Source organism: Gymnoscopelus braueri (assembly GCF_963280865.1).
Source record: "Gymnoscopelus braueri genome assembly, chromosome: 21".
In the NCBI taxonomy this organism is placed as follows: Eukaryota; Metazoa; Chordata; class Actinopteri; order Myctophiformes; family Myctophidae; genus Gymnoscopelus; species Gymnoscopelus braueri.
The window spans coordinates 13,519,172-13,580,119 of NC_137623.1; the positions used below are offsets into that span (position 1 = coordinate 13,519,172).

Sequence of the window (60,948 nt, forward strand, 5' to 3'; positions counted from 1 at the left end):
GTAGTACTTTAAGTATTTGTTGATTCGTTGAGTACAAAACAATATTTCATTTTTTAAATGCTTTTTTTTGGGATCTTAACTTAAATTTATAATGAGCAGGATTTCCCCATTGAAATAGCATTAGTTCACCTTAAAACGATCCTACACAATCATTACTTATGGCCCAACAGAGTGAACAGAGGTTGTTTGACAACAAAGGAACTAGTAGCTATTTAACAAAGTAGCTATTTACAAAGTGACTGTCCCTCTGGGTTATGGGATATAAACAGCCGACGTGTCCCTCAGGGTAATGGGAACAAGGCCCTTTAGAAACACGAGGGCGTCCCTCCAGGTTATGGGAACAATGCCCTTTAGAAACACAAGGTCCCTCCAGGTTATGGGAATAATGCCACAAGGCATAATTTCAGGTAGTCGCTCTGCTGCCGAGTACAAGTATTTAAGTAGCGATCCAATCTGTATTGCAGCATCTTCCTCCCTGATAACCTCATGATAATAACACCCTGCACAGTAATGAGGTTTTGCGTTTTGGTCTGTTCCAACATGGCATTCTGTCCTCATCTGGACTTTCTCAACTCGTTTGGCACTTGGACCTTTTTTAACTGTAATATCGTCACTGTCGGGCGTAAACATTGGATGTCCATAATAGTTACTCTTCAGGAAATGGAAAAAAATAACCAACGTTTCAATGGATCCAATGCAGCTATTATTTAGTCATATACATTTTATTTGTTCAATATTCATAAAACCCACTTTTAAACCCACACTTTTACTTTTCAAAATGTTTTAAAAAATAGCAGATCTGTTCACAGCGCGTCGCGATGCAACACGTTGTGAGGTTGTAGAATAGATCGGCAATTTTTGCTACTTTTGTGTGACACTATAGCACATTTTATACTTTGGCTATTAAAAAATAGCAGATATACAAGCTCATAGCGCGGCACTCGGTGCCGCGCTATGAGCTTGTAGATCTGCTATTTTTGAAAAATCGTGAAAATTTGTGAAAATCTTTGAATATATATATTTTTTAAAGCGAACATTTTTAACTCAAATCCTTGCTTCTAGGGGTCCCTGGAACAAAATATTTTGAGGTGGGGGTCCGTGGACAAATACATATCAATTTTGGGGGTTCTTGACATGAAAAAAGTTTGAGAACCACTGCACTATAGTATGACAAAGTAGGACATTCATTTACGGGGGAAAATAAACCATAAAAAAAAAGGAATATGGCGTTTTTTTGCCCGACAGCAGCGATAACTTGTTTGCAACCCCGTCAGAACATAATCATGGCCCAGTTTTGGGTCCTGACACAACGGTTGAGAAACAGCTCACTAAAGAATCAAGGCCAGGCCTCCGTTTTACGATTCGATTGGTCGATCCTGCTCTGTGGCCCCCTGGCTCTATTGAAAGTGGACCTGGCACGCATTGTGTGTGCAAGTTGTGTTGTTCATGCAATACACACCAATATGTTAAGCGCACAGTTTGTACAGGGGCTGCGTTGCACACTGGAGTACAACCAAAGGTGAAGTGTGTGTGTTTGGGTGTGTGTGTGTGTGCGTGTGTGTGTGTGTGTGTGTGTTTTCAATGAAAAGAGCTGGTGAAATGCTGGTCCCTGGAACTTCCAGTTTCCCCAAAAAACCTGTTTAGTTTTGTTTAGCCGCCAGTCGACAACACGGTGGATTTTTATCCATTTCTCCTCATACAGGAAAAGTAGCATCAAAAGTTGAGTTTGCACAGTACAGTTGTAAACACCAAGGAAAGGCTTTTATAACCGTAGAAAAACTGAGTGTGTTGGTAGAAAAAAGCACAAACAGGAAAAACTGGAAGAGAAAGAGAGATTCCTGAAGGTTCGCAATCTTGACGAGTCAACTGGTTATTCCTGAACTGATGTGAAGTGTGTGTGTGTGTGTGTGTGTGTGTACGTGATTGCGTGTGTGCGTGCGTGCGTGTGTAAGGCCTTTGAGTAGTTGTTCCACAGGAGGTAGAAGTGAGAATCAGGCGTTCATCTCCAGCTCCCGTTCAATACCGACGTACTTCAGAGCGTCCGCCTGACTGTACCTGTTGGCAGAAAAAAATCACAAAATGTATTTGATATTGATTGTGTGTAACCAGGGTGACTGTTTATACATGTTACTACTAGAGCCTGACCGATGGCAGATGTTTTGGGTACGATGCAATCCCGAGTGTTGAGAGTCCTAGACAACTGATTACCGTTGTATTGACCGATCTTTTGGAAGAAAAAAACCCCTGCACAAATGTTCTTATCAGTTTAAAAAAAAACTTAGATTTGATTCAAGTTTGTATTTGAAAACATTTAACTAGAATTTGTATTTATTTAACCACTTAACTCAGGAGCCAAGATACAGAATTTTTAAGTTTTAAGTTAACAAGGAAGTGGATGGGAGTCTAGATCTTCGAAAAATCATATCTCCTTGGTCTTTGGGTCAAATTGGAAAAAAGAATTGAAGAAAAATAAAAATAAAAAAAGAATTGAAAAAAATAAAATTAAGCTTTTTACGTCAGTGGCAGGATTGGTAAACGGGAATAATTACGTCAGTGGCAGTGAATGAGTTAAGCCCTAAATTTTTTTTTTCAAAAATAGCCGATCTACAGTCTCACAACACAACACATTTTGAGCTTATAGATCTGCTGTTTTTGAACATTTTTGAAAGCTTTTAAAAATGATCACCTATGCCATGATCACCATCACCATCAGTTATTGGCATAACTGCCAATACTGACGTTGTCAAAAAAGTCAAATAATGACCGACATATCGGCCAAACCGATATATCGGTCGGGCTCTACATGTTAAATCCGTCTTGACATGCACTAACATATCATAACATTTCACAGAAATATAGACTGAAATGTAACACATTGTCAACAAAAATGCACAAAATCAGCATCCTTATCGTATTAGCTGCACGGTTTAACACAAGAGAAATGCATACAGTTACATACTGTATTAGAATGTGTTTAAAGCGTGCAGAGAGCTGACTGACCTGTAGTCAAAGAAGAGTTCCTCTCCAGTCTGGATAGCTCGCTTAGCAAAGATCCCTATTCTGTGATCTCCATTCACCATCATCACTACAGAGCAGAGAATCAACACATAGTCAACTTATTAACACCATTCATTATTAGTAGTAACACATTTACATAGTATACTATAGACACAAACTAACTGATTGTTCCTTCCTACGGTCATGGCGAGAATTCAGGTGTGGAGTCGAAAGAATTTAGTACCAAGTACTATACGAACAATAGGATTCGCACACTTAATGAAATGCTTCGGCACAAACTGAATCCAGCAGTTTACATTTTCACTGACAAGTCTTCATGTTAGTGGAAAAGTCAACATGCTGGATTTATTCCAGAAGAAGCTGCAATAAATCTGTCCTCTTTCATATTGTTATTAGCCCATGATTTCCTTTGCTCTTGATGGTGGTAAGCGACTGGCTGTTGTGAACGGGATCTACCTCCAGCTTCAAGTTTCCAACTTTGTTGTCTATCCAAGTATTTCATCGTCGGACCGTGTTGCACAAAAATAGCTGGTCTACAAGCGTTTTGTATGCCCGAATTACACAAAGTGTTGTGTAGGTTCAAAGTGGTTCATGAGTTATGTGTCCTGACTGTCCTCACTTGAGAAAACCTGAATAGACATTCAGGTTAGACATTTCTGATAATTTCCAGGGTATGGCCAAAAGGATTCTCTGCTTAATTATCATGATGTTTTATTACTATACATGACTAATTGATAACATCGTATTTATTTTGTAAGCAAAGACTTGCTGTATTCCAGTTGGTTGTTTCTTGGTTCCATAACGTCCAACTTTATGTTCACACCTATCTCACCTTTTGCATAGCAGTTGGGGTTCACCGAATTATCTCACCTTTTGCATAGCAGTTGGGGTTCACAGAATGGTTGGCGAAGCGAATCTTGTTGCCTTTTCTTGTGGCATCTACAACAAAGTCTGAGGAGAGGAGATCAGCAAGTAAATATCACCTCTGAACAATGCTGTGGATTGCTGTGGATTTCCGCCATAGTTCAATAATATCAGATAGATCATCAGTGTGTTACCATTGTTGAGATTGAAGAGGAAGCTGCACATATATTTGTCGTAGACCTTCCCTCTGCGGTCGGCCTCATCCTGGGAGATAATCTGATCAAACAACGGTACAAACGTTAATAATTGTTATACATCAAAAACAAAGCGAGTACCAGTAGAAGTATCCAGACACTGATAAGAGTACCAGCAGAGGTATCCAACCACTGATAGAGTACCGGCAGAGGTACCCCAACACTGTAGGCCTGTCCCCGACTAAGGATTTGTTTAGTCGAATCTAATTGGCGACTAATTGCCAATAGTCGACTGGCAGTCGACTAATGCAATGCAATGCAAAAAAAAAAAAAATACATTTTATTTCAAAGGGCCAAGTCTACACAGTTTGTTTTGTGTCTCCAGCAGAGTTTCTAGTGTCTCTATCTCTCTATCTAGACTAGATTTGACTAAGAGACACGCAGTCGACTCGGACCCCCCACGACTAACCAGTCGACTATTCGACTTAGTCGAGGTCAGGCCTACAACACTGATATGAGTACAAGCTGAAGCCTACCTCTCCACAGTACTCAGAGATAAACTCGTTCTTCTGAACGGCCTCCTTGATAAAGATTCCCCATCCAGCAACATCCGATGGAGCCAGGAGCAGGTGCTGAGAGAGAGAGAGAGGGAGATAGATGGATGTTTAAAATAATCGTGATATTGATTTGAAGTCATATCGCATGCATGTGTGTCAGTGTTGATTTTGACAGCAATTTTTGACTTAGTTTTAGTCGTAGTCTTTTGAATAAAATTGCATTTAGTTTTAGTCATAAAATTGCATTTAGTTTTAGTCATATTTCAGTCACCTGAATTGTTTTAGTTTTTGACTAAAAATGTATTTTGGCGGTGCCTTGATGGCGTCGCAATGGATGATTTTACTGTTGGTTGCATTCTGAAAATAGCCGATCTACAAGCTCACAACGCGTCGCGCTGCGACGCATTGTGAGCTTGTAGATCTGCTATTTTCAGAGCGCAACACCCGAGTGCAACCAAACATAAAATGACTTGTCTTTTAGTTCTACTGGATCTCTTCTCCACTCGTCCCTCCCTAACATTTTGGTCTAGTGTGCTTGTGTGTACCTTCTTGGCTCCTCTCTGTATAGAACAGTTCTTACAGGAGACGTTCTTGCTGTCCCAGTGCTCTGCAGCTCCACACGTCAGACAGAGGTCAGGGTCACACTCCCTGACCGCCAGGTAACACGGACACTGTTTGGTGTTGCACTGAGCCTTACACCTGCAGCCCGGGAAACGGTTCTGACCTGTACGCGTATACACACACACACACACACACACACACAATTACAATCTTATAACTACGTATAATTACAAACTTATATAACCAAACATAGTTTAATAGGTAAACATAGTTACAATCGTGTCACACTGCGAAAATAGCTGATCTACAAGGTCACAACTTGTGGCATCCTGATGTGTTGTGAGCTTATAGATCTCCTTTTTGTTTTAGTATATTACATATAATAATGCCCAAAACCCTGTAAGTGGCTAAGCAAAACAGAAAATTAATTAAGAGCTAACCTGTAAAAATTGTAAGTGATTTTAAAAGATGACAAAAATGGCTTCCAATATCCTTATTTGAATAGCATATTGTGGCTGTCGGATAGAAACTTTGTATCTCCATATTTCAACTATTTATGTTTTTTTTCATCCCATAATGCCCTACTTCGTCGTCAAAGAGAGTCAAGCTAAAGAGTGAAAATAGGCGATCTACAAGCTCACAACGTGTCACATCGCGACCAACATAAACGTCAAAAGACCCAACAATGTGTGTTCTTACACTCAGAGCTGCACTGGCAGAACTTCTCACAGAAGTTCTGGGCAGTGACGCAGGGGCAGGACGAATCACACGGCTGCCTGGGGTGGTCACATGGCTGGTAATTATACACGTGATTGGACGAACCATCTACAAGGGGGGGTGGGGAGAGAAATACGGTATGGTTGTTAGTGACGGTGCGTATTGATTCCAAACAAGAACTGGTTTCACTAAAAGGCTTCAAAAGGACAAATAGACGCACAGGGAGGCAAACTGGAGACGGAAGTTCGATGGAACACATTTAACCCATTAACTCTTTCAGTGCCATGCTTATTTATGGAATTCTGGCTCTGAGTGCCACAACCAAAATTCATCGTAAAAAAAAAGTGCTTAGGTGAGAGTGAATGGAGCAGAAAATCTTCAAATCATCATATCTTGGGTTCTGAACCTTTTTTTCTTAGACGTCCTGTGGCACCCAGGGCTATTTAGACGTCGGACGTCTTAAGTATCATTCATAGTCGGACGTAAGGAGACGTAACGAGCGCCAGCGCTCCTTGCGTTGTCGTTTTTGTCTCCCCCTCCGTCACTTACGGCTCCAGGATTTCCGTCCGTGCAGTCGACATTCACCGTCAGGCCGACGTACGTTCGTTTGTACGTTGGCTGTAGTACCAGTGGAGCCCGTTGGCAGTATAAGGAAAAAAGGTTTTCCTCGGGCCCTCTTTCTCCAAAAAAAAGACCCACGTTGGTTGGTGGAAGTACTTGAGTAAATGTACTTAGACCCGTCGATCCACGGTCTGTGACAATATATAGCATATATAGCACAGTGCAGTAGGGGTCGAAACTCACGTTTTGTAGACAACCATTGTTTTTGTCTAGTTTGTGGACTAGTTTGTGTCTTTTATTGCGTTGTTTTGGCTAGATGCTACAATGGTAGCTTCATGTTGTTAGCTGCGCTGATGCTGTTGCCAGGTTTTGTGAGAGAAATAAGCAACCAGGTCTATGAAAACAAGCCCAAAAGAATCGACTAGGATATAGCAGATCTACAATATATGTTTGAGAATCACTGGTTTAAATAATAATTGGCCCAAATAAGCAACTACACTTTAGAAACAAGCCCAAATAAAACCGCAACCACCAATACAAAATTGCTTGTTTGTTTACAAGCAACTTTACAGAAAAATAAGCCCAAAGTCGCTTATAATAAGTAGACATGGCAACATTATGGGTACGGCGGTACATACTAGTGGCCATCTAGTGGATGAAAAGGTGTATTACGCCTGTACACTTTAAAATAAATAACGCCTAAATAACGTGAGCGACTATGCATGCGTCCGTAAAGAACGGACGGAATCCCTCACCCCCTGACGCACGTTTTAGACCCATCTAGGGACTATGAACGGGCCTTAAGACGTCCTGTGGCACTGAATGAGTTAAGACGGGGAACACATCTGTGTAACCACTTATGTTATACTTTGGCTATTCAAAAGTAGCAGATATACAAGCTTCTAGATCTGCTATTTTTTACATCTTGAACATTTGTGCAAATCTTTGAATATATATATATTTTTAAGCGAACATTTGTAACTCAAATACATATAAATGTACATATAAATGTCCTCGACATGGAAAAGTTTGAGCAGCACTGATATAGTACCATAGGTTTTTCAGAAAACTGTTTTTTTACTGGATTTATAAGACATTTGTAGAATCAGCCTCGGTCTTAACTGATTCACTGCCAATCACGTAGATCTACGCGAACCTATTTAAAGCCGCCACGTGCCAATCGCGTAGATCTACGTGAAGTGAAAACCCCCCCCCCCCAAAGACCAAGGAGATATGATTAGTCAAAGATCTAGTCAAAGATCTAGACTCCTAGAATTGGTTGACAGGCTTGCATTGACAGCCCATACTTGTCCTACTGCACAGTCAGAACCTGTTTACGAAGCCTAAAGGCCAAACATAATCGTCAAGTAAAATGATCGTGACAGCTCAGGACAAGGAAGTAGCAGTGACCTCTGACCTTTCTTCAACTGGATCTTCCTGCAGTGAGTGGCCCAGAGGCGGTGTTTCCTCTTCTTCTTCCTGGGGGGCGTGTCTTCGTCTTCGGTGGGAGCGCGGGCGATGATACTGGACTCCTTCACCCTGAACTCATACACCTGCCAAGAGGACGATCAACGCTTAAGGCCTTTTCACACAGAGTCTGATGGAATGTTTTATTGGTCAGACGGTTTTTAAGGCATCCGAAAAAATGCAGGAATCGAACTGGGTTCAATCCCCAAAACACTATAACATTTTATATTTATATATATATATATATATATATATATATATATATATATATATATATATATATATATATATATATATATATATATATATATATATATATATATATATATGTGAGTGTGAGAGAGAGATATACAGATAAGCAAATTATGTTTTTTTTAATTATAAAAATTGGCAGACACTAGATAATTACATTGTTATATTTAGTCCACCATAAGTAACTGTTGCACAAGAAGTGCATCACTTTTCTCAAATTCTCTAATTCTGAAGACAAGTGATGCCACCCACATATACTGTATAAAACAAGATAATATCGGCATTAGAATATAATAACCAGAGCTGGAAATGGATCGAATGTATTAGGAGGACCTGGCTTGCACTGAAATCTGTGCAGGCATTCAGTACCATTTGAAAGTCAATCTGATAATTATAATACAGATAAATATATCCTGATAAAAATAAATCACACAATATCCATTCCACATTCCCAAAAAATAAAACATGATTTAGTGTTCAATTCCGGACGGTGCCCACCTGTCTGCATGTCTTGGTGCCTATGAGCCTGGCGATGGCACAGTAGTTGTCGTAGTACGTTCCTATGAGGACTCTGAAGAGGGACGCCTCGGCGCCGCTCCAGTCCACCGCTTCGGCTTCACAGTTCAGCTTCAACTTCACTGGAGTCTGGCAGCGCGAGTTCCCTTCTGAACGCACACACACACACACACACACAGACAGGAGAGGGATTATAGCAACATACAGCCATCTGCTGCTAAGAAGTAGTGTTGCCTAAAATGCTGGGATTGTTGAGTATGCCAGTCTATGCCATTCCGATAGCACATCATTTATGTCAGTTACAGCAGTGGTTCTCAAACTTTGTCATGCCAAGGACCCCCAAAATGCTATGTATTTGGCCGCGGACCCCCATCTAAAAATATTTTGTTCCAGGGACCCCCATGAAGCAAAGATTTGAGTTACAAATGTTCGCTTTAAAAAATATATATTCAAAGATTTGCACACATTTTCAAGATTTTTCAAAAATAGCAGATCTACAAGCTCATAGCGCGGCACTCTGTGCCGCGCTATGAGCTTGTATATCTGCTATTTTTGAATAGCCAAAGTATAAAAGGTCATAATTATTGTGATGCTATATTAACACATTTTGCTGGGTACCCCCTGGAACCCGCTCAAGTACCCCTGGGGGTCCCCGGACCCCACTTTGAGAACCAATGAGTTGTTACAGTATTCAATTATTTTGAATGCTTCAGTTACACTACTGTTTTATTCTCGTACTGTACTAGTTAGATTATTATTTTATACTAACTTGTAGATGCACTTTAACAATTACTAATGTAATTTGTATTTATTCCTAGATCAGTGGTTCACAAACTTTTTTTTAATTTCAAGGACCCCCATAATGGACCCTTAGGGGTCCATTATTATGTACACTCTCCGAGTTAAAGACCTGCAATGTTCTATTTGGAACCCCCTGAAGGAACCCCGAGGGTCCCTGAACCACTGTCCAAGATTTGTTTAAATTATACACACTGGTTATCAGATCGGTGCTCTGTATCGACCGATATGCAAGTTATGGGTATCGGAATCGGTATCGGGAAAGAAGAAATGGTATCAGTACAGCTCTACTAACAAACAAATCCATGTACATGACTCTTGGCTGACAACAGCAGGGGTCCCGACTAAGAAAGGCACACGTCAGCAGCAGCGATCCCACCCAAACAAAACACACACTGCACTGACAGGTCCGCACCTCTTTCACATTAATTTGCAGTCTACGTGGGCAGTCTACGAGGATAAATATCCTCGTATTTCTCTGGTACGCCACCCTACACCCCCCCTCCTCCTACTTAAAACTCAACAGCACACAGTTACAGATTGGTTTGAACTTGACCAACTGCAGTCGACGGGCATGTTTGTTCAACACGTTGGCTCGGCTTCCTCCAACACACCTAGCAGAACACTTGCCATGGTGGCTGGTAGCCCAGACAGCCTTATCAGACATGTAAAAAATTATGTCAACATTAGTGATGAACCGATGGCGATACAGGTAACAGGTCGAAGGAGATGGGGTTGGGTTAGGGCAGTGTATATCAACCCTGGCAAACGTCCCAATTTTGGGCCGGGGCTACTGCTGAGGTGTGCCGCGCCGTTTGAAGGAGGTTTGAAAAAAAATCATTTTGAATTTTTTTTTTTTTTTTTTTAAACAATAATAATAATCAGTCATGCAAACAGCCCCGAGGTGAAAAGGGTGACAGCATGCTGTTTTTTTTTCGGGTCAGGTGTCACACTATTGCCCTATTTGGATTCAAAACGGCTAGTGGAAGCTGAAAAGCTACAAGTTTGCATGTCTGAATAATGCAAAAACAGAAATATTTGTTTGCATTTGCTTTTTTTCTCCCCCATATATTTTCATGATAAAAAAGTGTGTATCGTATCGAAATCGTATCGAAGTTGTGTGCCCAATATCGTATCGTATCGTTTCGTGAAATGTGAAAATCGGCACACCCCTAGTGTGTGTATATAGATATACCGTATATATATATAATTATATATACCGTATATCTAGGTGTGCCCTGGGATTTTTTGGCTATGCCAGGTGTGCCTTGGCACAAAAAAGGTTGATAGACACTGGGTTAGGGTATTGGACCGGCAGTGTCGAAACCCATTTTCAGCCCTATATACTAAGTTGACTGGGGTTCCCCAGGGCTCTATACTTGGGTCTGCTCCTTTTTTCCCCCTCTACACTAACATTTTTGGCTGAAAATTGCTGATCTACAAGCTCACAGGTGGCGCGTTGTACGCAGGGCTTCATCAAGTGCCTTTTTTGGATTGACTGATTGAATATTTGATTAGGCAAAAATGTAAAACAGCACAGTTACATTTAAAATTGTCTAAAAGGTCTGTTCAAAAAAGTCCTTGCGGTCTTGTTTCCAAATGAGGTCCTTGGTATTCAATTCATAAGTTTTCCTTTATTTGGGTCCAGCACCGTGTTTATTTAAGACCTGGAACGCAACTGGGTCACTTTATATTTCTTTGGCTATTCAAAAATAGCAGATATACAAGCTCATAGCGCGGCACCGAGTGCCGCGCTATGAGCTTGTATATCTGCTATTTTTGAAAAATCTTGAAAAAATAATGTTTAGATTTTTTTCAAAAAACTGTTAGGATTTAGAAAACATGGGTTAACCCATTAATACCTGGAACGCATCTGTGTCACTTTTAGATTTCTTTAGGCTATTCAAAAATAGCAGATATACAAGCTCATAGCGCGGCACCGAGTGCCGCGCTATGAGCTTGTATATCTGCTATTTTTGAAAAATCTTGAAAAAATAATGTTTAGATTTTTTTCAAAAAACTGTTAGGATTTAGAAAACATGGGTTAACCCATTAATACCTGGAACGCATCTGTGTCACTTTTAGATTTCTTTAGGCTATTCAAAAATAGCAGATATACAAGCTCATAGCGCGGCACCGAGTGCCGCGCTATGAGCTTGTATATCTGCTATTTTTGAAAAATCTTGAAAAAAAGAATGTTTAGATTTTTTTCAAAAAACTGTTAGGATTTAGAAAACATGGGTTAACCCATTAATACCTGGAACGCATCTGTGTCACTTTTAGATTTCTTTAGGCTATTCAAAAATAGCAGATATACAAGCTCGTAGCGCGGCACCGAGTGCCGCGCTACGAGCTTGTAGATCTGCTATTTTTGAAAAATCGTGAAAATTATTTTTTAACATTTTTTTCCGAAAAACTGTTAGGATTTAGAAAATGTTTAGAAGCGGCCTCAGGTCTTAATGGGTTAAAGAAACTGTGGGGATGTGCATATCCTACTACTTTTTTTCGTGTGTGTGTGTGTACCTGAGCTGCTGGTGTTGTCATCCTTCTTGTCGTCCTCATCCTTGTCGTCTCCGTCCTTGTCGTCTCCGTCGTCCTTGTCGTCTCCGTCGTCGTCCTTGCCTCCCTCCTGGTCGCTGTCCGTGTCCTTGGTCTCCGAGGAGACCGTGGTGGGCGTGCTGGGGCGGCTGTTGCCGTTGCTGTTGGGCTGCCGGCCGCGCGGGCGGCGGCCCGCGCTGCGCTTCGACGGCGTCTTGGGTCGCTCGCCGCCGTCTTGGGTCGCTGCTCGGCCAGGGTACTCTCTCGCCATCCCGTCCTGACCAATCAGAGCTCAGGGTTTTTGATGTTTCATAATTTAATGTTGGATTCAATTTATAGTATTCATATTAGTATTTAGTACAAACTATGTATGCCCAAAACGGGTATTTTTCAGGAAATGGAAAAAATAACCTGTGTTGCAATGAACCTAATGCGTCACAGGCTCTTATCATAATTTTTGGGGTAAAAATAAATGTGTTGAATAGAACTATATTCTGATAGTACTCATTGACATAGAGTGTTTGTTCAGTAACAGGAGTCTCCCCATCTCTCCTCCTTTAGTAAACAGAAAATGCATTCAGGTCGGAATACCTATTTTATCCTATTTTTATCAGGAGGGATAACTTGCACAGAATACAGATTAAACAAGTGAAATTGGAAGTGATGGCACTAAGAAATTATCAGACAAAATTGGAACTGGAACACTATAACTGATAAAGCTGATAAATGGGTACTCTTTCCTCATTGGCTGACATTTTTCAAGCCACTTGAAATGTATTTTCTGTTTATTAAAGAGCTGGAGAGACAGGGAGACCCCTGTTACTGAACAAACACTGAACACTATATAGCAATCTATCAGAATATAGTACTAAAGGTCCTTGCACACTGGTGCGTCTTTTCGTTGCGTTTTATTTTTTTTCATTGTTTTTTCAATTTTTTTCATTGTTGTAAAAAAAACGCAACGAAAAGACGCACCAGTGTGCAAGGACCTTAAATGTGGTAAAAAAAAAACTTTTAGTTTTAACCAAAACATATCACTTACCCTAACTTTAACACATTAACTGCCAATACCGTAGTCCTACGGGCCGTTAAATCCAACTGTTAAGCGCCGAGACCGTAGCCCTACGGGCTGCGGTCTTTTCGCGCATGCGCGGTCCGGGTGCACTTTCGGAATTTTTTTGATCCACTTCCGTTTCCGGTTTGATGACAGGAAATAGAATTATTTGGGATCCGGTTTTGACGCTCACGCCCGCTCCCGACGAAACTGAAACTCAATTCTCTTCCTGTAGTTTTTTCTCCTCGCATTTCACTGTTTAACGTAATCCGCTCTAACTCAAACATGGATGCCCCGTTTGACACGTGGTTTTCACTGGGAGATACAGGGAGATCGCGCGGATGTAAACAGACCGTGTAGCGCTCAATCTTAAGGATTTTAACAAGATCTATGGCGACATGAAAAAAACAAAAAAACAACAAAAACACCTTGGCACTGGTGAGTACATTATGAGATTAGCCCTTGGCAGTGGATGTGTTAATCACATTCACTTTCAATTTAGTTTTTAGCTTTTCCCCCCAAAATGTTCAGATTTACAAACACATTGTTAGCTTGTACATTGGCTATTTTCGCAACTGGATACTCTTGTACGATGAAGTAGGGCATTACGAAATAAAAACCATACACATTTAAAATACGTACATAAAAACAGCGACAATATTGGTTCCATACCTGGAGCAGGTACATGTAGCAGTCGATGCCACATGGTTTGCTGTCCACCAGGTTCTCCATGTTCTTACGTTTATACGTGTTGGGAGTGGCGTGGAACGCTGCAGGAGAGAGAGAGGCAGAGAACCATTTAACAACAGAAAACACAGAAACATCTGGCCTTAAAGGTCCCTACACACACACACACACACACACACACACACACACACACACACACACCGGGAGTAGGGTTCTCCATGGGGTGACTAATCGATAGAAATCCGTAACACTCATCCTATTAATATGTAACTTTCTCTCATTCTCTCTCTCAGTTTCCTTTCTCTTCCCTCTCATCTCATACCGACAGATTTGATCTGGTTAATTACAGACAGCTGGTCTCTGACAGGAAGTCATTTAACAGTCATTCATCTACAGCAGAACAACGTGTGTAGTAACAATGTGTGTACTAACAAGGAAGGAAGGAAGGAAGCAAGGAGCAGTCGTTTATGTGTGTGTGTGTGTGTGTGTGTGTGTGTGTGTGTGTGTGTGTGTGTGTGTGTGTGTGTGTGTGTGTGTGTGTGTGTGTGTGTGTGTGTGTGTACTAACGGTGCAGGAAGCAGTCGTATTTGAAGCAGCGTCTACAGAACAGCGTGTGGAAGGAGTGCAGACTCTGTTCCCGCTGAACGGATTTTGCGTTGGGGCCGTCGATGTTCGGCGTGCACTCGGGCGGCAGAATCCCTGGGAGCGGCGGTTCTGTCAACTCCTTGTACCTGACACACACGCACACACACACACACAGCAAAGTAAACATTACAGAGATTTTGGCAATTGCCTATCGTGTTGCGTCACGTTATGAGCTTGTAGATCGGTTATTTTCACCAAAGACATTTAGTGCATTGGTTCTCAAAGTGGGGTCCGGGGACCCCCAGGGGTCCTTGAGGGAGTTCCAGGGGGTCCCCAGCTAAATGATAGTTAGGAACCAAATGGACCATTATGGTCTGTAACTCAGAGAGTGTACAAATGGAACCAAATGGACCCTAACGGGTCCATTTGGTTCCATTTTACACTCTCAGAGTTAGAATAACATTGACATTTCACAATTAAAATTGGGGTCCCAGAGGTAGAAGTGTCATTAAATGGGGGTCCGACTCCGTAGCCTAATGCATGTCAAACTGGGGGTCCTTGAAATGGAAATGGTTGAGAATCACTGCTAGAGCCGTAAAAATCTTCTCTTATGGGGGTCCCTGGTATATCTTTTCAAATGGGGGTCCACGGGCTAATAAGTGTCCTTGTCCTTGACATGAAAAAGTTTGAGAACCACTGATTTAGTGTACTGCAAAAACAGAAATGTCACTAGTGTAGAGCCTTGAGGGACTCCGGTCAACCAAGAATAGGGTTTAATTGGTTAAATGGTGATTTGCTGTGGTAATGATGTAATGCCCATCCGTCCAGTGGATGTGCTCCATCTGAACATGTATATATTTTTCTAAAGGGATCACTGCTGTCAGCCTGCTGTATTAAGAGTTAATACAGTATAACTAGCACATCTACAGTGGGTGAAGGTGGTGGTCTCCCTACTCATTTAGTTCCTAGGAGTCTACTGGTTGACCAGTAGCACTGCCTGAAGCTCATAATCTCACTCACTTCTCTTTCAGTTCCTCTGTAGAGCCCTTGTCGGGGAACATGGACGAGATGGCATCAAATATCTTGTCTGAAGGAAACTTCTTGGAGCCGTCACTGCTGCTCCCACCTGACACACACACACACACACACACACACATTACATTATTTCAACTTACATCAGCTGCTTGTGTGCTTACTCCCTCTGATGGTGTGTGTGTGTGTGTGTGTGTGTGTGTGTGTGTGTGTGTGTGTGTGTGTGTGTGTGTGTGTGTGTGTGTGTGTGTGTGTGTGTGTGTGTGTGTGTGTGTGTGTGTGTGTGTGTGTGTGCTGTGTAATAGGGATGCAAATATTAATGGTTTTCCTTATCCCTTCCCGGTGGTGGAAAGTAACTAAGTACATTTACTTAAGTACTGTACTTAAGAAAAATGTTGAGGTATTTGTACAGTACTTGAGTATTTCCAATTCTTTTACTTCTACTCCACTACATCTCAGAGGCAAATATTGTACTTTTACTCCACTACAATTATTTGAAAACTTTAGTTACTTTTCAGATATAAATTATGATATTATAAAACATACATTAACCACTTTAGCCCTATTTTATACCTAGGCTATTTGAAATATACCTAGGCTATTTGAAATATACCTAGGCTATTTGAAATATACCTAGGCTATTTGAAAATAGCCGATCTACAAGCTCACAACGCGTCGCGATTTTACTTTTGGTACTTTAACACTTTACCTGCCAATCACGAGTATAACCGTTGATGAAAAATACACCCGTTTACTGCCAAAAAAATCCATCCACGAGTATAACCGTTTTTGGTCTTTTTTTTTTCAATTTATCCACACAGAACCAGAGATATCACGATCCAAAGATGTCTAGCTCCATTCACTCCTTGGTTAACTTATTACTTTAAAATCCTGTATCTCGGCTCCTTAAAAAAATAAAATTAAACACTGGCACTGGGGGAAGTAAAATAAAAAAAACCCTCTGGCAGGGAATGTGTTAAGTACATTTTGATGCCAATACTTTTGTACTTTTACTCAAGTCAATTTTGAATTCTGGACTTTTACTTGTAACGGAGTATTACTATTATTCATTATATATTACTTTTTATACTTGAAAAAGACCTAAAAGGGTCGAAACGTTGTATCTGCTGTTTGTTTGAATAAAACCTTGGAGCATAAAAGTGAGTTGCGAGCCCTATTTTTGTTTCGGTATCACTGTTCATACAGTTAAAGCTCAGCACCAAAGAACGGAGGATGTGCGTTATTTGTTTTTCTGCACACTGCATACAGAAACCCTGCTGTACAGTGATTAATATAGTGTTGATTAATCACTTTCCTAGCACATACCGTATGTGTGTGTGTGTTAGGGCTTTCACCAACTAGTCGACTAGTCGACTAGTATAACCACTAGTCGACTCTGTTGTTACTAGTCGAATAGTTGAAAAAAAATAAAATAATAATAATTTGTTTTAATGCCATAGTAATGGCCCATCTTACTATTATTATCATCCTCCTGACTTTATTTTTTATCAAAAGGGGGTCAAAAGTATGCCCAATAAAAGCCTATTATTGGGCAATGGGGATCCTTAGAGACGCTGCTGTGGTAATCTGCTGCTGTGCCAGAAGCGCTTCCCTTAAAACACCATAAAAATAAGGGCAGGAGGATAATAATAATAGTAATATAGTAGTAGGATGGCATTAAAACAATGCCCCCCCCCTAAAAAAACAAAAACAAATTTTTTATATAAATTTCGACTAGTCGACTAGTAAAAATCATTAGTTGTGAATGCCCTAGTGTGTGTGTGCGTGCGTGCGTGCGTACGTACTCTCGTTGCTGATGATGTGGTGGTCCTCCATCTTGGGGTGGTCCTCCATCTTGCCCGTCATCTTAAAGTCTGCCTCCTCGTCCTCGTCTTCATCCTCGTTGTCGCTGTACTGAGTCAGAGCGCTCACCAACTCCACAAAGATCTCATCATTGATGAACCCACACTCTGTTACACACACACACACACACGCACACACACACACACACACACACACACAGGTGAAACTGTCATTTATTTGCAGACTGGTCGCATTACAATAGATACAGTATATGAGATGCCAATAGAACAAGACACAGATGCCATAGAACAAGACACAGAAAGAAAGAGGGAGGGAGACATGAAAAACAGTGATATGAGAGAGAAAGAGAGAGGGAGATTTGAGAGAGAGAGAGAGAGAGGGGGATATAAAGCATGTATGCAGTATGAAACTGAGATAATGAGACAGAAAAGAGCTATGAGAGAGAGGGAGGGTGATATGAAAAACAGAGATATGAGAGAGAGGGAGGGTGATGAGAAACAGAGATATGAGAGAGAGATATAAGAAACAAAGAAATATGAGAGAGATATAAGAAACAGATATATGAGAGAGAGAGAGGGAGGGTGATGAGAAACAGAGATATGAGAGAGAGAGAGATATAAGAAACAAAGAAATATGAGAGAGAGAGCATCTCTTACCTCGGTCTCCATGAACTTTGCCATCATAGTTCTTGATGAGTTCCTCTATGAAGGTTCCATCCTGGTCTAAGATCTCATCTCCCATGTAGGGAATGTTATGAAGAACTGTCTCATCCTCCACCTGACGGACACACGGACACTCGTCACTGTAATCCCACTTGTAGGGCTGCAGTTATCAATTAATTATGTTCTTAGCTATATATCGTCACCTTGCTAAAATAATGGCCTACGTAATTTTTTTAAGTTTTTCAGAAAAAAAATAAAAACTGATCCAAAACAAAACTATATGATATTTCTTAATCATTTCACCCAAAACGTTTATAACTTAAATTATGACTATTAACATAAAAATAACACTGTCTGTCAGTTATGTAACATAAGAGATTTAAATAGGTTTAAATAGGATTAGCAATTTCTTTGGCCTAAGTCACAAAACCATGTGCCTTAGGCCAAAAACATTGCCTATTTTGGCCTAAGTCACACTTTTAGGCCATTATACTAAAAGGGGAGGGAACAGCATGATCCTTTTTAATTAGGAGATAGGCGATTTCACCAAAGGTGGCCAGTGTCATGAGGAGCTGACTTAGGCAAAAATAACATTTTCCTCAAAAAATGACTTCGGACAGTTTTGCAAGGTGACAATATATTCTATATAATTATCCTTTTTCTACTTATGGATCAACAATCTTTATAATCAAGCGTGCGTGCGCGTGCGATTTTGAAAGTGGTGTAAAGAAAGAAACCTTGGACAAAGTCACCTCAGCACTGAGCAGGCATCTGCACCCACTCAAATGAGTGTTAGTGTGTAATGAGCACAGGAATGGAAACCTTTCCATTCATTGTGTGTAGCAGTGATGCAAGTCTGTGTCGCAGAGCTGCAAGTAATCAATGCATTGATTTGATGCTCTGTGACACGCTTCTGCATGCCATGCAGAGACCTGTATCCATAGCAACCACCGTCGTCGGGTCCCCAAACAAAGTGGGTGGCTATCAGTGGACAGTAACTAAGTACATTTACTTGAGTACTGTACTTAAGTACATTTTTGGGAGGATTCTTTTTTTGCAAACATGACTTTCACTCCGCTGCATTTCAAATACAAATGTTGTATTTTGACTCCACTACATTTCTAGGTAGGGACTCTTGGAACCCAAAAAAGAAAAATATAATATGAACATCCACTTATCAAGCCCTATTTCAAATATAGTGAAAAATAGCTGGTCTACGAGCTCAACCGTTTCAGACATTTTTGAAAACGTCTGAAAATATATATTTTTAAAATATATTCTAAATTTCAATATACAGAGGGTGGGGGGGTGGGCTGTTTTCACTCTACACTTTACGCATATCTTCACTGAAAACAGCCAAATCTACAAGCTCACTAAGTGTCGTGTTGCGATGTGTTGTAAGCTTGTAGTTCGGCTGTTTTCAACAAAGGTTTGCCCCCAGAATGTTGTTAAGCAGTAAAGGGCAAACAAGTCGACATGAAAGGTCCTTACACTGTGTGTGTGTGTGTGTGTGTGTGTGTGTGTGTGTGTGTGTGTGTACCATGAAGTTCTGCTGCAACGGTGACCAGGAGTACATGACAGGAACTGATGCCACAGCGTTCAGAGTCTTCAGCGGAATCACCTGCTTGTTAAACTCTGAGAATCCACTGTCCACAGTACACTACAGACAGACAGAGTTGCACCAAAAAAAAGGTTTTAATTAACATTACATTGACATTGCAGAACGTGTGTGTGTGTGTGATCGAGGGACAGGGCTGACCTCTCTGGTTCCTCGTAAGGAGCCGACAGATGTCATGACGTGAACAGGCTGGATTCTCCTGGTCCTCCACTCCTGGTTCAAGATGTCCGTCCTCTCCAAGATCTTCTGACGGTTGGTGTTGAACATACTCTGAAACATCAACACGACGTCAGGAGAGGAGAGGAGAGTGAAGAATAAGAGAAGTTAGAGGATGAGGAGAGCGAAAGAGGAGATGAGAGAAAAGGGAAACAAACACAGGAGAAGGGAGAGGCGAAATAAGAGAGAAGGGAGAAAGAGGATAGTAAAAGTGGAGGAGAGGAGACTGAAGCAGAAGAGACAAGACAGATGAGAGACAGAGAAAAGAAAGAAAGAGGAGAGGTGGTCATGGAGAGGATAACGTGTTATGTGCAAAGGGGTGCATCTCAAATTCATTCAAATCCAAGACAGAGAGAAAGAGAGGACAGGGGGAAAGGAGAGAGAAGAGAAACAAACAAGAGAGAAATAAAGGAAAAGGGAGAGGAAATATAAACAGGAGAAAGCAAAGGAGCGAGAAAAAGAGGAGAGCGAGAGATGGAGGATACCATATTATGTGTAAAAGCAGTGTTACCATAGATGAACCACTTAAACCTGGTGATGCACCGTAATGGCCACCAAAAAAAATGGGAATACTTGGCCTCGAAAAAGAAAAGAGAAATCTTCTTCTCTGTTGTGTGTTTACTAACTTTGTCTCCCCCCTCTCTAAATATTGTATAGAAAGTGACGCAGTGATGCAAAAGCCAGTTAAACTCTGCAATAGTTTATAGTCTACCTGTCTAAGTCACTCATGCTTTGTTGTCGTTTCTCTGGCGTTTAATCCTTTAAGGTGCATTCACAATGGACGGATAAGGCAAGGCAAGGCAGTTTTATTTGTACATTTCAACAACAATGTGCTTTACAAAGAACATCAAGCAAAGGAAAAACAAATATACAATTACATTAGGATGCATAAAAACAAAAGATACAGTTACGGTGCCGAAGAGAAAGAAATACAACAGCTCAATGTTTACATTGACAAAAATAATCACTTCATTTGAATCGCGGGGGGGGAAAAAATCTGCTGTTTTTCAGTCATGTTATGAATGTGGAGTGTGTTTTGGCTTGTCTAGATAGACGAGAGACAGTATACCATGGTTCTGAAGTAGGTCGGGAGATGGCTTATTGTCGGTATCAGCCGAGTAACACGCGGGAGTCTGTCCCCGTTACTATGCGCTAGACCCCTGGGAGATGGATTGCTGAGGTGGAGCGCCACACCTATCCTCAGCTCCCAGTACTTACCGCACGACTTACCGCACCCAAGCCGTGCTACTCATGTGCTGAGTTGGCGGTGCCCGGGATCGAACCCATGACCTTGTGGTCTGAAGGCGAGAGCTCTACCGACTGAGCTACCCGGACACTAACTAATGGTTCTGGCTAATGTTCTAAACCAGGGGTCTTCAACGTTTTCAGGCCAAGGACCCCTTGGCTGAGAGAGAGAGAGAAAGCAGGGACCCCCATTATATATTGTATAAAGTATTTTTTATTTTCATAGATTTCATAGGCAGCTTCATAGACTTGTTTCACAGCACTATCATGTTGGATTCATGTTAATGTGTATTTCCAGACATTTAACCATGCTCTAAAAACAATACTTAGTAAACCCTGACCTTTCACTCTGTCCTTTCTGTACTTTCACTCTTTTTTCCCCCTATACCGAACCACTTTGCCGATGATAGAGTCTACAAGCACACAACGCCTCGCAGCGCGAGGCGTTGTGTGCTTGTAGATCTGCTATTTTTGGCTAAAGTTCTCCTCAGAATTGGGATGCTTGGTTGAAGTGGTTAGTGTAAAAATCACAAAGATTTGGCGGACCCCCTGTAGTAACTCTGAGGACCCCCTAGGGGTCCCGGACCCCCTGTTGAAGACCTCTGTTCTAAACGCAAAGACAGTCAGCTGTTTGGTCATTGTGAACATTGAGCTGCTGTTTTTCTAAGATTTCAACATGGATTTGTTGTCTACAATGTGTTGTCTACAACGTAGCTCACAATGCTGTCACGTTGTGGCGCCGACACGTTGTGAGCTTGTAGATTGAATATTTTCACCGGATGTTTGCCCCCCCCCCCCCCCGGAATAGGGATGCTACCGGTCAAGCGGTTAAAATCGGTGTGAATGCGTGTCTCAGGTTACCCACCTTGACCTCGTCAGCCCGCCTGAAGCGTTTGAGCTGCCTGAGCCTCATATACTCTGACTTGACCCTCCTCTTCCAGCAGCTGGGCCCCTTCTCTGAACGCTTCCCTGTCAGCACCATGTTCACCTTGAGGACACACACACACACACACACACACACACACAGGGGGGCGTCAGAATCATGGGTGCATGGATGGATACACACAGTTAAAGGTAGGATAAGTGATTTGCTTTGGTTAAAATAAGTGTTAATTTTAGTTTTTGGGCGGTGTAGCCGCCCCTATAAGTGGGGTTGGGACACCTCATTAGTACACCCTTCGCTGTACTGTGATTGGCTCATACATTAGTACACCACTACATTAGTACACCCCTAGCTGTACTGTGATTGGCTGACTCTATTGGCTGACTCTATTCAGCACTGTGATTGGCTAGCGAGACACATGATGAAATTTAATAACCTATAAATAGGACTATGCACTTAAAAAAACACTTTTTTTAAAAAGTGAGCTTCCATCACTGTGATGACCACTGTGATGACCACTGTCTTTTTTGTTATGCATGACAGTTTGTCTATACTACTTGGTCTAATAAAAGTATATTTTCCTAAATCTGGAGACAATTCATATGTAAACTATACAGATATTTTCCTGCTCATTACTGTGCACATGTACTGTGTTTGAGCACAAATATGTATTTTGAGAACCCAAACATTTTCAGGATTACACGCATCCTCCCCCACACCTTCAGCTTCTGGCTAGGGGAGAAACACTGAATAGCCAAATAAATCCAAAAATGTCACACAGATGCGTTCCAGGTCTTAATGGGTTAATTTCCCTGAGCATCGCACACCTCATAAACATCACTACTACCGATTAAAAAATTACAACGTTTTCAAGCCAATCCCATTCCACTTGTTTCAGTTGGGAATACTGTACACAATGAGCTCAGGGAACATCTAATTACTGTACCGCTCTGTGGTGACAGACAAGACAAGCTACGCCCAGGCCAGGCATAATGACAGATTCTCAGTTTAAATCACATCTCTCTTCTGCTCTCATAAGCTCATATTGCAAAAAAAATGACTCATATGATATAATGCAAGAGTGGGGAATTCCCACACTTTGAGAGCATTTCTTCACTTGGTTCACAAGTCTAACCGGAAGCATTACTATAACTTTTTCTCTGTTCTCAACGTGTCCCGATCTGTGTGTTTAGTTAGTTAGTAGTTCGATCTATGTGTTAAAAAAAAAAAAAAAACAAGGCTATAAACAAGTATAGAGAGGTATTATGATCATGTATTATTATAACTATTATATAATATATTATGGATCATGAAGCACAGAGAAAATAAAATAGATACAAAAATAGGAATAATAAAAATAAAACAAAAAATACAAAATAAATAATAAAATAAAAAAATCATGTATTCACATGTGTAACAATACATGTGATCATGCATTGTATTTATATAAATATATTTTGGATTATGAAGCAAAAACCTCTTCTTTTTTCTTCTCCTGTTTTTAACTTTTTTGATACTTAAATTGTCATGTCATGCATGTACTTTATGTTGAAAGGGTAGGCAGAATAAGCTATTTAGCTTCAGCCTATACCTTTTTTGGTCACAAGACTCACAACTATGTCATATTTATTATTGTTGTTGTCGTTTTATGCGAATGGAGCATATTGTTTGCAAAGTGAACTGATGACCAAAATACAAACTTGCAAAGTGAAGTGAAAGTGAAGTCCCGTCCTAAAGTATAACGGGGCTTTCTGGCTGTCACGCTGTGGGCGATCAATATATTAAATTCCAGAAAACGCATCACCAACTACAGCGAGGTGGCACTTCTTTGTCTTGTTTAAAGGTTAGACAACCTTTACTTTTGGATCAAGCAAGTGCAGATAAAAGGGGAAGGGTTGCAGTTGGTTAACGTCACTTATCAAACTGAAGTACTTAGGCAGGCGCAATAGCCGGTCTTGCATTTGAAGATTATTAACTACTCTCATCAACCACAAGCTGCTGTTATCTGCACGTGAGACTGTACGCACAAAAGCTCTATGTTCTAGCTGTTGCTGCACCATATGTATGTACATACACGTATCTGCTGCTAGTTTAACTGCATCATTCCATTTCTTCTCTCACCATGCATGTATAAATCTTACTCTACAGGAATATTTGACATATCAAATCTGACCAGTTTTGCTTGCCCTTTCTTTCTATCTCTATTCTTCTTCCCTTTCTCGAAAAACTACAAATGATGGGAGCTTCTTCAGAAAGAAAAACTATTTTGTTACGTGTGGAAACCTGTGATAAGTAGTTGAAGATGAACGTTACCCGACAGACTGACTAAAATCCATTTGTATACTGTAGTGTAGGGCAGGCATCTGAATATTGTCCCCATATGGCTTGTAGGGATATGAATTTGGGGAGATGTTTTACAAGAGCAGACATTGAATGTTTACTGTCCACTTCTCTCTCTCAACACCTAACATTAATCCTACAACTTGTCAGCGTGATAGTGGCGTTGACCAACTCAAGATCAAGTGTATGTGTGTGTGTGTGTGTATGTGTATGTGTATGTGTATGTGTATGTGTATGTGTATGTATATATATATATATATATATATATATATATATATATATATATATATAGGCACCCTCTAGTCTACATTGGTGTCAATAAAAGTATATTTATACCACCTGCCAAGTGAGCCAGGCTACAACTCAACTCTGTCGCAAATGCTCATCTCACGTAACGATAATGTCACCTGGGGTAAAAGTTTACATTACAGAGACTTGTCAGGTAGACAATGTTTGGTTCTTTCTGTAATTATTTCTCTCAACATGTACAGTCTTACCGTCACTCAGTCAACCAACCCTATCAAACTGTCAAACAGCTAGCTGGGACGCTAGTAGTTTGAGCCCCAATCCACATCATACACACACAAACAACCTTTAAAGAGTTTCATCGCTACATGGACAGTCAGCTTTTTTTTTTACCTTCTGAAATGGGAATATATGAGTATATCATATTCCAGTGTTGTTACAATGATTAATTCATTACCAACATCAATACACTTTTTACTGAAAAAAACGTATGTTTCTATATCAGTGGTGCTCAAACTTTTTCATCTCAAGGATCCCCAAAATTATATGTATTTGGCCGCCGACCCCATCTCAAAATATGTTGTTCCAGGGACCCCCATGAAGGAAAGATTTGAGTTAAAAATGTTTGCTTTTAAAATATATATTCAAAGATTTGCACGAATGTTCTAAATTTTTCAAAAATAGCAGATCTACAAGCTCGTAGCGCGGCACTCGGTGCCGCGCTACAAGCTTGTATATCTGCTATTTTTGAATAGCCAAAGTGTAAAATAATGCTTTTTTAGCTCAAATCTAAAAATGACACAGATGTGTCCCAGGTCTTAATGGGTTAATCTGTGTCCTGTGCGAGTTCTCTCTCCTGATTGGATAAAATTGGTATCTATCCTGAGTCTGGCCCAAAAATACAATTTCTGCTTACTAAAGGGCAGGAGCGAGACTCCCCGTTACTGAATAAACAGATAAATCAGAATATAGAACTACTTAATACTTATTTTAACAACAAAAAAAGACTTGCCCTACCTTTAACTGAGACTGAACCATTAACAATTAACCTTTCTTTCAGACTCACAGCAGTCACAAGACAGCAGTGATGTCGTGAAGAAGCCAAGAAGGATAAATTATCTTTACAAAACACAACACTAGAGGTTATTATTACTGACAGGAACACGTGATCACAGCCTTATCAGAGAACACAGTACTACTGTCATTTCAATGTTTGAATTTATCTACATAGTTTACATGCATTTAACCGCACAAAGGCTTCAACTTGGCTGAGAGGGAAAAAGTAAACCTTCTGTCATGATGTGCTTTTCTTTTTCAATTTCTCTGCTTTATTTAATCACGTTTGTATTCTACATTTCATTCTACAGCTTTGTTATGCCTTATGTACACATTAAAATGATCAGTGTTCTAATTGTACACTGTCAGAGTTACATTAAGGTAGGTAAAAACTAGGTAAGTACTTTAAAATCAGGTTGTCAGGCCAGGAGCCCATAAAGAGAACATGAAATATACAAGACAAGATAAAAGGGGGAAATCCCTACTCAAAGTCCCAACAGTAATTTGACATGTGACTAAAAAACTAAATACTTTGAAATGAACACAATCATCAAAACATTTTTGTCACATGGTGTGATCCTACACTGAAATAGACATCATTAGCCCTTTCTTTAAAAGAGACAATGCTTTTTTACAACAGATGCATTATAACATTGTGTGTGTGTGTGTGTGTGTGTGTGTGTGTGTGTGTGTGTGTTGAACACACTGTGTTCCTGATAGATGGGCACTAAGGACATCAGGGCACCTCTATGTAAAATTGGCTATTTTGTCCAAAATGTTAAAAAGTAAAATATTTGAAAAATAGTCTTAAGTAAGAGTGTGTGTGTGTGTGTGTGTGTGTGTGTGTGTGTGTGTGTGTGTGTGTGTGTGCTCGCGCGCGCGCTGTGTTCCAGACAAAAAAATCACTTACGTTTGAAGAGACACTCGGTCCTCATCCAATGCACCGCTTCAGCAATAATAACAACAATAACAACAACAATGTCACAAAACGGATGAATTAACTTGATTGTTCTAGTGAACACACTGTTAGCTCGTTAGCTTATGTGTGCTAGCTCTTAGTGGCTCTTCAAACAGCCGGCACAACACACACACAACAGAACCCCGGGTCTGTTCTTTCTCCTTCCACCTCCTCGGCTCTCCTTTCTCCGCTCAACCGGCCTGAACCCCGGTTTAAACGGGTTTTAAACGCGTTTTTATTAACTACCCCAACCCTCCCCCGGTTAAATAAACGTTTAATGTAATTGTTATAATATTATTTCCGCCTCGGTAAGTATTCAAACCTCTCTCTCCTCCTTTGCTAGAGTGTGTGTTCTCTCTGCCTCCTCTCTCTCTCTCTGCCCACCGCACGTTCCAACTAGACCGGGGTCGATTCACTTTGCGGGTCATACTTCCGGGCTTGGACCGGATACGGAAATAGTCTGCACGAGTGCCACGTGTGTGTGCGTTGAAATGCAACCGGATACAGTAGGCGGGCTCTAGACCGGATGTTGGTGCAAAATGGTAAATAGAAACGAGGCTTCCCGCGGGTACTGCGGGGAGCCCGGTGACGCGAGGCTGCGTTCAACAAGCGCCAAACAGTTGGGCCAATCGGCGGCGCCGTTGCTTAGGAGTGTCACTGTGCGCCCGCGCGGTTGGCCGGATCGTATCGCGGGGTCCGGCCAATGGCAGCCCGCGCTGGCTCAGGGGCCCTGGAACGGGGGGGGGACATGTGGAGACTCTCTCTCCCTTTGTTCTCACGTTTATTAATGTACAAAACGTTAAAATGTACAGACATTATCGCATTTTGTTGTTAATGTAACTCTGAAAGGGTGCAAATGGAAACAACGGCCTCGTTTGGTTCCATTTGCACCCCCTCAGAGTTAAATTAACTGATGATCATTTACAGTTATTTAATAATAACAATGATTATTATGACCTCTAAATAACCAAACATTGACATCAAAACATCCTTAGTTTAGTCCTATATGTCATGTTGCATATTAAAACATGTCTCCGAACAACAAGCCCTATATAGGTTTGTTTTGGATTGTAAATAATCTATATCAATTTATATTATTGACTACTCTGAGTGATGTTTTGTGTTTACACATATCTGGGTCTTTTTTCTTTTTTTTACAACAAATCCCGTTATCGTTTGAGTTATTATATTATCAAATCAAATAAACCCTGTCACCTCCTGGGCAGTGTCTCAGTCAGAGAACATTATGTATCTCCTCCAGCCAGTGGAAGAAAAAGTACTCACATTTTGTACTTAGTAAAAAAGTAAAGTAAAAGTACCTATACAACAATGTTTGATACCATGCATTGGTCTCAAAATGTACTTAAATACCAAAAGTAGAAAGTATTCTATAGAGAGAGACTGAAAGTCAAGTGGGCTCCTTTTGATGAATGAGAGAGTTGCAACCAGGCAAAGGGTCGTTGAGTTTATAAAACCCCTCCTTTGCTAAACGTTCATTGGCTGACAGCCGCGAAGGCCCTCCTCTTCTATGGGCCTATTGGCTGACAGCCACGAGGGCTCATCTTCTATACATTAATTGGCTGACAGTCACGTGTTCACTCAGGTCCACTGCAACATCAGAATCAGAATCAGCTTCATTGTGTCACATTATATCACACAGTGGTGGAAAAAGTACTCACATTTATTACTTAGTAAAAGTAAAAGTATCAATACTGCAATGTAGAGTACAATATTTGCCTCTGAGAGTAGAAGTAAAAGTATTGGAAATTGGAAATACTAAAGTAAAGTTCAAATACCTCAAAATTGTACTTAATTAAGTACAATAGGCTACTTGAGTACATGTACTGTACTGGCAAACAGAGTTAAATGAATTTCCTCCATAGAAAGCATGTATATAGGTATAGGAAGAGGAGGAGAGTCCAAGGCATACTGTTTTCGTACACAAGCTCATTTGTCATTTTCAGGAAAATGGAAGGAGAATAGAGTGGGACATAGAAAGCAGAGAAAGGGAAACAGGTCAGAAAGTTCTAGTTTAGTGAAGAAAAATAAATATATACAGGTCATGAGAAAGGCAATGAAACAAGGCAGTTATAGCAACATACACGAAGTTATATTAGAACTGTAAGTTCATATCATAATATAATATAATATAGCCTCATATAATATAGGCTAATATAATATAATTTACACTGCTAGTAACCCCTTCTTTGTTTGTTACACAGTACATTAATAGGGTTTGTTTGCCAATCATAATGGTTGACTTGATACATTCACATTGATAGCAAATGTAATATTGCAGCTTTTGTAAGATGGAAAAGGAGACTATTGACAACAACATATGTATTATATTTGAAAGAAAGAATGTACATAGATTTGAATATCACAGGAGTTTACATTACACTTTTTTATTTGTATAAATCACAATATATACAGACAACATGGTTCATTTGTTTTTGTTTTTCCTTTGAAAATGTTTCATTCATTAACCTACAATTTAAAAGAAAATTCTAATTGAATTTGAACAGTACATTGAGTCAATTAATAGGATGAGTTATAGAAAAGTCCCAAAGTAGGATATCTTTCCAAGTGTAATACGCTTTTAGATAAAACCTCTGTGTATTTATTTCTTTCATTGTAATGTTTGTTTGATTTTTTTTTGTTGAAGGCCGGGTGTTGTACTGAAAAACCAAGGTGTAATATTGAGTTTGATACTGATACAATTAATTGTGAAAACAATGTAGGCTATACATAAATATTGCCTTGGCATTCACTGATAACCTGTTTTCACTGAACCAAAAACGCAGTTCACACTCAGTCCACCAGGAGGAGCACTATTACAAAAATCAAACTCTACCCAGCAGCTGTAGGAAATGACTGACACCTCGAACCCTCCAATCAAATGTCTAAACGAGGACATGGTGACCAATCACAGCTGCTGTGGGCGGGGAAAGGGAAGTAGCTTGTAGTAGTTGACAGGTAGAAAGACTGAAGAGCTGACCGTTAGATATTCCTCATCATTCAGTGTTTTATCGTTATTAATAATATTTAATAATATTTGATGCAACATCGCAGAGCAGAGCCGGTCATTTCTGAATGCTGTATTGTAAAATCAAAATCAAAACAATTATTCTTTTGAGGTAAGAATAGGAAAAACAGTCCTGCTTGGTTAGCCAGCATGCTAACGGCTAGCTTTGTGCTTTGATTCAGTTTTATGATGATGATGCTGTATGTATGGATCTATAGATCTATGGATGTAGATCCGTTTGGAACCTCACTCTCTGAGATAGAATGAGGTTCCAAACGGAGCTACTATGTACTGTATGTATGGGTTGGATCAAGACTATCATGGATGATGTATTACTATTTGATCATAGATCTATTGATGTATTTAGATGTATTTTCTTTGACATTTGCATATCTATGATAGATATGCAAATGTCAAAATCTATCAAAAACATATATTCTATCAAATACATCTATGATAGTCCTGATCCAAGGCTAGAATGGGTGGATGGATGGAATATACTTAACATACTGTACATGCAGTACATACATACATACATACATACATACATGCATACATATAGGCTACATACATAGGCTACATACTGTATATGCAGTACATACATACATACATACATACATACATACATACATACATAAATACATGCATACATATAGGCTAGATACATAGGCTAGATACTGTACATGCATACTAGCTCTGACCAGAGCACAACTCTTAGATTCTATTTTTAATATCTGGAATCTAGAGTTGCAATACCAACCCTTGAACAGCCCATACATCCAAACAGTAAAGTAAGTCCTATCTGATTGTATTAAACAACGTTAAACTCACCAACATTGCAGCTGTATGGAAAGCTTGATTTATCCTCTTTCTATCTGCAAAGTTTTTGTTTCATAAAAATCCACCATAGACATGTTATGAGCTACATTCTGTCAAGTAAATCACCTGCACAGAATTTAAAAGAAATATATATATATAACCCATTTTTTCCATATTGTTTGGAGTCTTGGACGAATTAAGACCGGGAACGCATCCGTGTCATTTTAGATTTCTTTGGCTATTCAAAAATAGCAGATCTACATGCCGTGCTATGGGTTTGTATATCTGCTAAACATATGATTTTCAAAAAACTGTTAGGATTTAGAAGACATTTGTAGAATATACATTAAAAGATTTGCACACATTTTCACGATTAAAAAAAAATAGCAGATCTGCAAGCTCATAGCGCGGCACTCGGTGCCGCGCTATGAGCTTGTAGATCTGCTATTTTTTGAATAGCCAAAGAAATCTTAGAATGACACAGATGCGTTCCCGGTCTTAATAGGTTAAGATACACTTTCGGGGGCAACTCCTGATATAAAAAATACCCCTACCATCTTCAAAACGTGTGTGTGTGTGTGTGTGTGTGTGTTTACAGAGCTGTGTGTGTCCCTCGCGTCTCTCAGCCATGGGTGAGGTGGAGCTGTCCTGTCGCGCCTACGTAAAGATGTACCTCCACGCCTCTCTGTTCCCGCGGTGCAGCATCAACGGGCTGCTGTTGTCCTCCGGTTCGCAAGGCGGTGCCGTCATGGTCACCGACTGCGTCCCCCTCCTTCACTCTCACCTGTCTCTGGCTCCCATCACTCAGCTGGCCCTCACACAGGTACGAAAAATCCTTTTGTTTTCTAGGATAGGGACTGAGGACTCGGCGGCTTGTGATAGGCTGAAATGGGGGGTTGGGGGCGCTCGTTTTGCTTAGCATGATAAACGATTGCGTCCACCTCCACCACGGCTTGCCAACTCGGACGACACACACTCGTCAATGTGCACGGCCTTGAGTCTCACGTGGTGCCGCAGTGCGCCTCCCTTTGCTGAGGTTTAGGCATAGTCATACTGAGGTTAATGTTAGGGTAAGGTTTTAGGCATAGTTTTACTGCGGTTAGGGTTAAAGGTAGGGTAAGTGATTTGCAATTATTCAAATAATTGCAAAATGGGTGTATGTTCTGATAGTACTAGTTACTATAGAGTGTCCTGTCCATATAAGGAGTCTCCCATGTCTCTTCAGCTCTTTGTTAAACAGAAAATGCGTTTTCAGTGCTCTCTTCTGATTGGCTTAAATGTTGTCACCTACCTGAAAATGTACTATGTTCTGTTTACTAAAGAGCTGGAGAGACCCCTGTGACCGAACAAACGCTCTGTAGCAATGATTACTATCAAAATATAGTACTTAAACCTTTTTAACAAAAACAAAAAAATTACCAAAATATATCACTTACCCTACCTTTAAGGTTAGGTTTAGACATAGTTGCAAAAACAAGAACTGTCAATCACAGCGACTACTGGCCAATCACAGCGGGTTTTGCCTATAAATAAAAAGCATCACATGGATGCACCTGGGACGTACAGTATCATCAGTGTTGTTGCCTGTGGTCGATGGGTGTTTCGGGTCTCGCAACCTACACCCTCGCCCAGGTGACCCAGCCGGGGTTGGTCAAGCCCCCGACTTACGTCCCAGTAGCTACCCACGGTCAGTCCTCTTAGGGCAAGACAGGGCCCCTCAGTCCGCTTCTCCGGAACTACCCTGCCGGGACCGGCTCTGGCACGTGGAGGGACTAGGCTCTGTGGATGGCCTCCTGGCCGGGCTCCTCCTTCGTCTCACCAGGTCCAGGACCTGAGCGTTGCACCAGACTCCCCCTTTCCAAACATTTCACTCCAGTGTGATGATGGTGTCTTGGGCCGTGATGGCACTACAGGCTCCACATGCGGCTTGCCTGAAAGGCCCTCCTAAAAGGCCTCACCGTGGGTTTGTTGGGCTTCTTCCTCATGGAAGACGCAGGCTGGGGCGCTAACCCATACTGCTCCCCGGGTGCCGTCTACATTCCGACTGTCAACCGGCCTAGAACTATGGTGGGATCCATAATAACGCCTCACTGGCTGTATGGACACCACTTTCCAGTAGCACGGGTCATATGTATGAATTGGACTCTAAATGGATACGTAGACATTGTTCTGCCTTTTCGTCAGATGTTTGAAAAATCCTCTTTTTGAATAATGTTGTGGCGGAGAAATCGGTGTGGAAATGTGCTCATGTGAACGCTCTTGTTGTCACACCCATTTTTACATTAAATAGTTAGAAAAACTCCCACAATTAACCTGTTAATATCCCATAGATTTCCTAGTATATGTTCATATTAATTTAGGATGTGTTTTGATTTAATAGTATGTTATGGTTGCATAACATACTTTGCGTTGTTTTTGGTTCACAAAAAAAAAAGCTATGGACAAAACCAATGACGGTACAAGATCTATTGTGAAAAACTAACATTTTAACCACAAGTTTGGTCTTCATTTGTTTTGCCAGAATGCTGAAGAGAAATGTCTATTTCATGTGAATGTAATGGGCAATAAAGTAGCCCATTCTTAACCGATACTGAGAAGAATACAACAATTTCAAACGCACAAATGTTAATGTTGCTATGAAATTATTAATGGACTGGAAGAACACAGACTATAACACTGAGTGTAAGAACGGCAAACAATATCAAGGTTCAAGGATCACATTTATAATTGTTCCTACTTCCTACATTTTTTCTGTTGCCAAAATACTCCCTCCTCTACCTGCAGAGAGAGCTACATCGGGTTTTCTTTTCTTATATAACCACCTTTTGCATACTGTAGATTTGTGCTCAGTATTTTATATGCGCACACAGTTAGTTTCCACCAACTGTCCCTGGATAAGACTTTTTAACCACTTAAAACCTGACGTCCCAATTCTGGGCATATAGGCTGCAGAAATAGCCGATCTACAAGCTCAGATCACCTATTTTTGCTATATATAAAAAAGAAATAGGGCTTAAATGGTTAATCCATTAAGGCCGGGAACACATCTGTGTCATTTTAAGATTTCTTTGGATATTTAACCCATTAAGACCTGGAACTGTGTCATTTTTAGATTTGAGCTAAAAAAGCATTATTTTACACTTTGGCTATTCAAAAATAGCAGATATACAAGCTCATAGCGCTCATAGCTTGTAGATCTGCTATTTTTGAAAAATCGTGAAAATGTGTGCAAATCTTTATATATCCATATATATATATATATATATATATATATATATATATATATATATATATATATATATATATATATATATATATTTATATATATATTTTTTTAAAGCGATCATTTTTAACTCAAATCTTTGCTTCTGGGGGGTCTCTGGAACAAAATATTTTGATGGGGGTCTGCGGCCAAATACATATCATTTTGGGGGTCCTTGACATGAAAAAGTTTGAGCACCACTGATATAGAAACATACGTTTTTCAGAAAACTGTTGAGATTTAGGAGACATGTAGAATCGGCTTCAGGTCTCTCTCAATGGGTCAAATATAGCCAACCTGATCTCACACAACTTAGTATACATTGCACAGAGTGTCGTTCCGTGCATAGACAACTGGAAAACCCGAAAATCCGTGCACATCTCCACCACTGACTAAACTATTTCGGAGGCGCACAGTGCCGCAGTCTCAAGCAAACTGGAGCCACGTGAGGGACCACCGAGTGAGCTATTGCGAACGAGTTGCCGTCCTGAACGTTGCGACGTTCGCTTGAGCCTACTCGGTGCCGTTTGAGTGTACATTTTATTGTGGGGACTGCTCTGCTTCCGGGTTGCAACCCGGTTACGCCCACCGTGGGACTCGCCGTACATGTGCACAGGTTTTCTAGGCGACAATGCACGGAATGACGTGCACTGGGTCAATTGTGTGAGATCAGGCTGAAATAGCAGATATACAAGCTCATAGCGCCGCACCGAGTGCCAGAGCGAGAGCTTGTAGATCTTTTTGTAAAATCGTGGAAAATGTGTGCACATTTTATATATAACCTATGTTTTAAAGCAAACCTTTTTAACCGCCAAAATGATATTTATTTGACCCCCCATATCCTTTTGGGGGTCCTTGACATGGAAAAGTTGGAGCGCCACAGATATAGCAACATACTGTTAGGTTTAAATTATGTATTTGGCCGCAGACCCCCATCTCAAAATGTTTTGTTCCAGGGACCCCCGATGAAGCAAAGATTTGAGTTACAAAATGTTAGCTTTAAAAAAATATATATTCAAAGATCTTTCAAGATATTTCAAAAATAGCCAAAAAAAATCTTAAAATGACACAGATGCGTTCCCGGATTCAATGGGTTAATACAAGTAACAAATAATTGTAAATATAATAAATAATATTCTTCGCGTGACTTCTCATCCTCTCTCTCAACCCCCCCATTTAGTCAATAGCATGTGTTGTTTTGTGTTGCATCTCAGGTGGACGTGTGGTGTTCACAGACCCAGCAGAGGATAGTCGGCTACTACCAAGGCAACGCCTGTATAGCAGACAGCAGGTCAGTGACCAGTGTTGCCACCCTTGCTAATATATAATTAATTAGTGACAAAGATACAGTAACTATAAGTTGTGAGATAGAACAAGGGGTGGCTTAAAGCTTCCATTTCCTACTCAGGATATTCAACCCCGGGTCCCCCCCCCCCCCCCACTCAAGCGAACGAAATGTCTACTGCTGAGCTAAAACAGATACAGAGGATATATTGCAGTTTTGAGATTCATGCAGTACCACTTGTCGACCAGTAGGTGTCACTACCCAACCACAGGATCTACACTGTAAATGTCTCAATAGAAGAGCAGCTGTGGTGGAAAAAGTACTCAAATGTTTTACTTAAGTAAAAGTATCAATACTGCAATGTAGAAGTACTCTGTTAGTACAAGTAAAAGTCCGGAATTCAAAATTTACTAAATTGACTATAGCAGATCTACAAGCTCATAACGCGTGCGTTGTGAGCTTGCAATAATAAGTTGCAATAATTTAATAAGTAACTAGTAACTAAAGTTTTCAAATAATTGTAGTGGAGTAAAAGTACAATAGTTGCATCTGAGATGTAGTGGAGTAGAAGTAAAAGTATTGAAAATCGGAAACACTCCAGTAAAGTAAAACTTTAAAACTGTACTTAAGTACTTAAGTACAGTACTTGAGTAAATATACTTAGTTACTTTGCACCACTGAAGAGCAGTTAAGACAAACTACAACCACTGCAGCAGTAAAATAAGTGATGGATTGCAGCTTTAATGGCCAGAGAGAGAGCATCCTCCTGTAACCGCTAACTCCAACCAAGAGGTTGCAGGTTCGATGCCCATCCATTAGCAGCTTCTGTCAAAGCCCTGCCCAAGGGTTTTTGAGTTGTATCCTCTCTACCTACTCTGTGGTGTCACACTGTCACAGAGGTCACTCTGTGTTATCCGTTAAAAATCCTAAAAAGTTTGTAATCTTCCTCTTTCTTCCTTTTTGACCGTGAAGTCCCACGCCCTGCGCCTTGAAGATAGCAGACAAGATATCTGAGCAGTTCAGCAACGCTGTTTTGTTAATGGTGAGAACCACGCACGCACGCACGCACGCACGCACGCACACACACACACACACACACGCACACGCACACAGACAAAAGCTGAAAATAGCTATTTACTTTGACTTGTTCACATGTTTTTGTTATTTAGATGTTTTAGTTTTTTCTCTCTCTCTCTTTACCACAAATGTTAAGAAATGTAATTTAGTTTTTTGGACAGTTAATAGGTTTGATGTCTACCTGGTATCCTAGTTTCTATGAAGCACTACATTCTCTCATTTTTCACTTTTAAGTCGTTCTAGATGATTGTCTGCAAATTGTAGCACAGACTGAGAACACCAGATTTAGTATTGATCATGACCGTCTGTATTTCACTTTCAGATTGACGGTGGGAAAATGTCTCCAGACGATCGGTCTCCTCCTATAGTGATGTATGAGCGCAAAGATACACGATGGACCCTCAAAGACAAACACACGTAAGAGCTAACCTCGCGTAAAACCACTTAAGCCTATATATATCCGCAGAGGACAAATAGTAAAAAATAGCCAGTCTACAAGTGCCCAAGCTTGTAAACTTGCTATCTTTTGAGAATTCCTACATTTCTTTACATTTTCATTGCATATGATGACATGCCAGAACAGGGATGCCAGGTTGAAGTGTAGTCAGCCCTGTTCACATCTAAAATAGATTTAGATTATATATAATGTCTTAAAGGGCAAGAACACTTTAGTTGAGGTTTGGGTTGTGTAGTTACCTTGCCATGATGTAACTCCAAAGGTGGACAAGAAATATGCTCTTCATTGACTTACATTGTACAGTGAAACAGCTCTCAACGTCATTTTTTTAGCACGTAAACGAACGCAAAAAAACCCGATTCAGACAATATAGATCACCAAACCCACTGTTTTTTAAAATAAAAATGTTAACTTCCTGTTGATTTTGCTATTTGAAGATCCGGATCCGCAGATCCAGTCTGGGTTTTCTTCCTAATAAAAATAGCGAATCAACAGGAAGTTGACATTTTTATTAAAAAAACAAACAGTACTGGGTTTGGTGATGTTCTATATTGTCTGAATCAGCGTTGTTTGTGTTTGTTTATGTGCTAGTTTCACCGTACAATGCAAGGCAATGAGGAGCATATTTTGAATCATCAATTTCTAATCAATGGATCAGTAGTTTTTGAATTCTTGTCCACATTTGGAGTTGCATCATGGCAAGGTACAGTAACTACACAATCCAAACCTCTACCAAAGTGGTCTTGCCCTATAACATTATGATTTTTCGTCACCGTACAACATTATTACTCTTTTAGATAATCCTGTTTACTGAATACAAAGTAGGTCATAGTTTACAAGTTTCTAAAGGTGAAAAAGAATGTCTTGTTCACCGCAGTGAAAATCTTCTAGGATGCTGTTACATATTTCTACACAGTCCAGAATTTCTGCATGTTCTGTCTCCCTCTCCGGGGGAGAGGAGAAAAAAATATATAAATAGGAATGCCAGGTTTAAAGTGGCTAATCTACAAGTCAAATTAATTTCAAATTCTGTCCTGTTATTTGTTACTAATGTTGATGCTGTGGGGCGTGTTTAACTTGTGGTCATGTGACCCCCCCAGGATAATGCTGAGACAGTGGGAGGAGACCCGAGCCGTAGCCAATCAGATGCTGGAGTCCGGAGATCACACGCTATTGGTGGATTTTGACACTCACCTGGACGACATCACAAAGGACTGGACGAATCAGAAGCTGAATAACAAGATCGCGGAGCTGGCGTCGCCGGCCAATGGAAACGTGTAGAGGAAGTATTAGTTAGCGTAGCTTTGTAAAATGAATCCCAGATTTATTTAACTTGAAAGTCTTCTCCGATGTACAAACATTCTGAGATAATCACTAACCCGTTATACACCACAACACGTGTAACATAGGTTAGAGAAATATGAAATTTATTTTTAATGCCTTTTGTGTTTTTCGACATGAAAAAGAGTACATGCATAAATAACAATACAAATATTTACAGCTTGGTAGTTTTGCAGACACACCGTTTCTCTACCCACGACGCCTCTTGACGTACACACATGGATTAAAGCTGAATAAAATCTCACGACTGAAGGAATGGGACAAAATTATCCATGAATTCTCCATGGGATGACTAATCGATAAGCGATTTTTTTTTTGGGGGGGTGAACTATCCCTTTTAAATAACGAATAACTGAAAATAGCCGATCTACACGTTCACAACACGCTACAGTGCGACCGTGTTGAGAGCTTGTAGATCGGCTATTTTCGTTGCGCGACATGCTTCCAAAATGACCGGAATCAGTCGTGGCGATTTGAGAACTTTGATCCATGCGTACGACATCCAGTGCGTCTCATTTCACATTCCTCCAGCGTGTGTAACTGTAGGTTTTAAATGAATTAAAATGATGATTTTTTGAATGAATTAAAACTTGATTAATGACATGATCCACAGACATGGAGGAGAGTTTGTTGTGTCCATTTGTATGAAACTGAAGCAGAGATGTGTTACAAAAAAACGTTATTTGCTGGTCCACTTTCAGGGGGAAAACATTTGAATTTGAGTGCCGCGCTATGAGCTTGTAGATCTGCTATTTTTGAAAAATTGTGAAAATATTTGCAAATCTTTGAATACATATTTTTTAAAGCGAACATTTGTAACACAAATATATATATTCAAACTAAAGATTTGCACAAATTTTCAAGATTTAAAAAATGTATAAATAGCAGATCTACAAGCTCATATGAGCTTGTATATCTGCTATTTTTGAATAGTCAAAGAAAAAACGGTCTTTTCCGTGGCGGTGTCACACAATAATAGCGGAAATAGCCGATCTACAAGCTCTCAACGAATTTTTTGAAAATCTTTCTCTCCAAAATAGGGATGCCAGGTTGAAAGTCGTTGTTGTGAACACGTATTTTTGGTACGTGTGAACACAGCGGATCATTTATTTTGGAACACATCTCTTTCTCTTATGTCGAGCCACAGAAACGGGTGAGATATGAACGGATGTACAATGAATTGATAATGATGCATATGTTATGATATATGAGAGTAACTTGAAAGCTATGGAATGATGCTGAGCTCTACAAATCTATTAGAGTACTGCTGCTGCTACTGTAAGAGTGCAGAATACAACACTACACTATGGTGCATTAACTATTTAAACAGACGTATTTGACAGTTGATACTGACAGTTAATATTATCAAACCCACCACAAACAAACATGTCACATTCTTGTGTCTTCCATGCATTAAGACAATGATTTTATAAATGTATTAACCTCTTAAACCCTATATTTGTCCACAGGAATTTCCCTCTACACCAAATCTCTTTGCCGGAAATAGCCGACGTACAAGTTCAAAATGTTGAGCTTGTAGATCTGCTATTCTTACCGAGTATTTGGTCCAGAATAGGGACTCTCGGGTTCAAAGTGGTTAAAACGTAATGACATCCACATACACAGAGGTGGTTTGTTGGGTAGGTCTGTATAACACTGAAGCAGAGATGTGTTCCAAAATTTGCATACGTCCACTTTCAGGGGGGAAATATTTGAATGAAAAACAAGATGGGGTCTAATTACGGCTTGACTTCCCTGTGGAACTCTTGACGTAATGTTGATGTCAGTTTTGCACAAAACAGTTGATCTGAGATTATGGATGATAAAAAAAATATATATCAGTGGTGTAAAGTAACTAAGTACATCTACTCAGGAACTGTACTTAAGTACACTTTTGAGGATTTTTTACTTTGCTGGAGTATTTCCAATTTTCAATACTTTAGTTTAACTTTAGTAACTAGTTACTCTGTAGATTTGGATTAATATTACAAAACATACATTAACCACTTCAGCCCTATGCATACTTGGGCTATTTGAAAATAGCCGATCTACAAGCTCACAAAGCGACGCGTTGTGAGCTTGTGGATCGGCTATTTTCAAAGCATTTTTATATATTTGTAAACTTGGGAAATGGGACCTTCTGCAAAATGAGTACTTTTACTTTCAGTACTGAAGTACTTTTACTCAAGTACATTTTGAATGTTATTTGTAACAGAGTATTTCCACATTGCAGTATTGATACTTTTACTTAAGTAAAACATTTCAGTACTTTTCCCACCACTCATATATATATTCAGGGCTTTACTTCCTTGGCCTTGGTGCAAACTAAATTTGGCGCTGATCGGTCCAGTGACATTAGTCGCGGACTGACAAAGACAGCCAAGGGGCCACGCCGTAAAAAGTGTCTTGAAATCTGTCTCTGAAGTGGTTGTCGTTCAACCGGCGAATTAACTGTAGTTTAAAAAGTCATATTTGTGAAATTGTGACATCCGTCAGAGGGTACGTGTGTGAACACAGTGGATCATTTATTTTGGAACAGATCTCTTTCTCTTATGTCGAGACACAGAAACAGGTGAGCAGATAAGAAGTGATTACAATGACCTGATAATGACAATATGTTATATGTAATGAGAATATGTTATGGTGTTATGGTACAGTGCAACTGTACACTCACTGTGGCGCAAGTGCTAAAGCAGATATATTTGAAAGTTAATGTTATGAAAACAGAATGAAGAGCTATCATAGTTTGAATGTTCAACATGACCGTGTATATTGAGTTGATGGGTAATTCCCTTTATGTGACCTGCTCTGTGCTATTGGCGGATTTGTTCTGAGGACGGTGTGTGTATCGCAAAAGATTCATTTGGAGCACAATTTGTTCCAGAAGGAAATATTTGCATAACTGGCAGTTTGTGGTGAAAGATCACCTTTGACAAGTATCAGACTCCCATATCAAGTCCTGACGTTCACTCGTTTCTCATTTCTCTATGGAGAATAACATTGGATCATCTTAGAATCGTCTCATATAAGAATTGCGTTCCAAAAATAAACACGTTTTGTCGGGGAGGTGGTTCTGTATTGTTTACGATAGTCAATCACTCATATTTGATACAGTCTGTTTCTGGCAAAAATGTAACTAATTTGGCGGAAGTAACATTAGCGTTTTCTCACCGTCAGTCACCGTCAGCTTCATATCCATATGAGTCGAACCACCGGGATCATTTGTTTATGTTTGGAACACAGTTCTTATTTGACGCGATATTAAGTCTATGGGAATTCAGAATGGGGGGAAAAAAACGCGCCTTCAGCGCTCTATAGTAATAACAGGTATAAGTCAATACTGCCTTTCAAGAACAGAATAACAACAGCAATGACACCGGTCAGTTGTCGATGCATGACGAAGGAAGACTAAATGAGAGCGAAAGCTTACGGGTAGTGCTTGTCTACTGACTAAAACCTATGCAGTGATTGCAAAGTTTTAATTGCACCAGGTATACCCGCAGCTATACCCGGTGACTTGACTTCACGTGCACACACCCCTCAACCTAAGAGGGATGAGCTAATAATTAGTGAGATGAACTGATGTAGCGTTCTGCAATGCCTTGAAGGCTCGTTTTATACTTTGTCATATGACCGTGTCATACGACAAAAAAATGAATTACACAAACTGAAACTAGGACGGTATCTAAAATAACGACGTGGCTTTCCCACTAAGTGTGAAAAACATTCGCACGGAAATTCACAATATGTGAAAAAATATTCAGAGATTCACTCTCCTTGGCTTGCTAGCAGCATGGGGCTGATACAATTCACGTACTGAGTACAATAGACCACAATGTAAACAAGCCCCCCCGGGGATTTTCGTGCTATGCTTTTAGCATAACATTTGACTGTACGTTGTGTGCTGTTATCAAACTTGTTAATAATAAAGTACCAGTGGTGGAAAGTAACTAAGTACATTTACTTAAGTACTGTACTTAAATACAATTTTGAGGTATTTGTACTTTACTTGAGTATTTCCAATTTCCAATACTGTTACTTCTACTATTGTACTTTTACTCCACTACAAGTACTTGAAAACTTTAGTTACTAGTTACTTTTCAGATATAAATTATGATATTACGAAACATACATTAACCACTTTAGCCCTATTTTATACCTAGGCTATTTGAAAATAGCAGATCTACAAGCTCACAACGCGTCGCTTTGCGACGCGTTGTGAGCTTGTAGATCGGCTATTTTCAAACATTTTTGTACTTTTACTTTTGGTACTTTAAGTACATTTTGATTCCAGTACTTCTGTACTTTTACTCAAGTAAATTTAGAATTCCGGACTTTTACTTGTAACAGAGTACTTCTACAGTGCAGTATTGATACTTTTACTTAAGTAAAACATTTGAGTACTTTTTCCACCACTGTAAAGTATTCAATCGATCAAAGCATGTGGCGTGTTAGCTGCAAAAACACACACACCTCTTCTAACCTCATTTTTGTAATATGACATGGTCGTTTGATGAAGTATAAATCAGTTCAAGTCTGGCTCCTTCAGGGGCACGGGACCAGGTTGAGGGTGATTTCTCCCAGCGGGCTGGCCGCCAGGCACTGAAAGAGAAGAAAGGCTCCCTGTGCTTCCCGGACCTGCTGCTGAGCCCACGGCAGTGTGATCTACAACACAGAGACACAAATGGATTAGTAACATAGTTACCTCAACAACACTCCCCGACCCTTGTGAACCCCCCTGTTTGAGCTACAGCTTCATGTTGTCAATGTGTGCACTCTGAGGACCATAATCCATCTATCTATCTATCTATCTTTGAGTAATGACAGCCCAGGCCCGGCGCCAGGATGAAATGACTGAGGGTGCAGTTGAAAATTGTGAGGGTGCACACCAGTCGTGCAGCATGCGCGCGCGCGCAGCAAATAAGAATGCTGCAAATTTGCGGTTAATTGCGCGGATTGTGGCCGTTTTGGGGCATTTTTTGGTTACTTTATTTCAGTTTTAGGGTTAGGGTTAGGGTTAGGTTAGGCTTATGTTATTTAATTCATATTCTTGCCTGATTTTACCGATTTTTTAAATCAAAAAATTAATTATAAAAAAATAAGATTTCATTTTTTATTTTATTTTTCTAAATAAACTGAGGGGGCACAATTTGAAACTGAGGGTGCCAGGCCCCCTCAGGCCCCCCCGTGGCGCCGGGCCTGTGACAGCCTCACGGTTAGAAAAGCTATGTTGTGGCTGAAAAGTGATCCTTTTAGATTCCTGGACCAGTTAAGAAAATCTGGAAGGGAAAAATGAATGAGACACAATCTCCCCTCCCTTCTGTAAGAGTGAGCGCCCATATGCAAAGCATCACAGCAAACAAAATGCAAGCAACTCAAAATGTGTTTATAGCCATCTTTGCATTCCATGCTGTTCTGTTGACTGATCTGATTTAACCCATTAAGACCGGGAAGGCATCTGTGTCATTTTAAGATTTCTTTGGGCTATTCAAAATGACCGAGTGCCGCGCTATGAGCTTGTAGATCTGCAATTTTTTGTGAAAATGTGTTAAAATCTTTCAATATATATATATACATTTTAAACTCAAATCTTTGCTTCTGGGGGTCCCTGGAACAAAATATTTTCAGATGGGGGTCCGCAGACAAATACATATCATTTTAGGGGTCCTTGACATGAAAAAGTTTAAGAACCACTGATAAATGGCAACATAAGTTAAAAAAAAGAGGAAAAAAAAGAAAAAGGATTTAGAAGACATTTGTAGAATCCCCCAGAAGCAATTTTTCACGATTTTTCAAAAATAGCAGATCTACAAGCTCTGAGCTTGTAGATCTGCTATTTTTGAATAATGGGTGTCTTAATGGGTTAAGAGCAGTTGGATCGGAACCAACGGTGGATGCGTGAGTGAGTGAGTGAGTGAGTGAGTGAGCGTGTGGTACCTGAGTGATGATCAGTTTGCTGGACGGGTCCTCTGTGTTGCTCAACTCTTCGCCGAAACACAGAGTGATGCTGCACTGAGGAGGCTCACCGCCGTGCACACGGAAATGCTCCAGCTCTGCAAACCACAAAACAACCACCAGCAACCATTAACCACTCTCTCAGCCTGGCCATGTCATTGTAGGCAAAAATGTTCAACAATAAAAAAAAAACAGAGAAGAATAAGGTGAAGCTCTGTCTTTCTGCACCCCAATCCAAGCCCCCTCCTTCCTGTTTTTATTTGTATTCATTCATTCCGTTATTTATTTTTTCTCATTTGGTATCAAACTAGATTACTATTCTGAATTGGTTTAGTTTTGTCCCGATTGAAATTTTCATTTCACAATTTATTCCATTTTACCTCCTGTAAATATTTGAATATGCAAGTTAATTCATACTGTTGTGATGTTGTATATACAGTACAATAACGCCCTAATGACAATGAAAAAAAATAAGTAAAGGGACATTATTTTATAAAATAATTAGCATTAAAGGGACAGTTCACCCCATGGAGACTTGAATTCATGGATATGTTTTCTCACGTGTTTTCTCGCACTCGCCAATAATTTGATGACCAGCGGACCAGTAGACAGCGGTTCCGGTAGGAGACACAAAGGGAGAGACTCTTTGTGTCTCCTGCCGGAACCGCTGCCGTTCATCAAATTATTGGCTTAGGAATGCGACAAAAAAAATCTAAAAAAACAAATATCAATGAATTCAAGTCTCCATGGGGTGACTAATCGATAGAAAGAAATGTCATTTTGGGGGTGAACTATCCCTTTAAAGGAGAATTCCGGACATTTTAAGTGTTCTCTTTGATGTGTCGTTACTCACCTACCGACGTAAAAAGTGGCATTGTTTTTTTCCAGAGATTCCCCTGTCGTCATTTTTTCAACCCCCTCCGTTGTCATAATGGGAGCGCGTGGCTTAGGGAAATTCGTCTATTATAACCGATGCAAAGTTATTTTTTTCTCTACTACAACTCATTGTAGAGTCTCATGATAGTCAAACGTGCGCTGAAAGTTCCTGAGAGGCTAGCGCTACTGCCGAACGATTTAACACTGGTTGCTTGTTTCTCTACCTGGCAACACCAAGTTGCCAGGTTCTGGAGAGAAACAAGCAACCAGTTTTCGTACGACACAAGTATAAAATAGGCCTTGAGTGGTTTAAAGTCATTCTTAACATGCAGTAGTCTGAATAAAGGCGACTCACGCCGGTTGAAGGCGCTCTTGCTGAAGACCAGCAAGTGCTCGCTGCGCTCCATCTTGTGCAGGCCCGGCGCGTCCGTGTGCGGGCCCGTCCAGAACACCCGGCCCTGGCAGTAGCGCGTGGCGTAGACGCCCAGGGCCGAGGTGCCCAGGACCACGCCTTTCTCCATGAAGTACAGCAACGAGGACAGGTCGTGGAGCTGGCGCCTGAACGCGGGGCCGGAGTCCTGGGGGGCCCCGGGGCGCGGCTCGGGGAGGGCGACGCGGGGGAACCCGCCGGACACCAGGTGGGCCGGGGTCGGCGGGGCGGACGAGGAAGGGACGTAGGCGACGCGGACGTCGCTTCCCGGGACGTCCCGCCGCACCACCTCTTGGCCCATGTAGCTCACCGTGACCTGGTACGAGTCCTGGACTACTGGAGGGAGGGAGAGAGAGAGAGAGAGGGGGGGGGGGGGGGGACAGAGGGAGACATATGAGAGAGAGTGACGTTTTTATTGACAAAAATGCATATCACTGCTGCCGGGCAGAAACCAGCTAACTCCAAAATATTCATTTTTCATTGATAAGAACAGCTAAATGGACCTCCAAGCTCACAATGAGGTTGGAGGTCAAAAGGGTGGAGTTAGCTGGTTTAGCAGAAAGTTTGAGGATCCAATGGAGTTAGCTGGTTTTGTCAGAAGCGCTTTTTAACCCATTAAGACCTGAGAAGATTCTAGAAATGTCTTCTAAATCCTAAAAATTTTTTGAAAGAAAAACCCACATTTTTTTTCCTCGATTTTTCAAAAATAGCAGATCTACAAGCTCATAGCGTGGCACTCGGTGCCGCGCTATGAGCTTGTATATCTGCTATTTTTGAATAGCCAAAGAAATCTAAAGTGACACAGATGCGTTCCAGGTATCAATGGGTTAATACTTTTTATTTGTTCAATATTTTTTTAACCAACACACAGACGTAAAGGGTGTTCGATAGCACTGATTTATGGAAAGCAATGAAAAAGCTCAAAACTGGAGTTAGCTGGTTTCTGCCCGACAGCAACGATATATGACCATATCCAATCCAATCCAATCCACTTTATTTATATAGCACATTTCACAACCAGGGTTTACAAAGTGCTGTACAGAAAATCATGCAAAATACACTGTTAAAACATGCTAAAAACACAGAAATCACCAGAAAAAAAAATATATATTTGTATATATCTGTTCACACATTGATTGCCAAGATCGCATTGATGCGTTCTTTCATTCTCGTTCTTTGTGAATGTGTGTGCAAACTTAGTGCAACGTGTTGGGGGGGGGGGGGGGGGGGGGGGGCGTGTGTAGCAGAGACACAGAAAAATATATTAAATTATAAATACATTCATAAAATGTCCAATGTAGAGGACAACTAAAAAAGCAGATAAGCAACATGGGTACTGTATAAGGCACCAGCTGCAACTCAAATAATTGATGGCTAATTAGGTCCCGCTAGCTATTCAAAGAGAGAGACGAGAGGGAGGGAGAGAAGGGGAGAGAGAGGGGTAGAGACGAGAGAGAGGGAGAGAAGGGGAGAGAGAGACGAGAGGGAGGGAGAGAAGGGGAGAGAGAAAAAGTGATGAGAGAGTGGGAGGGATATAGAGATACGAGAGAGAGGGAGACAAGAAGAGTGAGTTAGGGAGAGAAAGGAAGAGAGAGAGAAAGAAATACAAAGAATTCAGGAACGTTGATAACGTTGCCAGCGTGGAAGTCAACATGACCCGTGTGTACCCGTTAATTATTAATTATTCAAACTGCAGAGAAATCCCACGATGACGTTGTCAAGGCTAGGTTACTGTGATATCTCACTGCTGTGTTACAGGTACAGTATGTCATGTATATGATGTTGCTAGGCAGCAGCTATCAGAATTGGTGGTGTTTGCTCTGCTATATTGTTATGATTATGATGTCATTACCTCCTGCACAGGGTGGGGCAGTCTCCAGCCGCATGTCGAACAGGAGCTCATCATCCACCACTACAGAGAGAGAGAGAGAGAGAGAGAGAGAGAGAGAGAGAGAGAGAGAGAGAGAGAGAGTCATTTACAGAATAAAGTATGGCTTTAATACCACACATCCAAATCATATTTTAATTGTAACAATATTAATTAACTAGAGAGAAAAAAGGGGGGCAGTATATTTATTGAATTATTACGCATAATTATGCATTTGAATTATGCGTAAGGACCTTACACAAGTTTTATTTTTTTGTTTGTTTGTTTGTTTTCATTGACCCAAAATATAAAATCGTTGCTGTCCGGCAGAAACCAGCTAACTCCATTTTGATGCTTTTGCATTTTATTCCATAAATCAGTGCTATTGAACACCCTTACGTCTGTGTGTTGGTAAAAATAAAAAAAAACAATGAAAAGTATAAGAAAAAACGCTTCTGACAAAACCAGCTAACTCCATTGGATCCTCAAACTTTCTGCTAAACCAGCTAACTCCACCAAAGGGGGGTGGAGTTAGCTGGTTTTGCTGACTCCAGGCTCCACCCCCTTTTGACCTCCAACCTCATTGTGAGCTTGGAGGTCCATTCAGCTGTTCTTATCAATGACGAACAAAACCTCCTAACTCCACTTTTTTGTTTTGTTTTTGTCATTTCCTGAAAAATGAACATTTTGGAGTTAGCTGGTTTCTGCCGGACAGCAGAGATATATTATCCAATTACAGTTTGTGTCATTTAGGAGTACTTCCACAGAAGGTGATTATTATGCAACGATAAAGTGATGCAATCACGCAATCTATTCGTTTTTTTTCTTTCCTAAACGAGGTGCAATTTTCCCCGTAAATAAAAGGCCTCCACCTGTATTGACGCAACATATTTGCAACGTTTAACAGTCACGCTCCTGGTGTGTAGAAGACCTTCAGTTGCGCGCCGGTGTCGCACACTCAGAAATAGCAGATCTACCAGCTCACGATGTGACGCACTCTGACCCTTGTAGATCTGCTATTTTCGGTGCGTTACCAAAACATAGAATCAGGTGTCATCATGGGTGTTCATGGGGGTGCTGATGGACCGGCCAGGGTTTTAGAGAGAGGATGGTTAGAGGTGCCAATGGCCAAGTGGTACCTTTGATGCCTGACAGCTTGTCCCGGGTTTGCTTCCCGAGCCCCCCTGTACTATCCAATAAAGGCAGAAAAGACCCCAAAACAATCTTTAACCCATTAAGACCTGGGACGTCATTTTTAGATTTGAGCTAAAAAGCATTATTTTACACTTTGGCTATTCAAAAATAGCAGATATAGAAGCTTGTAGATCTGCTATTTTTGAAAAATTGTGAAAAACTGTGAAAATGTGTGCAAATCTTTGAACATATATTCTTTTAAAGCGAATGCTTCTGGGGGTCCCTGGAACAAAATGTTTTGAGATGGGGGTCCGCAGCCAAATTCATATCGTTTTGGGGGTCCTTGACATGAAAAAGTTTGAGCACCACTGATATAGCAACATAGGTTTTTCCCAAAAAAACTGTTAGGATTTAGAAGACATTTTGTAGAATCGGTCTTAGGTCTTAATGGGTTAAAAAAAGAGGGAGAGATAGGGGATGGTTGAACGTACGTCCTCCTGTCTGAAAGGTGATGATCTGCTGGGCTGGTTCCTGTGTCTCCACCGTCACCTCTCCTCCCAGCTGGATGTCCTCAATGCACTGCAATCACACCAGCAACACGTTACTGAAACATCTATGTATGTATACTTTTACCTTTTTACAATGCTTTCTTATAGGTTTTTATAGATCCTTTTTTTTGTATGGTGTTATACAAGTATAATTATTGTTATTATTATTATATTCAATACAATAACCGTATTGACAGAAATCTTACACACCAGGAGCGTGACTAATAAACATTCAACAAATCTGTGTGTGTGTGTGTGTGTGTGTGTGTGTGTGTGTGTGTGTGTGTGTGTGTGTGTGTGTGTGTGTGTGTGTGTGTGTGTGTGTGTGTGTGTGTGTGTGTGTGTGTGTGCGTGTGCGTGTGCGCGTTTGGTTTTCCACGGTGTCACATGAATCAAACTAAGCCACACACACGCCGCGCACGCACGCACGCATGCACACACATACACACACACACGCACACGCACACACACACACACACACACACACACACACACACACACACACACACACACAAGTTCTGACAAGTGAACACTTCCTCTTTTAACTGCTTAACCCTTAAGCACCGCGGGCACAACCATACACTCCTCCCTTCCACACACACACACACACACACACACACACACACACACACACACACACACACACACACACACACACACACACACACACACACACACACACACACACACACACACACACACACACACACACACACACACACACACACACACACACACACACACACACACACACACACACACACACACGGTGGGGAAGGATGACTCACCAGCTGAGGGGTGGCTGCTTCCTCCTTTATGTGTTTGACACAGGGCAGAGGTTCCTGACCTCCTGACTCGCTGAGCTTCCTCTTTCGGGTCTGTTTGGTTGCCCTTTGGTGGCTCTTCTTCTGCGGAGGCTCCACCACTCCTGACCCAACACAACCAACAGAACCACTTTGTTTAATGAAGATAAAATGAGCAATACATTTATTTAGTTTTGCCACTGAATGTATCTGCTTTTAGGCAGTGGTGTAAAGTAACTAAGTACATTTACTCAAGTGCTGTACTTAAGTACAATGTTGAGGTACTTTGACTTTACTGGAGTATTTCCCAATTGTCTATACCTTTACTTTTACTCCACTACATCTCAGAGGCAACTATTGTACTTTTACTCCACTACAATTATTTGAAAACTTTGGTTACTAGTTACTTTGCAGATATAAATTATTACATTATAAAACATACATTAACCACTTTAGCCCTATTTTATACCTAGGCTATTTGAAAATAGACGATCTACAAGCTCAAATTGCGACGCGTTGTGAGCTTGTAGATCTGCTATTTTCAAACATGTTAGTACTTTTACTTTTTGGTACTTTTAGTACATTTACTATACCACTACTTTTGTACTTTTACTCAAGTACATTTTGAATTCCAGACTTTTACTTGTAACGGAGTATTTCTACATTGCAGTCTTGATACTTTTACTTAAGTAAAACATTTCAGTACTTTTTCCACCACTGAATGTATCTGCTTTTAGGTACACTGAGAAGGCACACTACATCTCCCCTACCAATAGGGAACTTGCCGCACTGAGTTCCCTGACTGAACTTGCTCTAAACGCTCATTAACCAATAGTAACACAACCAGTTAACACCTCCACTCCTGAACCAATAGAACCAGACGTGCGGGTGTCGTTTTGGTTAAGCTAAACACTGGGCACATGCATTTAGTTATAGTCGTTGTAAAAGAAAACATAATATATAACACAACACATATAGCCAATATATCTTTTCAATATTGTTGAAAATAAAAACAAAATAGCTATGATGGCTCCAAAACCAAGGAAACCTTGCAGCAAAAGACTCACTCTCTGCATTAACTATTAAGGAAGACTCTTTACGACAGAGACTATGAAAATGGTATTGATTTTATTTTAACATGCTCATAAAGTGCACTGTGCTCAAAGTGATGTTTCGGTCCTGGGACCTTCGTCAGGGCTATGTGAGTGGATCACAGGCAGACAAGTTGCTTTTATAGGGCTCTAGATCAGCTCAGGTGCTGAGGATCACTACTCAAGGATATCGCCATGGCAATGGTGGGGCGTGGACCTACATAACATTACAGAACAAAAAGGTTACACAGCATTTTCATGTGTAATGTGGTGCCTGTTTTCCTTGATGTTTTTGAGACCACCGCACCTGCAGTCAACCCTGAACAAAGAAGGGCGCAACAGTTTACCCTGTACTTTACTAGCTAAAAAAAAAAGCAAATACCTACAGTACCTAGTGTGACGTTTTTACAGTAGTTGCAGGATCATAAAAGCTAGCAGCAGATAAGATCATATGTGCAGAGCACTCAAACACCAGCTGATGTGAACGTGATGAACTTTGGTCAGGTGCTTCTCTGTCTCGCTGAAATGTTTGCCCCGCAGGCCGTAGCCGTTTCATTGTGTTCATAATATGCGTTCACATCAAACAAGTTAGACAAGTCCAGAGGGACCTTTTCATGTAAAACATGTACATTTTGCAACACTAATCAGATTAAGTGTTGAGATGTCTCTCCCGTTTGGCGGTTAGGGTGTGTATCAGTGGACCACTTATATAACGGGAGAGACGCCCAAGGGTGTTCTTCTTTGCTGCCATGGTTTCCTGGCATATGCAATGGTGTGTGCAAACCCAGACAGTCTATGGTGGTGCAAGTAGACAATCACATGTTATGCCCGCTCTTTCATCAGGATGTGGTTTGCAGATTATCTGTGCCGCATATCTACTCATATGGTGGTGTGGGTTTGACTAAAACCCTGAGGAAGACTTCACTGTTGAAACTTTGTTTTCATTTTAAAATAAACATCGTTTGCATCGTGGCTAAGAGCTGTGCCAGCACCTCATCAACACAGGTGTGCGCTCCCTCCTTCTGGGTGTGGGTTTTACTCCCATATCTTTATTTATCTTCAAAAGCCTTAAGTCTTTTGATACCTTATGTACAGTAAAGCACTTTAAATTCTGTGTATGAAATGTGCTCTCCAATTAAACTCTCCTTGCTTACCTTTCCTCACTGTGGATTTAGTGGTGACTGTAAGAGGTGCCATATTTATACATTCTACATTAATACTAATATTATGGACCCATAAGGCTTCCGTAGAGCCACTAAGTCATAATAGTTGTGTCATACTCTCAATATAGAGCTTAGAGGCCTATGGAGCAACATGCTCCACATGTTCCATACCATGCCATGTTTGGAGTTTATTTTTCAAGCTTAGTGCTTTCTACAGGCTTACCAACAGTGCTACAAAAGAAAAGGAGACCTGGGCTTTGATCTCACCTTGTTCACTGAGGGGAACCAGGCGGTACACCTTGTACGGCTCAGTGATGTCCAGCTGCGACCGGTCAGAGACCTCACTGAACTCGTGGCTTTTGTTGAGGGCACAGCGCATTCGCGTCTTCCAGGTAGCTGCCGTGTCAGAAACGGAACGTTTCTTGGGATTTCCCTTGTACTCTGCCCACGCCTGGAGGAGAAAGGAGGGGGGGGTTACTTGTGCAGTTAACTGTACATGTGTGTCTCTCTCTTTTTTCTGTCTCTCTGTAACCCTGATAATGGCTGCTATTATACAGCAGTACAAAGTGCTCCTTGTTTTGCCCTCACGAAGAAGAGGGAGACGTTGCTCACTCCTCAGATTAACAGTGACATTAATGTGAGAGAGGCAAGCGCACACAGTCACACCAATGCATATTGCTGAGACAAGACACAGGCTGCTGTCAATTATCAATCAACATGCAGCGGTGAATTGAGTTACAGGAACAGTTCACCCATTTTCGACCTCATCTTCATATAATCGGTCCTCATTAACGCTCATTATCATGGCACCATTTCTGTCTACTCGCTCTGCGTCACAGAGGTGGGCTGTGGACAATTCAGAAACCTGTCTCCCAATGACATTATCGGCGGGGATTCCAAGCCAGAGCTCTATATTAGAGAGTTCCGCCACTGAGGGGGCAGAAACAGCATCGGTCACGTGGTTCATGTAAACAGGAAATAGTTGCAAACGCCCATAGACTCCAATGCATTCCGTAAACTTCCGGTTTCGGGCTTTGTCACTATTCGCCAATAGAAGGCTATGTAGAAGACCTGGCCCGAATAAGTGGACAGAGGTGACGTAACTCTCCTTGAATGGCTCTGTTCCAAGCTAACTTCAACTATAGCCATTCTCCTCCTGGAAAGTTAGCACGTTGAAATCCTGTTTGAAATGACCACTGATGATGTCATCAGTAGGGACATTTTCTAACCATCCACAGCCCACCTCTGAGACACAGAGCATGTAGGCAGAAATGGTGAAGCTCACACATAGTGAGCATAATACAGCATAGAGATGATGCTGAGAAATGGGGAAAATAATCCTTTAAGTTAGATAAGGGGGGGGGACACTATCATGGATATTATAGTCACATACTGTACGTTATATTTTTGGATATACTGTAGGAGAGCTATCCTTCAAATGGTTTCCATTCCTAATTCACAAGTTTCCAAATGACCGGATAGTGCGTGACAGCATGATGTTTCCGGTTGGAGACCATTTGTTTCCTCTCCCTGACTTCAGTTTCCTGACTCTCTACTATCTAAAAATGAAGTAAAAACTGAGCCAAATACAAATGTACTGTATGACTCATGTCTATAGTCTAAGACACCGTACATTAGAGGATATTATGCTCTGATACAATATGTTGTTCTGGGGCATGCATGCTGTCCCTGAGGTTGAAAGTTAGACCTTTAAGAAAAGTGTTACCGGGAATATTTGTTTCTTTCTTTCTTTCTACCTTGAAGAAGGCTGCGTCCTCGTCGCTGCGGAAGTCCTGCTTGCCAGCGTGCTTCCATGGGATACGGAACATGGTTTTGGACTCATCGTCCCATATCACGCCTGGATACCTCTCACTGTTGACCTGGAGTCATAAACATCACCACCGTCAACACCAATAAATACTAAAGATCGACATACAAACAGATCAATTACACAATTTATCACACCTATTATACTCTTGACCATTGAAACATATTTTTGTATTTTATAAATGAAATAAATATATATTTGTACTGAAACACTGTTTTTTTTCCAGTATTGGCAGGATGGTAGCACTGGTTGAACCAACTGCTGTTCCTAGCTTTATTTAATTAACCCATTCAAACCGGGAACGCATTCTGTGTCATTTTAAGATTTCTTTGGGCTATTCAAAAACAGCAGATATACAAGCTCATAGCGCGGCACCGAGTGCCGCACTATGAGCTTGTAGATCTGCTATTCTTTGAAAAATCGTGGATTTTTTTTGCAAATCATTGATTGTATATTTTTTAAAGCGAACATTTGTAACTCAAATCTTTGCTTCCGTTTTAAAAATATATATATTCAAAGATTTGCACAAATGTTCTAAAATAGCAGATCTACAAGCTCATAGCGCGGCACTCGGTGCCGCGCTATGAGCTTGTAGATCTGCTATTTTTGAATAGCCCAAAGAAATCTAAAATGACAGAGATGTGTTCCCAGATTGAATGGTTGACCCATTCAATGGGTCAACGACAGCACACAAAACTCACCTGTTCTACGATCCAGGCGCACAGTTTGCGTGTGGAGCGGACCTTAGAAGGCATGACTGCGAAAACTGTAACAAAACATAAACATTGCGTCATTAGCATTGTGAGGATAATACTCCCGGCCCCCTTGAGACAGTGTGTTAAAAAACAAATTATACGAGCCTTAGGCTATCTCTATTACAGTGGTGGAAAGTAACTAAGTACATTTACACAAGTACTGTTCATAAGTACAATTTTGAGGTATTTGTACTTTACTTCAGTATTGCCAATTTACAATACTTTTACTTCTACTTCGCTACATCTCAGAGACTTACTCCACTACAATTATTTGAAAACTTTAGTTACTAGTTACTTTTTCTTTAAATTACAATACATACATTAACGACTTCAGCCCTATATACATTTTGTCCATTTGAAAATAGCCGATCTACAAGCTCACAATGCGTCACATCTCCTATTTTCAAAAGATGTTTATACATTTGAAAACGTGAAATGGGACATTTTGTATAATGAGTACTTTTACTTTGGTACTTTAAGTACATTTTGATGCCAATACTTTTGTACTTTTACTCAAGTACATTTAGAATTCTGGACTTTTACTTGTAACAGTAGAGTATTTCTATATTGCAGTATTGATACTTTTACTCAAGTAAAGATTGTGAGTACTTTTTCCACCACTGATTACAGGGCATATACAGTATAATGTATATGCTCCTTTCGTTAAGGCTGAGAGAGAGAGAGAATCATGGAGATTTTTACAGTCAATTAAAAGAGGAGTCATTTATTGCTTTCTCTAAGCACCAGCATGACTCATGAAGCCCAACTGGTATTGTATTGCTAATGCATCTTGACCATCACTGAGGAGTTTGAGCTTTTGTACCCAACAGTTAATGGACTAAATATAATTTACAGCCAACAGTCACGCACCCATCAGCAGTAGTGGAAAAAGTACTCAAATGTTGGACTTAAGTAAAAGTATCAATACTGCACTGAAGAAATACTCTGTTAGAAGTAAAAGTCCAGAATTCAAAATGCACTTGAGTAAAAGTACAAAATGATTGTAATCAAAATGATCATAACTTAAAGTACCAAAAGTAAAAGTACTCATTATGCAGAATCTTTTGAAAATTGCAGATCTACAAGCTACAATGAGTCGCATCGCGACACATTGTGAGATTTGCTATTTTCAAATGGCAGAAATCTAGGGCTGAAGTGGTTAATGTATGTTTTGTAAAAATAATCAAAATCTACAAAGTAACTAGTAGGACTAACTAAAGTTTTCAAATAAATGTAGTGGAGTAAAAATGCAATATTTGGATCCGAGATGTAGTGGAGTAGAAGTAAAAGTATTGGAAATTGGAGCACAAATACCTCAAATTGTACTTAAGTACAGTACTTAAGTAAATGTACTTAGTTACTTTCCACCACTGCTCATCAGCACGTTTGTCCTGAAATCATGCCACACTGAAGTCTAATCACACTTTTACAGACGGTCACGTGCTTGAATTGGGCCACCCTTACATGTTGGCAATGCCAACATAAGGGTGGCCTGGCAAGCAGTGAACAGCAGTTGTGCAGATGTGGTTCCCCCAGGAAATCCCGCAGAATGATGGATTTCAGTTAAGGCTGTCTGTCACGATCATGAAATTGTAGCCTACTTGAGATTAATTGCCACACAACAAAATGTAATAGTGCGATCTTGTGAGCTTGTAGATCTGCTATTTCCAAATGATTTTATACATTTTGAAAACATAAAATGGAAGATTTCTTCATAATGAGTACTTTTACTTTTGGTACTTTAAGTTTAAGTATAGTTTGATGCAATACTTTTAAGAACATTTTGAATACCAGACTTTTACTAGAGTATTTCTAAATTGTCGTATTGATACTTTTACTTAAGTAAAAAATGAGAGTATTTTTCCCACCACTGATGGAGGCAGACTCCATGCGTCATAATGAGTTATAATCGGGTCATAACGCACAGAGTGCGCCAGGCGCGCTGAAACACTGTAGGTTTTGGGATGCTTAATGTGGACACTGACTCTGACTCTCTGACTGCAGGCTGAAACCTCACACACTTAAAGGGGTAGTTCACCCCCCAAATAACTTTTTTTCTATTGATTACTCACCCCATGGAGCCTTGAATTCATGGATATTTATTTGTTTTTGTCGCATTCCTTCCTTTATTATTTGATTATAATAAATTTAGCCCCATTGATTCCGGTAGGAGACACAAATGCATTTGTGTCTCCTACCGGAATCAATGGGGACACATTTATTATAATCAAATTATTGGCTTAGGAATGTGACAAAAACAAAAAAATATCTATGAATTCAAGGCTCCAGATGGTCAGTAATCAATAGAAAAAAAGTTATTTTGGGGGTGAACTACCCCTTTAACAAAGGACCTCAATAGAAACAAGCCATAGTGCTTTCTTGGGTTTAAAATCCTCTTAACCAGTGGTTCTCAAACTTTTTCATGTCAAGGACCCCCAAATTGACACTTATTACCCCACGGACCCCCATTTGAAAAGATAAGCCAGGGACCCCAATAAGAGAAGATTTTTACGGCTCTAGCAGTGATTCTCAACCATTTCAATTTCAAGGACCCCCAGTTTTACATGCATTAGGGCTACGGACCCCCATTTAGTGGCATTTATATCTCTGGGACCCCCATTTGGTTCCATTTGTACACTCTCAGAGTTACAGACCCAAAAGGGTCCATTTGGTGCCTAATCTATCATTTAGCTGGGGACCCCCTGGAACTCCCTCAAGGACCCCTGGGGGTCCCCGGACCCCACTTTGAGAACCAATGACTTAAAGGACCTCAATAGAAACAAGCCATATAGTGCTTTCTTGGGTTTAAAATCCTCTTAACAGACCTTGTATTGAACTGTACTTCCCTGTGAAAACTGTTAATAAAGTATTCAAACACTTGTCAAATTATGACGTACAAATGAAATATATAGAACTGTATCCTGCTTTAGTCCAAGACACATCAGTCTATCAGCCATAGAATGTAATATATAAACCATCCTGTTTGGTGTTGTTGTTACCCATGCATAAGCCTTTCAGCTATGCATGGGAGCACGCCCAAAACCCCCTCGTGTTGTTATTGTTATTCTTAACTTAAAGCGATATTTCACTTTCAAATAAAATAAACATTAAAGAAATATGTAAAAAAAAATAGATTAAAAAGTAATGGGAAAATCAACATCATAGATTTTTCCATTGCTTTTTTCATTTATTTTGTAAGTATTTTGTTATTGTTTATTTTATTTGAAAGTGAAATATCCCTTTAATTGGGTATTTGTATCAAAAACAACACTACATTTTTTTTTTTTTTTTAAAGAAGTTCAACAGCTAGTTTCTATCCCCCGATCGTTTATATATGATATATCTCTGCTGCCTTTGTGGGAAAAACTACAGCTAAAATATTATGAACCTTTTATGATTTAAGAATAAACAATATAATATGAGCAACTTCATTCATGCAAAAGCAAAAAAAATATGGTTGGCTTTGATCACGACCATATAATAATGCAGAGATCGGGTTGTTTGTAAATAAAACAAGGAAGAAAAGTTAGGTTTCGTTTACCTGATCAGTCTTGGTTTCTCTCTGACAGACAGAGACAGAAAGACGCTCTCTGCCCGAGAACTGAACTGCTGCCACTGCCAACGTTGCCAGATTTTGTGAGAGAAATAAGCCAGTGGTTCTCAAACTTTTTCATGTCAATTAAGAACCCCCAAATTGACACTTATTAGCCCGCGGACCCCCATTTCAAAAGATATGCCAGGGACCCCCTATAAGAGAAGATTTTTTTATGGCTCTAGCAGTGATTCTCAACCATTTTAATTTCAAGGACCCCCATTTTGACATGCATTAGGGCTACAGACCCCCATTTAATGGCATTTCTATCACTTGGACCGCAATTTATATTGTAAAATCTATGTCAATTTAACTGTAAGACCCTAACGGGTCCATTTGGTTCCATTTGTACACTCTCAGAGTTACAGACCCATAAGGGTCCATTTGGTGCCTAATCTATCATTTAGCTGGGGACCCCCTGGAACTCCCTCAAGGACCCCACTTTGAGAACCAATGAAATAAGCAACAACCAGGTCTAGGAAAACAAGCCCAAAAGAAGCAACTAGGGCACCAGTGGTGGAAAAAGTACTCAGATTTTTTTATTTAAGTAAAAGTGTCAATAATGCAATGTAGAATACATAGTTACAAGTAAAAGTCCGGATTTCAAAATGTACTTCAAAATGTACTTCAAGCCATTGTGGCTTTTCTGGGCTTTTTCAATCGTATTTAGTTGACCTTAATGTGGACTGTACTTCCATGTGCTTTTTTCTCTGCAAACTTCTAAATAATAGTATTCAATCAATCAATCAATCAATCAATCAATCAATCAATCAATAAAAAAAACTTGAGTAAAAGTACAAAAGTATTGGTATGAAAATATTTGAGAACCACTGGTTACAATAATTTAAACATTGTGAAACGAGCCCAAATAAGCAACAACACAGCCCCAAAAAAACGCAACCCGCAACTACCAATATTTACAAGCAACTATGGAGTCGCTTATAATAAGCGGACCTGGCAACGCTTCTGGACTGCTGCTTGCTTCCACCAGACACTCCTTTTCCAGGAAATCACGTGACTTTGAAGAACTGAGTCGTGTTATGAACGCCAGGGGGCGACACTGTACCACTAGGATGTAAAATCTCATTCTGAAGACAGTGGTAAGGTTTCATCAGTGGTGGAAAAAGTTCTTGCTTTACTAAAGTAAAAGTATCAATATCAATATCAGTATCAATGCAATGTAGAAATACTCTGTTACAAGTAAAAGTCCGGAATTCAAAATGTACTTAAGTATTGGTAATAAAATATACTTAAAGGAGAATTTTGGACTAAAGTTTTCTTACCTTTTCTATGACGTTATGATATCTTAGGATGAATGGTACAGTAGAAAACATTCATAACTCCACCCCTGAGCCGCCACAGCTTAAAAGGTGCGCGGATAGGCCTTAGGTTAGATCACATATTTTAATAGCTTTTTTTTTTTTTTTTTTTTGTGAGATCTGACGTTCATAGTGACAGAACACTATGCAGCCAAAAAAAAAAAAAAAAAAAAAAAAAGAAGTCTCGCTAGACGAGATTGAAATCTCGAGATTTCAATCTCGTCTAGCGAGACTAATGTGTTTTTTTTTTTTTTGGGACAGTGTTTTGTCACTATGAACGTCAGATCTCACCAAAAAAATAAATTAAACCAAAAGTAGAAAGTACTACTCATTATGCAGAATGTTCCATTTCACAAGTTTTCAAATGTGTAAAATGGATAAAAAATCTTTTGAAAACAGCAGATCTACAAGCTCACAATGCCTTGCATCGCAACTTTCTCACTTTAAAACACTTCTTGGGTCATTTTAATGTCTGACTCTGACTTTTGTGTGCACCTCAGGCAGCTTTTAAGTAGTCTGACTCAGATTCAATATTTAGATATTTGATATGAATTTGATCAGACACACCCCCCTCCTATGTAAGGCCATTCAACTTCCAACTTCACATTAACTGCGTTAGACTCATTGAAAACACCCTTCAGCTTCTGGTGGCTGAAATTGTCCTTCTAATGAATGAGGAGACCTTCTTCAGGCCTACAAGTCGTGTGTGTGTGTGTGTGTGTGTGTGTGTGTGTGTGTGTGTGTGTGTGTGTGTGTGTGGTGTGTGTGTGTGTGTGTGTGTGTGTGTGTGTGTGTGAGAGAGAGAGAGAGAGAGAGTGTGTGTGTGTGTGTGTGTGTGTGTGTGTGTGTGTGTGTGTGTGTGTGTGTGTGTGTGTGTGTGTGTGTGTGTGTGTGTGTGTGTGTGTGTGTGTCACCATGTAGCATGAACACCTGCAACTGATTTACAATCAAATTAATATAAAATATCTAAATATTGAATCCAGTACACAAAAGTTAGAGTTGAAGTGAAAGGAGATCAATCAAAGAAAACAAACAAATTATCTACATATTTACACATACCCGAGATAAGATATAAGGTGCGTGAGCATTAGCAGCATATTATAGCAGTATATTGTGCATGATATAATTTACTTATGAACGTTAGTTAAGGTGCTAGAAAAAGACCCCCAAAAAAGACCAGTCAGTGCGTTGTAATGGGATTAAAGTGCAAAATGTCAGTGCGTGCCGACCGCATAATCCACATAAAGTAGACTGACACTGGTATAATCCGCAAGTAGGTCCAAGGAAGAGCAAAGGTCTGAGACCAGCCTGACGACACTGCCTGTCATCAGACTGTTGAACAAGGCTCGTGCGGTACAAGGCAGAAACCCCCATGACACAACTTTTGGAATGTCACTCCATTGACTTCCATGTATTTTGGGTCACCAGGGGCCAAAAGGATACTTTACCCAGGACTTGTACATGAGATCATGCACATTTGTATTTTAGATGTGCTAGGGATGCCAAAATATACAGATAAGTAGAAAAGATAAGAAAATAAGCGGGATGCATATGGACCCCTTTGAGTACTAAACCGTTTTCTGTGATGGTGGCCTCTAATTTGCATATTTAGAAGTAAGCTTACCACTAATTACATAAAAACACCTTACAAACATTGTCTGAACCTCAGAACATAGATATATACACTTTATTTGTCAGTTTTGCTTGCTTTGTTATAGTTATTGAAGAAATAGTGCAGCCATTTTGTTATGCTAATTGGAAGGTTAAAAACAAAAACATGTGCTTGGGTACCATGTTTTTCAGATTCAGCACCCTTGAATTATGTAACATGGCCTAGTGTCCCACTTTTACCCCAAAATGCCTCTAACCTCC

General features: G+C 40.3%; 3 protein-coding genes across 5 annotated transcripts; 1 reads left to right on the forward strand and 2 right to left on the reverse strand.

Annotated features, from left to right (window-relative positions):
• Window positions 1-1,084: 1,084 nt before the first annotated feature.
• Window positions 1,085-26,774, reverse strand: ezh2 (enhancer of zeste 2 polycomb repressive complex 2 subunit). The gene is made up of 19 exons (XM_080417262.1): window positions 26,402-26,774; window positions 21,832-21,954; window positions 19,647-19,775; window positions 19,428-19,547; window positions 17,882-18,002; window positions 17,207-17,371; window positions 15,390-15,495; window positions 14,352-14,515; window positions 13,770-13,867; window positions 12,029-12,320; window positions 8,690-8,856; window positions 7,890-8,025; window positions 5,894-6,019; window positions 5,179-5,357; window positions 4,613-4,708; window positions 4,077-4,158; window positions 3,889-3,969; window positions 3,001-3,085; window positions 1,085-2,055 (listed from the first exon to the last, which is right to left on the reverse strand). Exons 2-19 carry the CDS (start codon window positions 21,946-21,948, stop codon window positions 1,992-1,994), a joined length of 2,328 nt encoding a protein of 775 aa, XP_080273388.1. The 5' UTR covers window positions 21,949-21,954; window positions 26,402-26,774; the 3' UTR covers window positions 1,085-1,991.
• Window positions 26,775-29,420: 2,646 nt separating this feature from the next.
• Window positions 29,421-38,321, forward strand: emc9 (ER membrane protein complex subunit 9). Of its 2 annotated transcripts, none has more exons than XM_080417913.1 (6): window positions 29,421-29,586; window positions 30,892-31,116; window positions 34,770-34,846; window positions 35,813-35,882; window positions 36,240-36,334; window positions 37,475-38,321. In XM_080417913.1, exons 2-6 carry the CDS (start codon window positions 30,922-30,924, stop codon window positions 37,653-37,655), a joined length of 618 nt encoding a protein of 205 aa, XP_080274039.1. In that variant the 5' UTR covers window positions 29,421-29,586; window positions 30,892-30,921; the 3' UTR covers window positions 37,656-38,321. The 2 variants fall into 2 exon arrangements, with proteins under 2 accessions (XP_080274039.1, XP_080274040.1); XM_080417914.1 differs by having other exon boundaries at window positions 30,920-31,116.
• A 3,677-nt stretch (window positions 38,322-41,998) lies between these two features.
• On the reverse strand, window positions 41,999-57,774 carry irf9 (interferon regulatory factor 9). 2 transcript variants are annotated; one of them, XM_080417759.1, is made up of 10 exons: window positions 57,707-57,774; window positions 54,112-54,176; window positions 53,340-53,462; window positions 51,850-52,033; window positions 49,314-49,453; window positions 48,469-48,556; window positions 46,829-46,888; window positions 44,902-45,309; window positions 43,653-43,768; window positions 41,999-42,380 (listed from the first exon to the last, which is right to left on the reverse strand). In XM_080417759.1, exons 2-10 carry the CDS (start codon window positions 54,163-54,165, stop codon window positions 42,261-42,263), a joined length of 1,293 nt encoding a protein of 430 aa, XP_080273885.1. In that variant the 5' UTR covers window positions 54,166-54,176; window positions 57,707-57,774; the 3' UTR covers window positions 41,999-42,260. The 2 variants fall into 2 exon arrangements, with proteins under 2 accessions (XP_080273885.1, XP_080273884.1); XM_080417758.1 differs by having other exon boundaries at window positions 42,000-42,380; window positions 44,902-45,312.
• Between the last annotated feature and the right edge of the window lie 3,174 nt (window positions 57,775-60,948).

Bases quoted from the DNA above. Each gene is read 5' to 3' on its own strand.
- emc9 (XM_080417913.1), top strand. From the start codon at position 30,922: ATGGGTGAGGTGGAGCTGTCCTGTCGCGCCTACGTAAAGATGTACCTC. The intron at 35,883-36,239 runs GTGAGAACCACG...TTTCACTTTCAG, and splicing joins GCAACGCTGTTTTGTTAATG to ATTGACGGTGGGAAAATGTC. The intron at 36,335-37,474 runs GTAAGAGCTAAC...TGACCCCCCCAG, and splicing joins ACCCTCAAAGACAAACACAC to GATAATGCTGAGACAGTGGG.
- irf9 (XM_080417758.1), bottom strand. From the start codon at position 54,165: ATGCCTTCTAAGGTCCGCTCCACACGCAAACTGTGCGCCTGGATCGTA. The intron at 49,454-51,849 runs GTGAGATCAAAG...GTGTTGGGTCAG, and splicing joins GGTTCCCCTCAGTGAACAAG to GAGTGGTGGAGCCTCCGCAG. The intron at 42,381-43,652 runs GTACCACACGCT...TCTGTGTTGTAG, and splicing joins GCAAACTGATCATCACTCAG to ATCACACTGCCGTGGGCTCA.
- ezh2 (XM_080417262.1), bottom strand. From the start codon at position 21,948: ATGGTGCTGACAGGGAAGCGTTCAGAGAAGGGGCCCAGCTGCTGGAAG. The intron at 19,776-21,831 runs GTGGGTAACCTG...TTGATGTTTCAG, and splicing joins GGCGGGCTGACGAGGTCAAG to AGTATGTTCAACACCAACCG. The intron at 3,970-4,076 runs GTAACACACTGA...TCCTCTCCTCAG, and splicing joins CCTCTTCAATCTCAACAATG to ACTTTGTTGTAGATGCCACA.